Source organism: Haliotis rubra, unplaced genomic scaffold (genome assembly GCF_003918875.1).
Source record: "Haliotis rubra isolate DU_JTF1 unplaced genomic scaffold, ASM391887v1 Scf897, whole genome shotgun sequence".
In the NCBI taxonomy this organism is placed as follows: domain Eukaryota; kingdom Metazoa; phylum Mollusca; class Gastropoda; order Lepetellida; family Haliotidae; genus Haliotis; species Haliotis rubra.
In genome coordinates, this window is record NW_025767631.1 from 133,432 (window position 1) to 205,520 (window position 72,089).

The following is a 72,089-nucleotide window of genomic DNA, read 5'->3' on the forward strand; positions in this document are numbered from 1 at the left end:
ATAGTGGTCTGACAGGTGGTGCATGTGTTCCTCTCATAGTTTGGTATAGTAGATAGTGGCCTGACAGGTGGTGCATGTGTTCCTCTCATAGTTTGGTATAGTAGATGGTGGTCTGACAGGTGGTGCATGTGTTCCTCTCCCATAGTTTGGTATAGTAGATTGTGGCCTGACAGGTGGTTCATGTGTTCCTCTCATAGTTTGGTACAGTAGATGGTGGTGTTAGAGGTGGTTCATGTGTTCCTCACATAGTTTGGTACAGTAGATAGTGTTGTGACAGGTAGTTCATGTGTTCCTCTCATAGTTTGGTACAGTAGATAGTGGCCTGACAGGTGGTTCATGTGTTCCTCTCATAGTTGGGTACAGTAGATAGTGGTCTGACAGGTGGTTCATGTGTTCCTCTCATAGTTTGGTACAGTAGATAGTGGTCTGACAGGTGGTTCATGTGTTCCTCTCATAGTTTGGTACAGTAGATAGTGGTGTGACAGGTGGATCATGTGTTCCTCTCATAGTTTGGTACAGTAGATAGTGGTCTGACAGGTGGTTCATGTGTTCCCTCACATACTTTGGTACAGTAGATAGTGGTCTGACAGGTGGTTCATGTGTTCCTCCCATAGTTTGAGGTACAGTAGATAGTGGCCTGACAGGTGGTTCATGTGTTCCTCTCATAGTTCGGTACAGTAGATAGTGGTGTGACAGGTGGATCATGTGTTCCTCACATAGTTTGGTAAGTAGATAGTGGTCTGACAGGTGGTTCATGTGTTCCTCTCATAGTTTGGTACAGTAGATAGAGTGCTTGTGACAGGTGGTTCATGTGTTCCTCCACATAGTTTGGTGTACAGTAGATGGTGGCCTGACAGGTGGTTCATGTGTTCCTCTCATAGTTTGGTACAGTAGATAATAGTGGTCTGACAGGTAGTTCATGTGTTCCTCATAGTTTGGTACAGTATATGGTGTTTCTGACAGGTGGTTCATGTGTTCCTCACATAGTTTGGTATAGTAGATAAAGTGGTCTGACAGGTGGTTCATGTGTTCCTCTCATAGTTTGGTACAGTAGATAGTGGTGTGACAGGTGGATCATGTGTTCCTCACATAGTTTGGTACAGTAGATAGTGGCCTGACAGGTGGTTCATGTGTTCCTCTCATAGTTTGGTACAGTAGATAGTGGTGTGACAGGTGGTTCATGTGTTCCTCTCATAGTTTGGTACAGTAGATAGTGGCCTGACAGGTGGTTCATGTGTTCCTCTCATAGTTTGGTATAGTAGATAGTGGTCTGACAGGTGGTTCATGTGTTCCTCTCATAGTTTGGTACAGTAGAAGATAGTGGTCTGACAGGTGGTTCATGTGTTCCTCTCCATAGTTTGGTACAGTAGATGGTGGCCTGACAGGTGGTTCATGTGTTCCTCCCATAGTTTGGTACAGTAGATAGTGGCCTGACAGGTGGTTCATGTGTTCCTCTACATAGTTTGGTACAGTAGATAGTGGCCTGACAGGTAGTTCATGTGTTCCTCTACATAGTTTGGGTACAGTAGATAGTGGCCTGACAGGTGGTTCGTGTGTTCCTTTCATAGTTGGGAACAGTAGATAGTGGTCTGACAGGTGGTGCATGTGTTCCTCTCATAGTTTGGTACAGTAGATAGTGGCCTGACAGGTGGTGCATGTGTTCCCTCTCATAGTTTGGTATAGTAGATAGTGTCCTGACAGGTGGTGCATGTTCCTCCTCTCATAGTTTGGTATAGTAGATAGTGGCCTGACAGGTGGTTCATGTGTTCCTCACATAGTTTGGTACAGTAGATGAGTGGAGTACAGGTGGTTCATGTGTTCCTCACATAGTTTGGTACAGTAGATAGTGGCCTGACAGGTGGTTCATGTGTTCCTCTCATAGTTTGGTACAGTAGATAGTGGCCTGACAGGTAGTTCATGTGTTCCTCTCATAGTTGGGTACAGTAGATAGTGGTCTGACAGGTGGTTCATGTGTTCCTCTCATAGTTTTGGTACAGTAGATAGTGGCCTGACAGGTGGTTCATGTGTTCCTCCACATAGTTTGGTACAGTAGATAGTGGTCTGACAGGTGGTTCATGTGTTCCTCTCATAGTTTGGTACAGTAGATAGTGGTGTGACAGGTGGATCATGTGTTCCTCACATAGTTTGGTACAGTAGATAGTGGTCTGACAGGTGGTTCATGTGTTCCTCTCATAGTTTGGTACAGTAGATAGTGGCCTGACAGGTGGTGCATGTGTTCCTCTCATAGTTTGGTACAGTAGATAGTGGCCTGACAGGTGGTTCATGTGTTCCTCTCATAGTTTGGTACAGTAGATAGTGGTCTGACAGGTGGTTCATGTGTTCCTCTCATAGTTTGGTACAGTAGATAGTGGTCTGAAATGTGGTTCATGTGTTCCTCTCATATAGTTTGGTACAGTAGATAGTGGCCTGACAGGTGGTGCATGTGTTCCTCTCATAGTTTGGTACAGTAGATAGTGGCCTGACAGGTGGTTCATGTGTTCCTCTCATAGTTTGGTATAGTAGATAGTGGCCTGACAGGTGGTTCATGTGTTCCTCTCATAGTTTGGTACAGTAGATAGTGGCCTGACAAGGTGGTTCATGTGTTCCTCACATAGTTGGGTACAGTAGATAGTGGCCCTGACAGGTGGTTCATGTGTTCCTCTCATAGTTTGGTACAGTAGATAGTGGTCTGACAGGTGGTTCATGTGTTCCTCTCATAGTTTGGTACAGTAGATAGTGGCCTGACAGGTGGTTCATGTGTTCCTCTCATAGTTTGGTATAGTAGATGGTGGTCTGACAGGTGGTTCATGTGTTCCTCTCATAGTTTGGTATAGTAGATAGTGGTCTGACAGGTGGTTCATGTGTTCCTCACATAGTTTGGTACAGTAGATAGTGGTCTGAAAGGTGGTTCATGTGTTCCTCTCATAGTTTGGTACAGTAGATAGTGGTCTGACAGGTGGTTCATGTGTTCCTCATCATAGTTTGGTACAGTAGATGGTGGCCTGACAGGTGGTTCATGTGTTCCTCTCTCATAGTTTTGTACAGTAGATAGTGGCCTGACAGGTGGTTCATGTGTTCCTCACATAGTTTGGTACAGTAGATAGTGGTCTGACAGGTGGTTCATGTGTTCCTCACATAGTTTGGTACAGTAGATAGTGGCCTGACAGGTGGTTCATGTGTTCCTCTCATAGTTTGGTACAGTAGATAGTGGCCTGACAGGTGGTTCATGTGTTCCTCTCATAGTTTGGTACAGTAGATAGTGGTCTGTGACAGGTGGTTCATGTGTTCCTCACATAGTTTGGTACAGTAGATAGTGGCCCTGACAGGTGGTTCATGTGTTCCTCACATAGTTTGGTATAGTAGACAGTGGTCTGACAGGTGGTTTCATGTGTTCCTCATAGTTTGGTACAGTAGATAGTGGTGTGACAGGTGGATCATGTGTTCCCTCACATAGTTGGGTACAGTAGATAGTGGCCTGACAGGTGGTTCATGTGTTCCTCTCATAGTTTGGTACAGTAGATAGTGGTGACAGGTGGATCATGTGTTCTCTCATAGTTGGGTACAGTAGATAGTGGCCAGACAGGTGGTGCATGTGTTCCTCCTCATAGTTTGGTATAGTAGATAGTGGTCTGACAGGTGGTTCATGTGTTCCTCTCATAGTTTGGTACAGTAGAGATAGTGGTCTGACAGGTGGTTCATGTGTTCCTCTCATAGTTTGGTACAGTAGATGGTGGCCTGACAGGTGGTTCATGTGTTCCTCTCATAGTTTGGTACAGTAGATGTAGTGGCCCTGACAGGTGGTTCATGTGTTCCTCACATAGTTTGGTACAGTAGATAGTGGCCTGACAGGTGGTTCATGTGTTCCTCACATAGTTGGGTACAGTAGATAGTGGCCTGACAGGTGGTTCGTGTGTTCCTCTCACATAGTTTGGTACAGTAGATAGTGGTCTGACAGGTGGTTCATGTGTTCCTCTCATAGTTTGGTACAGTAGATAGTGGCCTGACAGGTGGTTCATGTGTTCCTCTCATAGTTTGGTACAGTAGATAGTGGTCTGACAGGTGGTGCATGTGTTCCTCTCATAGTTTGGTATAGTAGATAGTGGCCTGACAGGTGGTTCATGTGTTCCTCTCATAGTTTGGTACAGTAGATAGTGAGCCTGAGGTGGTTCATGTGTTCCTCACATAGTTTGGTACAGTAGATAGTGGCCTGACAGGTGGTTCATGTGTTCCTCTCATAGTTTGGTACAGTAGATAGTGGCCTGACAGGTGGTTCATGTGTTCCTCTCATAGTTTGGTACAGTAGATAGTGGTCTGACAGGTGGTTCATGTGTTCCTCTCATAGTTTGGTACAGTAGATAGTGGCCTGACAGGTGGTTCATGTGTTCCTCACATAGTTTGGTACAGTAGATAGTGGTCTGACAGGTGGTTCATGTGTTCCTCTCATAGTTTGGTACAGTAGATAGTGGTCTGACAGGTGGTTCATGTGTTCCTCACATAGTTTGGTACAGTAGATAGTGGTCTGACAGGTGGTTCATGTGTTCCTCTAATAGTTTGGTATAGTAGATAGTGGCCTGACAGGTGGTTCATGTGTTCCTCTCATAGTTTGGTACAGTAGATAGTGGCCTGACAGGTGGTTCATGTGTTCCTCTCATAGTTTGGTACAGTAGATAGTGGTCTGACAGGTGGTTCATGTGTTCCTCACATAGTTTGGTACAGTAGATAGTGGTCTGAAATGTGGTTCATGTGTTCCTCTCATAGTTTGGTACAGTAGATAGTGGCCTGACAGGTGGTTCATGTGTTCCTCTCATAGTTTGGTACAGTAGATAGTGGCCTGACAGGTGGTTCATGTGTTCCTCTCATAGTTTGGTATAGTAGATAGTGGCCTGACAGGTGGTTCATGTGTTCCTCTCATAGTTTGGTACAGTAGATAGTGGCCTGACAGGTGGTTCATGTGTTCCTCACATAGTTTGGTACAGTAGATAGTGGCCTGACAGGTGGTTCATGTGTTCCTCTCATAGTTTGGTACAGTAGATAGTGGTCTGACAGGTGGTTCATGTGTTCCTCTCTCATAGTTTGGTACAGTAGATAGTGGCCTGACAGGTGGTTCATGTGTTCCTCCCATAGTTTGGTACAGTAGAGATAGTGGTCTGACAGGTGGTTCATGTGTTCCTCTCATAGTTTGGTACAGTAGATGGTGGTCTGACAGGTGGTTCATGTGTTCCTCACATAGTTTGGTACAGTAGATAGTGTTGTGACAGGTGGTTCATGTGTTCCTCTCATAGTTTGGTACAGTACATAGTGGTCTGACAGGTGGTTCATGTGTTCCTATCATAGTTTGGTATAGTAGATGGTTGCCTGACAGGTGGTGCATGTGTTCCTCTCATAGTTTGGTACTGTAGATAGTGGCCTGACAGGTGGTTCATGTGTTCCTCACAAAGTTTGGTACAGTAGATAGTGGTCTGACAGGTGGTTCATGTGTTCCTCACATAGTTTGGTACAGTAAGATAGTGGCCTGACAGGTGGTGCATGTGTTCCTCTCATAGTTTGGTATAGTAGATGGTGGTCTGACAGGTGGTGCATGTGTTCCTCTCATAGTTGGGTATAGTAGATGGTGGTCTGACAGTTGGTTCATGTGTTCCTCACATAGTTTGGTACAGTAGATGGTGGCCTGTCATGTGGTTCATGTGTTCCTCTCATAGTTTGGTACAGTAAGATAGTGGTGTGACAGGTGGATCATGTGTTCCTCACATAGTTTGGTACAGTAGATAGTGGTGTGACAGGTGGTTCATGTGTTCCTCTCATAGTTTGGTACAGTAGATAGTGGTCTGACAGGTGGTGCATGTGTTCCTCTCATAGTTTGGTAGAGTAGATAGTGGCCTGACAGGTGGTTCATGTGTTCCTCTCATAGTTTGGTACAGTAGATGGTGTTGTGACAGGTGGTTCATGTGTTCCTCTCATAGTTTGGTACAGTAGATAGTGGTGTGACAGGTAGTTGATGTGTTCCTCACATAGGTTGGTATAGTAGATGGTGGCCTGACAGGTGGTGCATGTGTTCCTCTCATAGTTTGGTACAGTTGATAGTGGCCTGACAGGTGGTTCATGTGTTCCTCACATAGTTTGGTACAGTAGATGGTGGCCTGACAGGTGGTTCATGTGTTCCTCACATACTTTGGTACAGTAGATAGTGGTCTGACAGGTGGTTCATGTGTTCCTCTCATAGTTGGGTACAGTAGATAGTGGCCTGACAGGTGGTTCATGTGTTCCTCACATAGTTTGGTATAGTAGATAGTGGTCTGACAGGTGGTTCATGTGTTCCTCTCATAGTTCGGTACAGTAGATAGTGGTGTGACAGGTGGATCATGTGTTCCTCACATAGTTTGGTACAGTAGATAGTGGTCTGACAGGTGGTTCATGTGTTCCTCTCATAGTTTGGTACAGTAGATAGTGGTGTGACAGGTGGTTCATGTGTTCCTCTCATAGTTTGGTACAGTAGATGGTGGCCTGACAGGTGGTTCATGTGTTCCTCTCATAGTTTGGTACAGTAGATAGTGGTCTGACAGGTGGTTCATGTGTTCCTCTCATAGTTTGGTACAGTAGATGGTGGCCTGACAGGTGGTTCATGTGTTCCTCACATAGTTTGGTACAGTAGATGGTGGCCTGACAGGTGGTTCATGTGTTCTTCACATAGTTTGGTACAGTAGATAGTGGTCTGACAGGTGGTTCATGTGTTCCTCTCATAGTTTGGTACAGTAGATAGTGGCCTGACAGGTGGTTCATGTGTTCCTCACATAGTTTGGTACAGTAGATGGTGGCCTGACAGGTGGTTCATGTGTTCTTCACATACTTTGGTACAGTAGATAGTGGTGACAGGTGGTTCATGTGTTCCTCCTCATAGTTGGGTACAGTAGATAGTGGCCTGACAGGTGGTTCATGTGTTCCTCTCATAGTTTGGTATAGTAGATAGTGGTCTGACAGGTGGTTCATGTGTTCCTCTCATAGTTTGGTATAGTAGATAGTGGTCTGACAGGTGGTTCATGTGTTCCTCTCATAGTTTGGTACAGTAGATAGTGGTCTGACAGGTGGTTCATGTGTTCCTCTCATAGTTTGGTATAGTAGATGGTGGCCTGACAGGTGGTACATGTGTTCCTCTCATAGTTTGGTACAGTAGGTAGTGGCCTGACAGGTGGTTCATGTGTTCCTCACATAGTTTGGTAAAGTAGATAGTGGTCTGACAGGTGGTTCATGTGTTCCTCTAATAGTTTGGTACAGTAGATAGTGTTGTGACAGGTGGTTCATGTGTTCCTCTCATAGTTTGGTACAGTAGATGGTGGCCTGACAGGTAGTTCATGTGTTCCTCTCATAGTTTGGTACAGTATATAGTGGCCTGACAGTTGGTTCATGTGTTCCTCTCATAGTTTGGTACAGTATATAGTGGCCTGACAGTTGGTTCATGTGTTCCTCTCATAGTTTGGTACAGTAGATAGTGGAATATGTTACTTTGATTGTCTTCTTTTCAAAGTCAAGTCCATTGACATTATATGAAGACGTGGATTAGTTTGTATTAGCCCGTCTTTCAAATCGTTTCTGTTAAGATTCAGAGTAACTTCATGACTGTGTGTGTTAAAAATAGTTATTTGTAGGGAAGGTACTGCTACTTAATCTAAGAATTGGTATGGGGTCACTATTTTATGGTTTTTTCCCCCCGAGTCAAATTAACTGCTGTTCTACATAATTCAAGATACTCCAGTATGATATGGAACCTTCTGGAATGTATTAAGACTATATTAGTGGAAGTTGATGCCTCTGTCATCTCACATATCACGACCAGCGAGTGTTTGAAGATATAATCACAGTGGATATACTGACTTTATTCTTCAAGGCAAAACATGGCCTAGCACCACCATACATCCCGATCTTGTTGAAGATCATATCGCATCTCGACCTTTACGTTCAGGTTCTCAGAGTCTCCTGTGTGTTCCAAAACACGCACCAGTTCTTATTGTGACAGAAGCTTTTCCAACGCTGGTCCCGTACTGTGGAATTAAGTCCCAGACAACGTCAGGAACGTTCAGACACACAGCGACTTTAAATCTGGTTTGAAAATTCACTTATTCGAAATGGCATACGACTGAAAACTTTGTGTCAGAGCTCCTATAAGAGACTTTGAGCAGACTTTCACTAACCGGAAACTGGCGTTATAATAAATGACTCGTTTGATAAATAGATGATATACACCTTAGGCCTACTCGGAACCTTGGCCACCGTTGCAGTTACCTTTGCTGTTATATTTTACAGTACCATTGGAATTCTACTGCCATTGAATTGTATACTTCCACTCCGTTGTCAACTGCAGTTGTAATTACGTTCAATTTGTACTGATGTGTAAAACTGGTTATTTGATGTTGTATAATTGTAAATTATGTAACAGTTCTTTGTTATTTTTGGGTTTCACACTGGTCTTTTGGGGTAAGTGAGTTTAGTTTAAACGCCTCACTCAGCAATATTCCAGCTATATGGCGGTTTTGGGGGTTAAGAATTCCGGTGTAACTATTGTGTTCAATTTGGAAGTCGTCAGGTATTAATACATGCATTGAACGTTTCACTGAGAATAATATTTATATGTGAAGACAAGTTTCTACAGCCCGGCACACTTATTACAAATCGATATTGTAACATGTCGACTTGTTTGGACTCTTTCCTTTGTCGGCTTGTACGAAGGATTGAGTTCGGTTTAACGCCGATTTCATGAATAGTCAAGTTATATGAAATACCCATGAGGAAGAAATCAGGTCCTGCGCGTTCTCCACTAGCACGGGTATGGTGCAGACAAACCGAGAACCATAGTCGGTATGAACCCGGATACGAATCCGACATCATCCGGGGTCTGGCATCCCAAGGGAGGCAACTCTGGGCCAGCCGAGCCCTAACAATGTTATTGTGGTATACATGTAAACATCGGTGTGGAAGCTGTGGACACTATCTACCAGCAAGAGTGACAAGGTTTACATTCTACATAAACGCAAACACATACATATCCTTAGTATATATGTTACAGTGAATATGTAAAACCAAGCATTATGTATATAATCCCTGAAATTTTCAGTGATTATATACAATGTCTGATTCACTACATAATCACTGAAATTTTCAGGGAATATACACATTCACTGAAAAATAGACTAGAATTTATAGACATCTTTCCTGAAATCACTTCTTGTATATAGTCTGTTTGCAGTGAAAACGTACCGATGAATATCACTTTATACAAGAAAGTAAATCGAATAAAGTGAAATTAAGATTGAGAATCCTCATAATTTTACCTCGCCAACTGAACATTTAAATATAAAAATTTGATTAAACTTAGGATAAAAAAGTTGTTAAACAAACGTTCATAGATTCAAATCGTTATTATTGGTTTGTATTACAAGGGTGTATGCACATCAAATGAAACACAGAGAACAAGTAGGGTTGGTCTAAGTTAACGCTCATCACGTACCGCACGTGCATTTGTTTCACTGTTCCAACTACTGCGCTTACCCCCTTGTAATACAAACCAACAATAGTGATTTGAATCTATGATCGTTTGTTAAACAGCTTTTATCCTAAGATGAATAAAATTCTGAGATTCAAATGTTCAATTGGCAAGGTAAAAATATGAGGATTCGCAATCTTAATTTCACTTTATTTGATATACTTTTTTGTTTAAAGTGAAATTCATCGGTACATTTTCACTGCAAATAGACCACACTGTATATACAAAAATTGTATTTCATCCAAAAAGGTTTGGAATCAGTTGCATTTGTAATCTAGCTGAGATCAAATTGTCAATTAAGCAAGGAGGAAATCTATTTGTTTTGTAATTCTGGTAATTGTATTAAAATTCCTTCTTACTGATTGTTATCCTTTCATCCATTCAACAAGGGCCACAATGGGCTTTGCTGAAGAGAGAATTTGAGACCGACTCATTTGAGAACTGGGCTCATTTCGAAAAATTATATAATGACACCCGCACCACAGAAAAGTTCACATCAAAAAATGGAGTCTGAGAGAGAGCCACCAACAAGCGAGTATTGATTCCAAGAGATGAATATCAAAAGACCAAAAGTGAATTGCTGGAAGCTGAATCATCAACAAAGACATCCGCCCATCAGTATGATCTTCTCAAGGAGTAACCAGTCCTTCAGTGCAGTTACAACAAGCAGCTGGCACTAAGGTGACATAATCCCCTGCCGCAAATTATCAAACTTAAAGAGTAATGAAAGTGAAGGTCGTAGTTTAAGATAGACGCTAAATGTAAACAAAAACATCTTAACATACTTAAATCTTCAAAGTGTCGCTGTGACCTTGAAAGTTACGTGAAGGTCACCAAACTCGACTGGGCCCTGCACCTGCCCTCTATGAGTGAGTGAGTGAGTTTAGTTTTACGCCGAACTCAGCAATATTCCAGGTATATGGCGGCTGTCTATAAATAATCGAGTCTGGACCAGACAATCCAGTGATCAACAGCATGAGTATCGATCTGCGCAATTGGGAACCGATGACATGTGTCAACCAAGTCAGCGAGCCTGACCATCCGATCCCGTTAGTCGCCTCTCACGACAAGCATGGGTTACTAAAGACTCATTCTAACCCGGGCCTTCACGGGTCTACCCTATATGAAGCCTGGTGTCAAATATGATGAAAATCCAGTGAATGGTTCTTGAAGTATCTCACTGACAAGCTTAACATGCAGGTTAACATGCCGAAATCTTCAAAGTGTCGCCGTGACCTTGACAATTGCGTGAAGATCACCATAATCAACTGGGCCCTGCGCCATCCCTATATGAAGCTTGGTGTCAAACATAAAGAAGATCCAGTGAACGGTTCTTGAGATATCTCGCTGACAAGGGTAAAACGTTAAAGTCCCCTTGTGACCTTGAAATGAAGGTCACCAAACTTGACTGGGACCTTTCTTATTCTGTGATGAACCAAGGTACCAAGTGAGGTGAGGTGAAATTAGGTTTAACGTCGCGCTGGAGAATATTTCGCTCATATGACGACGTGCATGCGTGTGTATGTGTAGGTGCGGCTGCTTGTACTAGCCCAGACTTAAGGTGGTTTTTATAGTGCTAGCCCACTGAGATACCAAGCCGCAGTGAAGCATGAATACCCCAGTCAGACATGATTTCTACCCCTTTCTGGAAAAAACAGAGCAGATGTCTGCAAAATGTCACATAATCTGCTTCAAGGAGGCTAGGCTCTTTTGAAAGAATTTGCTACCACCCCACAGAAATGTACACCGCAGACTTCTTGGTTCTATGCGCAATGTGTTAGTAGTAGTCCGTCAGGCCAATGGCTGACATACACGGTATTAGATATTTAAGACTGTCCTGTAGTTGATTGGTGGGTTTGTTGTTTTACGCCACACTCAACGATATTCCAGCTATTTGGCGGCGGTCTGTAAATAATCGAGTCTGGACCAGACAATCCAGTGACCAACAACATGAGCATTAATCTACGCAATTGGGATACGATCACACGGGTCAACCAAGTCAGCGAGCCTGACCACCCGATCCCGTTATTCGCCTCTTACAAGCATGGGTTACTGAAGACCAATTCTAGACTGTCCTTCAGGAGACTTCAACAAACGATGGGTAACTCGAGCTTCAGTTTGTGACTTTTCACACATCACACTCAGTGCTTTTAAAGCTTTGCAGATTGCACAGAATGAATATCTTGAAAAATCACTGGGAAATTCTAAGCCGAAATATACGTTCCATCTTGAAAACATGTTATTCTTTGTTTTTTCTTATACTATTATACTTTGGTTTAATATATTATCATTTTGCTATTTTCACTTATTTTTTCTTTAAACGTATTTTTGGCAGTGGTGCATGTTATGTTACTACTGATTACCATAACTTGGGATTCAGTAGGATAGTAATATCTGCTTCACCGCTGGACAGAACGATGGCGTACTGCTGAAGTCATACATATACAAGTTAGCTAGACTTATAAAACTACTGTAAACAGTAACATATATTCTGGAGACGCTACCTGACGTCGCCCATACAGTTAATCAATAACCATCGAGCCATCAGAAGAAACACCCTTCCCTCTAACACGTCAAAACACAACATACCACTCACATCAACAGTGGCGAAAGCCTGTGTTTTAATGGAGGTTTCCCCAAAATAGTTTAAAGAAAAAAATGCCCAAATGAACAAATCCCTTTTCAATAACTACGGAATCTGTATATCATACAAACATCAGCAGGAAGAAGATAAAGTATACACGACATCGTCTGTTGTAAACAAGTATTACATCAGCTGTAAGGTGAAATGTACCTAACTACAGGAAATAACATACTTTATGAACGTATCCAGCACTGTATGCAAGTAAAAGACAATAATTATACTCCCATTATAAATACACGACTTTCACCAGAGGTACAATTACGTTGGTAGCCACACACAGGTGAATGGATCTCCAATAACACCATGTTGTTTCCAGCAACACCGGACAGGCTGTGTCAGCTATTAAATCATTTTACCCTTTATCAAATCAACCTGAAAAATAGAAACATGGAACTACCTTTCTCTGTTCACACTGACCACTTACATTGGTCGGATTTAGCTGCAGTATAATAAAATAAACTGGACAATAACAGGGAACAGCGCCATCACCTTGTTCCATCTACTGTATAAAACACAACTTAGCATGACCAGAAAATATTGAGAATTTTAGGAATATGTTTAATTGGATATCTCGTTTTAACAACCTTGACCAGCTATCAAGTGCTTGGTTTCATTCAAGAGAGACAACTCCGTTAATCCTTTTTCATTAGTTTGTGAAGAGTTAACCCCCTTTGTTTACTTGCTAGCAGACGACATTTTCAGTGATCCTCAGTATGGATGATTTAGAGAAGAGGAAGTTGATTTTAGAGTATTATGACAAGAACATCAGGCCCCGATTTCTCGAAACAAACCTAAGTCTGAGTTTTGACTTAAGTTAAAGTATTTACTCAAATTTGAGAAAATGCATTGCGCAAAATGAACTGAAATCGATATTAAACTCAAACATACTAGACAATTTGAGTTTGGTGGATAGATTACTTAAGTTGTTTGGGCTTTTTTATTTATAAAATGCAGTTGAGTTAAGAATTCAGCTGTTTCAAATTGTCAAACTCAGTTGAAATTTGAGTAAAAACTTAAGTTTGTTTCGAGAAATCGGGGCCAGATCAGCTAAAGTGATTTCAAGTAGAAAAGACATCCCTTTGTCCACTGTTTATCGTGTTTTGAAAAATATTGCAAATGGATATGGCATTGAGCACCAGGGAGGCGCAGGTAGGCCCAGAAAATTGACTGACGGTGACAGGAGGCAGCTTGGCGTTCTTGTTCTAAAAACAAACGATTGAGTTTAGAAAACTTAAGGCTGGATATGATTGATGGAGGAACTGTGGCTGTCTGTGAGGAGACAATTAGAACTGAGCTGCATGCAATGGGTTGGCAGAAAAGTCGAGGAATTCCATCACCGATCATAAAACCTGAACAAAAGGAGCGAAGGTTGAACTGGTGCTTACAGCATAGAAATTTTAACTGGGACAATGTGATTTTCTCAGATGAAAGTTCTGTGTGGCTGTTTCCTAATACACTGAAATTCGGGACCAAACAAACTGAAAAACCTTTGTATCAGCGCCCAAAGTACAGTACGAAATTTAACGTGTGGGGTGGCACATCTGTGTTAGGGGCAACGCCCCTCTGTGTATTTGAAGGGAATATGAACAGTGAGCGGTACACACATATCTGAGGGACGTTTACTTCCATCTGCTCACGTGTTCTATGGAGAAAAAAATTATTTTCCAGCAGCCCAACGACCCAAAACATCGTTCAAAGTATTCACAGGCCTGGTTTCGGACCCAAAATATGACATTATTAGATTGGCCAAGCTATAGCCCTGACCTAAATCCAATAGAAAATGTTTGGGGACTTATGAAGGAAAATGTCAATAAGAAAAATCTGACAAATATTGCTGAAATGAAAGAAGAGGTGGTCCGATATTGGGACAGCATGGACCGCGACTTTCTATCTTCTTTGATCAGTAGTATGCCCCGCCGCATTGAAGCCTGCATTGGTGACTTGACAAAATACTAACTGTTCACCTGTCTTTGAATCTGGAGTTATTTTCTGCTCATATTCACATTTACTACGCAAGTAATGAGTGAAAAAAATATAACAAAATTACAATCTTTAAATTCTCAATAATTTCTGGTTGTACTGTAATGTCTTAACAGATGATGTAAAAGATCTGATTCCAATCAGATTGAGATTCTCCTTTCTCCAAAAACCAAGGACCCAGCTTACTAAATTATGAACGGCCCCTAATGAGCCCTAATGAACCAGAAGGATTACTGAAGTGGAAGGTTTATGGAGAAAATACAGAAACAGGGTTACGCCACAGCTCCAGGAGGGATAACCGTAAGTGAACCCCTTCATTAATACTAAAGTACTGTCGGAAATAGAAAAAAACTGTTTTTTGGCTGTTACTCTGTATCCCTAAAATTTACACAATTGCAAATAGCATATGTCGAAATAACCCACATCGGACTAACTGGGCGTTCAGTAGGATGCATAATAGGATATCCAGGAAAGCATGTTTACTCGTAAACTCGGACAAAACTCAGAAAAATACGAATAACTGCTAAAAACAATAGATCAGACTATAGATGGCAATTACGTCGTTCAACCAGGTATGACGACGGATCGACTCACCGGTCATGAAATGCATGTGCTAGCTACACTCACAAGGGGTCATCTCAGAGATATTTCATGCTTTTTCGTGTGTGTTGAATATGTTTAATCTATCGATTAACATCTAACCTGACTTTCTTTCACAAAGTTTATGTTGAGATATGTAAAAGAGTATGATACCCATAGAGAGAAGCTTAAATCAGCGATCGTATTAAATGTCTCAAAATATGTAGGTGGCATGACAACCAAAGATCGACAGGACTGGATATTATTTGTAAATTGTTTTGACATGCAGCTTGTTTCCCCAGTTTAATTCCCCTAAAGGGTTATGTTATCTCAACTGATATCTCTATCTCCCACCCCGACTCCCACCACCGTGTGCGACACCCGTCCTGGTTTTGCTTTTGTGACAACCCCTCCTACCTGTTTCTTTTCATAGTGATAGTGACTCCATGGTAGCTACATCCTTAATAGTTTCAGTATTAAAGTTATCATTTTTTACGTCAGCTATCGTTTATAATGAAGCTAAGTTTAATTTCAAAATGTGAATTTAAAAAAGTGTCCTTTGTAATACAGTATCATCGCAAACTAATTTGCATAAAGCCATGGTCTGTTCCAAATAAGTTGCTTTGACCGCATTGCTCATTTCTGCACAAATCTCACCTCAAAAAGTCCTTTTTTCTACGGTTCCTATCTCCCTACCACTGAGACTGTATTTAAGCCGAACTTAGTTGAACGGATATTTCACACTTTCACATATTAACTACATAAATTGTAGACATAAACACGAAAAAACAGGTTTTTTTTCTATTTCCGACTACTTGAGAGTTGGTGAGTGAAGTGTCCATGTATGTGTGCAGGTTTTGCTGTTGGTGAGTGAAGTGTCAATGTAGGTGTGCAGGTATCGCTGTTGGTGAGTGAAGTGTCCATGTAGGTGTGCATGTATCGCTGTTGGTGAGTGAAGTGTCCATGTAGGTGTCCATGTATCGCTGTTGGTGAGTGAAGTCAGTCAGTGAGTATTGTTTTACGCCGCTTCTAGCAATATTCCAGCAATATCACGGCGGGGGAACACAAGAAATGGGCTTCACACATTGTACCCATGTGGGGAATCGAACCCGGGTCTTCGGCGTGACGAGCGAACGCTTTAACCACTAGGCTACCCCACTGCCCCGGTGAGTGAAGTGTCCATGTAGGTGTCCATGTATCGCTGTTGGTGAGTGAAGTGTCCATGTAGGTGTGCAGGTATCGCTGTTGGTGAGTGAAGTGTCTATGTAGGTGTGCAGGTTTTGCTGTTGGTGAGTGAAGTGTCCATATAGGTGTGCAGGTTTTGCTGTTGGTGAGTGAAGTGTGCATGTAGGTATGTAGGTTTTGCTGTTGGTGAGTGAAGTGTCAATGTAGGTGTGCAGATATCGCTGTTGGTGAGTGAATTGTCCATGTAGGTGTGCAGGTTTTGCTGTTGGTGAGTGAAGTGTCTATGCAGGTGTGCAGGTATCGCTGTTGGTGAGTGAAGTGTCTATGTAGGTGTGCAGGTATCGCTGTTGGTGAGTAAAGTGTCAATGTAGGTGTGCAGATATCGCTGTTGGTGAGTGAAGTGTCCATGTAGGTGTGCATGTATCGCTGTTGGTGAGTGAAGTGTCCATGTAGGTGTGCAGGTTTTGCTGTTGGTGAGTGAAGTGTCCATGTAGGTGTGCAGGTATCGCTGTTGGTGAGTGAAGTGTCCATGTAGGTGTGCAGGTTTTGCTGGTGGTGAGTGAAGTGTCCATATAGGTGTGCAGGTTTTGCTGTTGGTGAGTGAAGTGTGCATGTAGGTATGCAGGTTTTGCTGGTGGTGAGTGAAGTGTCCATGTAGGTGTGCAGGTTTTGCTGTTGGTGAGTGAAGTGTCCATGTAGGTGTGCAGGTTTTGCTGTTGGTGAGTGAAGTGTACATGTAGGTGTGCAGGTTTCGCTGTTGGTGAGTGAAGTGTCCATGTAGGTGTGCAGGTTTTGCTGTTGGTGAGTGAAGTGTACATGTAGGTGTGCAGGTTTCGCTGTTGGTGAGTGAAGTGTCCATGTAGGTGTGCAGGTTTTGCTGTTGGTGAGTGAAGTGTACATGTATATGGATCATGAGGTTGGCGCTTGGATTTTCCCTATTGCCGTGGTGATGATCACACTTCAGGAGTCAGCAGCAGTTGGTTCTAGGATATGAAGGATACAAGGAAGAGAAATTTTGTAAATCTTCTTCATATGATGAAACAATGTCATGTTCTCAACAGTACTATGTTATGGCATATATTACACCTGTATTATTGCACCAGGTAGAAGATCAATAAATCCTGAACTAGAGATGACTAGCTGGTACACTGTCCTGAGAAATCACATCCCTGAGATCAGGTCAGGCCGAAGTAGCTGGACTGCCCACAATGACATGTGACCATGTGGAAACCTGGCCTGGCAGAGTAGTCTCCCTTCAAAGATACCATGACTTCTTTTCAGTAATCTTGTAAACCAAATTGTACTGGTCTTCCAAATGTGACTGACTGTGTGAAAGGATCTTCAGTTGTTTACCGACTCACTCAGCATCGGACAGGGAGTGATTGGGGATTGATCTGAGATCTTCAACAATGTACTCATGTAAGACAAATTAAAGATGTTTGTTGTTTTGACAAAGATTTCATAGAGTATGATGTATCGCTACATTGAAATCTCCGTTACAAAAACTTTTACAAAATCCCTGATGGTGACAGTCACACAATCTACTCATGACATTCTCAGAGTATTGTGTTACGTGGGGGACGGGGGAGGGATGTATGCTGCTGGGTCATGCATCAACTGGGAGTGTCGCCAGATCGCTCTTCAAGTAGCTGGTCCATAATCCTCAGGCCCTGTAGAAACATGACTGATTCTGTATAAAGAAATCAACATGGCAAAAAATTTCCAATAACTAGAATTATGGATTTTTCAGCTCACACTTTGATAAACATGGGACAAATGTATAAAACAAACTTATCCTCTCCACTTTAATCATAATGTAAAACAATTCTAAGTTGGACAATGTCTGGTAAAAAGTAAACCATCTGTTTGCCAAGAACGACTTTTTCTTTATTTCTAACTTTTTTGTCCACCAGTTTCACAACATTTTCTAATGTAACATGTTAAAACAATAACTATTAAAGTGGAAATACCCACATTATATTCCTCCAAACATTGCTCACCCTTTTCACTCCTGAATGTAAAAATCCCTCTGCAAACATTTCAAGGACTCTCCCGAATGGTCCAAAAGCCTTCACGTCGATCACCCCATGCTGCTCCAGAACGGTCCTGGTTCAACAAAGTGAGAACTTGTCATTAAAGTTGTAAAAACAAATTATAAATTACAAATTGCAGCTAATAAGTTACACCAGCTCTCGAATTTAAGCAAAACACTTTAACCATCAGGCTTCCTCAATAAAAGTACTCGAAAACAGTGATCATGTGTTGCCTCTTCTGTACACCGGTAGTCATTCACATAGTTATAGATTAACACTATATGTTGTTACATTTACACACTTGTAAGTCAATTCAATTTAAGTTAATTCTGATCTAAACGTTCAAAATATCCTAATTGTGGAAGTCGCGGTGGCTGAGCAGGTTAGGAGGCTGATTTTGTGTGATGGCGATTAGGTGCCTGACTCTGAGGACGGGACGGGACTCAACCCAAAATGTAATTTTCTGAATAAAATTGATATTTTATACTTATCCTGACTCATGCTCTTTTGCTTGTCTTCTTCTTCTTGCGAACATAGTGGAACACTTGTATTTCCCTAATTGAAGCTCCCTTCAATGTAAAATCACTAATTAGTACTCAGCAAGAGTTACTTCCCTTTCCGAATGCGCGGGAAAGGAGGCGCCACCTCTTCCCACATGCTTCACTATCTCCTGTTTAACGAGCCCAACACTTGAATTTACAGGGAAATCCAAAGTGTTATGTGGGGAGGATGGGAGGGCTTACCTCATGAGTCAGGATAAGTATAAAATATCAATTTTATTCAGAAAATTACATATTTTTCCTTAACCTGACTCATGCTCTTTTGCTTGTAGAATCCTACGGAAACGGAGGTGGGAAGAAGAATACTTTGGATTTAAATAATTAGTGATTTATATATGTAATAACCCCCTACGGGAACTTCATAATGGCACTGTAATTAAGATAATTCCTGCTGCTATAATATATAAGTTCTACCAGCTGCCATAGATGGGGTACTACAATATTTAGATACTATTATAATAAAAATAATAGTATAAAGGCGACTCCAAAGTGGAGAAGCGACCCAATGTACATGTAACATCAGTACTGGGCTTAAGACTAATGTAGACTTAAGATAAGTATATAATTAGCACAAAACTCTGTAGAGTTATAAGCTAGATAATACTGGTATGATATATACAGAATAATCTCGTGAGACTATGTCTCATCGTCTACGAGGGACTGTCAACTGCTGTGCGAGGACCATGGGACCGAAATGGTGAATACCTGAGACGTCCTCGGTGGTGATATCTCTCAGATAGTGGTTAGCAAACACCATGTTGGATTTCCAAAAGCAGCCCTCCATAATGGTATTCAATGAGCAATTTCCGTGTAGAGTGAGTGTCGAAGCCAGTGCTCTGATTTCATGGGGATTAGATGCTCTTGGAGGGTCGAGTCCTGCAGCCTTGTAGGCACGAAGTATGACAGTTCTGATCCATATCGATATGGTGGTACGAGAGACTTCGGTCTGAGTCGCTGTCGATAGAGGGATGAATAACCGCTTGAGTTGTTGTCGCCTCGTTTTGGATCATTGTAGATAGATTTTGAGTGCTCTCACTGGGCATAATGATAGGTCAAGCGTATCATGAGGTCCGAGAATTGAGGAAAGTGCAGGGACATGGAATAATCTGTCTGGTTGACCTGGCAATTGATTCTTGGCGATAAAGTCCCATCGCAGTCCCATATGCACTATGTTTTGATTGTCATCGAAACGTGTTCTCTCATAATCTAGAGCGTGAATTTCTGACATCCTGGCTGCCGTTGCTAGGGATAACAGGAACAATGTTTTCTGTGTCAAGAATTCAAATGATGTTGATTCCAGTGGTTCATAGGCCTCACTTGTGAGGTGTTGGAGCACTATATTTAGATCCATGCTGGAGCGAAATCTCTGTTTCTGATCCTCCAATCGGAATGAACTAAGCATGGCCAGTAACTCTGGCGTTTTAGTTAACTTGACACCCGTTCTCATAGTTATAACTGAACTTAGAGCTGCGAGATATGTTGACAATGTCGAGCCTTTTAGACGTTTAGTTTGTCGTAGGTAACAAAGGTAGTCAGCCACTTGTGGATGTGTAGCATTTCTAGCTGTAAATCCCTTTTAACAGCTATGTCTCAAAACTATGCCACTTGTCGTCATACAAGTTAGCGTAGTAGAATTCGCGTAAAGCAAAGCGTGACTACTTTCGCCGCTCTGGCTGATTAACCTCTCTTGTTTAGACACACTTTAATACAGTCCATACGTTAAAGTTGGAATGTTTCTGGGTTTCTGTGTGCTTGTTTGGTGTGAGGATGTACTAGTAGATTCGAGCGCTTTGGTAGTTGTAGTATTGGTTGTCCGATTTCTTGAATTAGAATGGGAAACCACGTTCTCGCTGGCCAGTAGGGCGCGACCAAAATCAGTTGGAGGCTCTGAGTTTGTCTGATTTTCTGTAACACCTTTGGAATTAGCGCTGGCCTTCCCATGAAACGCGCAGCTGGCCTTCCCAGGATATGCTTAGTGCGTCCGTTGCCCACGCTTGTGGATCCGGGACTGGTGATACGTAATGTTGTTAGCTGATTGTTGAAGCGAGTGGCGAATAGGTCTACTAGCGGAGCTCCTATTTCCTTGATAATCTGTGCAAAGATTTCTGTATGGAGCATCCATTCTGTCGGTGACGGTAGATGTGGCCGAGAGAGTGCATCTGCTAGTACATTCTTGGCTCCAGGAATATGACATGCTCTGACATGTATGTTGAGATCGTCGATTAGATCGAACAGTTGAAAGCATAGAGTCAATAGGTTCAATGATCTCATTGAGCCTTGTTTGTTTATATAAAACGCCACTGTTGAGTTGTCGGTGTGAATCATTAGATGCGCATTCTGTAGAATGGTGCTCCAATGTAGTAGGGCATTGATTACTGCTTTCATTTCTAGCATGTTTATGTGCAGCTTGCTCTCTTGTTGGTTCCATAACCCTGATGCCGTCCGGTTGGCGAGATGAGCTCCCCAATCTTGGAGCGACACGTCTACATAGAGATGGGTTTTGAATTCCGGCTCTGTTAAATAGATGCCTTCACAGACATTCGACCTCCTGGTCCACCATAGTAGATGAGGTCTGATGTGCCTTTGGTAGACTGAATGGTTGTAGGTCGTCGAGATGAGCGTTGATGAGGACCTGTAACGGACGTAACTGTAGTCTGCCTCTGACTGTCATGTCTTGGGCTGACGTGAGGAGACCCAACAGACTCTGCCATTGTCGTAGTGGTAGCGGAGAGAGTAAGGCTTGTGGGATGGTCTGTTGATCTTGAGCCATCGGTCCTCTGGTACAACGATATGGTTCTGTGTTGTGAGAAATCGAATGCCTAGAAATTGCAGATCTTGCGTAGGTTCTAGGTCCGACTTGAGTAGATTTACTAACCATCCTAGCTGCATTAGTAGCTTGATGATGAAGTTTAACTGTAGTTTGAGACGCTGTGGATCTTGATCTACTTGAATCCAGTCGTCGAAGTAGAACGCACTGCGTAGCCCTAGACGATGTAGGTAAGTGACGATAGGTTTCGTTACTCTTGTGAATAACCAGGGGGCCGATGATATTCCAAATGGGAGTACATTCCATTGGTAATGCAGCCCGTCTAGTGTAAACCGTAGGTATTTCCTGGATTCGGGATGTATTGGGATATGTAGATAAGCATCCTGCAGATCTATACTGGCCATGTAGTCCATGGGACGAACTAGGTGCAGTAGTTGAGGTAGATGTATCATGCGAACATTGGCGGTTTGCGTAGATAATCTCTGTTGAACGTGCTCATGTTGTAGATGAGTCGGAACTTTTCCTTGGAGTTTTTCTTGGGCACTAGGAAAACTGGGGAGTAGAAGCCTGGTTCGATGTTTACTTGATCCAGTACTTCTATGGCCTGCTTGGTTAGGAGAGATGAAACAGCTTCTCGTAACTTTGGTAGTTGTTGAGCCTGAAAGTCGAACTTGTGAGGGTTGACTGTAAGCGGAGGCGTGGCCTGTAGTTGGATTCGATATCCGTGTTGTAGGATGTTGGAGACATATGGATCCTGTAGAATTCCCCAGTTCTCCCAGTGCAGTTGAAGGCGTCCACCCACTTGTGATGGTTGTACTGGAACGGCTGGGGGTGGAAGACTCCAGTCGTTCCGAACCCGTCCTTCATCGTTTATAGTTGCAGGAGCCTCTGGGTGCCCTGCCTCTTCCAGATCCTCCCCTGTAGTTGCCATATGGCCGACGAAAGGAATCTTTTCCTCCTCTTGAACCGGCCATCTTCCTGTCCCGTGCTTTTTGTAAGCCAGTAAACTTTGATCTTCCTGAATACCTCTGTGATGTCTGTCTGATGACGCTAGCTAGCGTGTCCATCGACTTTATCATAAGGACTTCCCTTGAATCCTTGGTGACTTCTTTAGAGAATCTATCTATTCCTCCAGCAAAGATTGATGGCGTAGACCACGGGGCTGTGTAGAGTGAAAATGTGAACTGTTCACCCCAACTGCAGGAAGCGAGGAGACCTTGACGACGAGCCAGAGTTAGCGCTACGGATACTGATGTTAGATGATCCGTTAAAAACTGCTGGTCCTCCTTCTGCATAAGGAGGGCCGAGTATATCATTCTGTCGTCTTCTGATGTAGAACCTCGAAATCTGGTGATGAGAGTTTCATTAATCGTTCTTGATCTGTTAAGGCCGAAGAACATTCTTCTTGTCATGGTTTCGATCTGAGCCAGCTTGCGGTCGTCTATCTTATAGTTCTTAGTCTTGGCATCGTTGATGACTTTGAAGTTATCGTCGATTTCTTGTGCCTTGAAAAATGGGTCCATATTATGGGTTGAGAACTTTTGGCGTTGAACTGTGGTAAGTGCGGCGCCTGGGCTTTAGTGGCTTTATGGAAGGCTGAGTCCAGATTCTGTGGGACCGCTGCTATCGGATCGATCGGAGGTAGGGTGATTGTATCTGCGTCGTCCTCCCTCATGAGATAGGTGTGGGCCGGGTTACCGTTCTTGGAAGGTGAAGATAGGTCCAGGTTGTTAACCATCCAGTAGTGTATTTCTGCGTCGGAGAAAATGATGCCTCCATCATCTTCTGTAACGGGATCGCTGATAAGAGGTTGATGCTCTTCCGATGGTGACTGAGGTGGAGACCTGTATACTTGTACAGCTCTGCAGGGTGACGTCAACGGAGACCTGTCTGGGGACTTCCGTGAAGACTTGTGATAACGATGTGGTGATCTGTGAGGAGATCGACAAGGTGAAGCGAGCGAGGAGATTGGCGCGGGCTTAACGGCCTGATGAGCTGCCTCTGTATAGTGACCTTCGAGGAGATCTATGTGGTGACGGTGATAGCTTGCGAAGCTCTTGGGAATCCCTCGATGACCTTCTAGACGAAGATGACTTGGAGCCTGTAACTAGTGCCCTTCGAAAGACCTTTGCGAAGCTTCATCTGAGTCGGTCCTGGGGAGTGACTTGACTTTTCGCGAAGGCTTCGTGGAAGTCTGAGTCGAGAATGCTGGGGTCCAAGTCTGAGTCCGGGATGAGAGGATCTTCCTTCGCGAACCTCTACGTGGTGAAGGCTGACTGACTGACTGGACTGAGTTTGACGATGCCGGTGTTAGCAATATTCCAGCAACATCACGGGCGGGGACACCAGAAAGGCTGAACATCTGGGTCGAACCCGCAGAGGTGGGCTTCAACGCCCTACCCCCAGCAGGTGGGGCTGAACATCTGGGTCCTCCGCTGATGTGGGCTGGTAGCAGCCGCCACGTTGACGTGAGGTCCCTCTGGGTGGTAGCAGCCGCTTCGTTGGAGCCTCTGGGGACGCTCACGCTGGAGGCTCTGGGCTGGTTGTCTCTCCAGTCCGTAGCGGTCTTCCATCATCTTCATAATCTGAAGAACCAGGTCGTCTGGGACGGTCTGCGAAGATGTAGTTGCTGCCCTATCTGCGTTGGTAGCGACGGGACCCTCAGGAAGATCGGTACATCAGCGTTGGTACATCAGGCTGCATGTAGATCTGCGCTGACGTCACTGTTGCCGACACCGGTCGTTTCTTGTGATACACATCAAGTATGATGATCGGCTGATCATCATACAGGCCCAGTTCTGCGGCAGGAACAATCTCAGCTGAGAAAGTCCTAGTAGACTTCGTTGATTTCCCCTTGGAGGTAGATGCTGCCCTGGGGGTGCGGAGTCTGCGTTGAGTTGAAGTAGAAGCCCTCTTAGTCTTCGGCTGAGACGACGGGATGTCTGGGGATGCAGGACGCTTCTTGGAGACGGCGGACTGCGTCCCACGCCTCTCCTCCGAGGGTAACTCTAGCGGAACACCAGACGGGAGGGGGTCGTCCGACAGCAGTTGACTGGCGAGGGGTTCAGATGTATCAGCCATGGCTAGACTCTGCTTACGTGACCTATCTGCTGCACGTCTCAAGACACAAAGTAAATATTTGTCAAAAGCAGAATTAGACAATTTATTACAGTAACTGCAACGTGAAGAAAATGAACATGGTGCAGTACAGCTAGGGCATATTAAATGCGGATCAGCAGCAGAAAAACGTAACCTGCAAACAGTACAGATTTTCATCAACGTAAACTACTGAACAATCACGGCGTCCCGTGAATAAACAGCAGAAATACGAATAAATATCAATACATAATTGTTGAAGGATACTAGCTAAACCTCTATAGATGACTAAAAGAGGTAACTAAATAAGAATAATCAAAGGATATAGTGTGTAGGGAGACACAGGCGCTCTCACATCCTGCTCACTGGGCGAAGAAGAAGGAGAGAGTGAACCATGTGGGAAGAGGTGGCGCCTCCTTTCCCGCGCATTCGGAAAGGGAAGTAACTCTTGGTGAGTACTAATTAGTGATTTTACATTGAAGGGAGCTTCAATTAGGGAAATACAAGTGTTCCACTATGTTCGCAAGAAGAAGAAGACAAGCAAAAGAGCATGAGTCAGGATAAGGAATTATAACATACTAGAACCTAATTTAGATACTGAAATGATGGCAATCCTATTCACACCGGATTTGGGGGCTCAATACTGCTACACAAAGCTTTGTATCCACATAATGTCCAATACAGTATCACAGGTACAGTGATAACATGGGTAGTCAATCAAAGGTACAGCTTACAGGATCCTGTGAAGTCACACAATCCACCAACTGAAACCTCAAGCCACCAGACTCTAATAATATGAGCACTCGCTGCCGGTCTGACATCAAGCCATCAAACAGTGATAACATGGTGGTCAATGTCTGACATCAAGCCATCAAACAGTGATAACATGGTGGTCAATGTCTGACATCAAGCCATCAAACAGTGATAACATGGTGGTCAATGTCTGACATCAAGCCATCAAACAGTGATAACATGGGAACTCTCTGTCTGACGTCAAGCCATCAAACAGTGATAACATGGGAACTCTCTGTCTGACATCAAGCCATCAAACAGTGATAACATGGGTAGTCAATGTCTGACAAACCTCCTCGATTGATAAAATGTACAGTTTATTGATGGCAGGTAATTCAGGTAAAGGATTAGGTTTAACACATATCAATATTTAAGAAAATCACACACCATTTAGGATTCTCCTGACATGGTTTGAATGTTGATTCCTCCCACATGTGGGCGTACTTGGACCACGTGATATTGCAGCTCCGCAGACGAAACTCGGGTTTCCGAAAATCTAGCCATGCCTCTTCTTTCAACAACATGTTTTGTTCATTCAACACACTGATCTGAATGTGCAATAAAACAGCAGTTTATAGTTGTTATTACTGATCTGAATGTACAATAATACAGTAGTATGTATTTGATATTACTGGTCTGAATGTACAACAATACAGAGGTTTATATTTGTTATTACTGGTCTGAATGTACAACAATACAGAGGTATATATTTGTTATTACTGGTCTGAATGTACAATAATACAGTGGTATATATTTGTTATTACTGGTCTGAATGTACAATAATACAGTGGTATTTATTTGTTATTACTGGTCTGAATGTACAATAATACTGGTATATACTTGTTATTACTGATCTGAATGTACAACAATATAGAGGTATATATTTGTTATTACTGATCTGAATGTACAATAATACAGTGGTATATATTTGTTATTACTGGTCTGAATCTACAATAATACAGTGGTATATACTTGTTATTACTGATCTGAATGTACAACAATACAGAGGTATATATTTGTTATTACTGATCTGAATGTACAATAATACAGTGGTATATATTTGTTATTACTGGTCTGAATGTACAATAATACTGGTATATACTTGTTATTACTGATCTGAATGTACAACAATACAGAGGTATATATTTGTTATTACTGATATGAATGTACAATAATACAGTGGTATATACTTGTTATTACTGATCTGAATGTACAATAATACAGTGGTATATATTTGTTATTACTGGTCTGAATGTACAATAATACTGGTATATACTTGTTATTACTGATCTGAATGTACAACAATACAGAGGTATATATTTGTTGTTACTGGTCTGAATGTACAATAATACAGAGGTATATACTTGTTATTACTGGTCTGAATGTACAATAATACAGAGGTATATATTTGTTATTACTGGTCTGAATGTACAATAATACAGTGGTATATATTTGTTATTACTGGTCAGAATGTACAATAATACTGGTATATTCTTGTTATTACTGATCTGAATGTACAACAATACAGAGGTATATATTTGTTATTACGTCTGAATGTACAATAATACAGAGGTATATACTTGTTATTACTGGTCTGAATGTACAATAATACAGTGGTATATATTTGTTATTACTGGTCTGAATGTACAATAATACAGTGGTATATATTTGTTATTACTGGATCTGAATGTACAATAATACAGTGGTATATATTTGTTATTACTGATCTGAATGTACAATAATACAGTGGTATATACTTGTTATTACTGATCTGAATGTACAATAATACAGTGGTATATACTTGTTATTACTGATCTGAATGTACAATAATACAGCGATATTGTATTGCATACCATAACTGCTATTTCATGTATGTGCCCAATCAAAACTATGTTGCATCTTCGGAGGTGGACAAACTTAGTAAATGAAAACAGGAAAATTGCAATCAAACATCACTTGACATGATAGATCAATTGTCATTCCTGTTATGCTACCTGTTATCCGCATATTAGTTCAAGAGATTTTAATCAAGTTGAATAAATAATGGTGCAGATGTGTGTAGAAGTTGAGAGTTAATGTTTACTTCACAGGCAATAGACGTTCATCTCAGTCTAACTACTGCCTAGTAAATGTACCTATCACGTATTGCTAAAGCGCCATGCCACACTGATTAGGTGCCTGAATAATTAGGATTTTGGTAACTGGTGACCAATCCAATAGAGTGAGTGAGTGAGTGAGTGAGTATGGTTTTACACTGCTTTAGCAATATTCCAGCAATATCCTGGCAGGAGACACTATAAATGGGCTTCACACATTACACCCATGTTGGGAATCAGCCCTGGGTCTTCGTCCTGAAAAGCCAATGTTTCAACCACTAGGCTACCCCAGCGTCCCCTATTCAACAGAACTGACTGACTGACTGACTGACTGACTGAGTTTGGTTTTACGCCGCTTTTAGCAATATTCCAGCAACATCATGGCTGGGGACACCACAAATGGGCTTCACACAATGTACCCATTTGGGGATTTGAACCCGGGTCTTCTGCGTGACAAGCCAACGCTTTAACCACTAGGCTACCCACCGCCCCTATTCAACAAAAATAAAAATGATTTTCAATACTTACAGACCGGAGTATGTTTGGTATAACATTTGTACACACTGCTATCCTTTTCCTGTAGTCGATGCCCTGAGTGAAATCTGAAAACACCAGTACAGTGTAGCACTGTCAGTACCAGGCAAATCTCACAATACACTGGGGCGGCTACTGACAATGGGTGAGTTGGTGCACAGCAGTATACATTAAGTGTGAGTGAGTGAGTGAGTGAGTGAGTAGGTGAGTGAGATTTACGCCTCTTTCAGCAATATTCCTGCAATATTCCCCACAGCAGGGGACACCAGAAATGAGCTTTGCACATGGGCTATACTCAAGCAGGCAGTCTGTAAATAATCGAGTCTGGACCAGACAATCCAGTGATGAACAGCATGATATACTCAAATGGGATACAATGACATGTGTCAACCAAGTCAGCGAGCCTGACCACCCAATCCTGTTAGTCACCTCTTACGACAAGTATGGATTACTGAAGACCAATTCTAACCCAGATCTTCACGGGTCCACACCTGTAGCAGAACTCACAATCACAAATCACAAAGTGATCAAATCACAAAATGTCTCACTGTACAAAAACGCTGCACAGTCTCATAACAATAACTGCACTACAGAATAGATTCAAACTGTCTTCATTTCAGAAGAGAAAATGCCAGTCAACAATACCATGAAGCCAATTACTATCAACAAGTTTGTGTGCCATCAACGTGTCTCAAACCGCCAAACATGGAGAACATCCCCAATAATTTTTAAAGACATTTATCATCATGTTTTGATGGTTGTACATGATTCATGTATTTGTTTCTATGACAAGCATTAAGTTGTCGGGAAGCCTGCAGTAGCAAACAATCTACATGGTTCACTTTTAGTCAGGTCCCACCCAAGGATCCCCATCTAATCTACATCTTCCCTGTGTGGTTATCTATTCTTCTGTGGGATCCAGGGTGTGTCCAATCAGTGAGTTGTGTGTACACTTTTCCTAAATTCAGCTCTGCTCAGTACCACCTGTAAACATACTTTGGGCCTGGACCTGCTGTTAAACCATACCTGTCTTGTGTTCCACCGTCTCCACTCGCTCCACATACTTCTCCTGCTTGCAAGGATACTGTAACACAACACTGGATGGTTCCATGGGATACTGTAACACAACACTGGATGGTCAGCAACATGGAAACTAATGAACATAGGATAAGTGTGTTTCCATGAGATACTGTAACACAACACTGGATGGTCAGCAACATGGAAACTAATGAACATAGGATAAGTGTGTTTCCATGAGATACTGTAACACAACACTGGATGGTCAGCAACATGGAAACTAATGAACATAGGATAAGTGTGTTTCCATGAGATACTGTAACACAACGCTGGATGGTCAGCAGCATGGAAACTAATGAACATAGGATAAGTGTGTTTCCATTAGATTCAAGATCTCTCCCACACAGACTGGGAATGGAGAGATCTCATGACATGACTAGCCATACTTCTGTCAGGTATTCACCTCGGTCAGATGTTGATAATATGGGATGAGTGTCTCGATGGTCGAAGCCAAATATCAATGTGAGCTATACAGGTGCCACTTACCAATACCATAGACACTACAGCCCAGTGATTGGAACTTCTGACAGGCAGCCGATTCCCAGATACCATGCCCCAGGCTTTCACGAAAAAGGTAATCATCCGAGATCTGCTTTGATTTAGGCCACAGTATCAAACTAAAGTACTGTCGGAAATAGAAAAAAACTGTTTTTAGGCTGTTACTCTGTATCCCTAAAATTTACACAATTGCAAATAGCATATGTCGAAATAACCCACATCGGCCTAACTGGGCGTTCAGCGGGATGCGTAATAAGATATCCAGAAAAGCATGTTTACTCGTAAAATCGGGCAAAACTTAGAAAAGATACGAACAGCTGCTGAAAACAACAGATCAGACTATAGATGGCAATTAGGTCGATCAGCCAGGTATGACAACGGACCGTCAACTCACTTGGCATGAAATGCACGTGCTGCCCACAGACACAAGGGGTCATCTCAAATACCTTTTATGCTTTTTCATGTGTATTGAATATGTCTCTACTGATTTTCTAATCTTAGCTAATATCTCTATCCCCAAGCCCGACCCCAACTACCGTCTTGGTTTTGCTTTTGAGACGATCCCTCCTACCTGTTTCTTTTTATAGTGATGAGACTCCATGGCAGCCACATCCTTCATGGTTTCAGTATTAAAGTTATTATTGTTTATGTCAGCTATCGTTTATAATGAAGCTAAGTTTAATTTCAAAATGGACATTAAAAAATTGTCCTTTGTAATATAATATCACCACACACTAATTTGCATAAAGCCATGGCCTGTTCCAAATAAGTCGCTTTGGACTTACAAAAACCTGCATTTCTCATTTATGCACTAATCTCTCCTCAGTAAAGTCCTTTTTCTATGTTTCCTATCTCCCTACCACTGAGACTGTAGTAAGGCCAAACTTAGTTCAACAGATATTTCACACTTACACTATTAACTACATAAATTGTAGATATCAATGTGAAAAAGGTTTTTTCTATTTCCGACAGTACTTTAACATTCAGCACTCAACCATGTTCATTCACATTCTGTTCAAAGTGATGTTCACAAACATACTCACTCACTCACTCATACGTGTATGAATCTGGGATTCAAGCCTACGCTCCCTGTTGGGACTCAACCTACGCTCCCTGTTAGGACTCAACCTACGCTCCCTGTTGGGACTCAACCTACGCTCCCTGTTGGGACTCAACCTACGCTCCCTGTTGGGACTCAACCTACGCTCCCTGTTGGGACTCAACCTACGCTCCCTGTTGGGACTCAACCTACGCTCCCTGTTGGGACTCAACCTACGCTCCCTGTTGGGACTCAACCTACACTCCCTGTTGGGACTCAACCTACACTTCTTGTTGGGACTCAACCTACACTCCCTGTTGGGACTCAACCTAATGAGAGTACTAGATTCTGTACTTCACTGAGACAGCGGGATCCCAAACCTACGCTCCCTGTTGGGACTCAACCTTATGAGGGTACTAGATTCTGTACTTTACTGAGAAAGCAGGATCCCAAACATATGTTACAACTTATACTCAGCAGAACATATACCTCATCACCCTGCACCACCAATCACAAAGATTTAAAACATAACTGCTACACTTCGAGTCTCCGTCCAAGGTAATTTCCTAAGCTAAAGTTAAAATACTTGTTGAAGCTTCTGTAAAATCATGACCAATATGGAATTTAAACAAGCTCATTTCACAGTAGCCATATATATATACTTCCAACTACTGTTTCGCTGACGTCAATATATCTGATTTATTTAGAATACTTGGCAACCATACACTCAGACTTATCCCAAAACATTTAAAATGCAATTAGCATGAAAAGAAACATCACTGTCGTTTCTTTTGCATCTTTTAACATCACTGAATTCAACAGAAATGAAAACATCATTCTTAACATTGAAAATATGTTCAAAATTCGTTTAGATAAATTTTTGGACCGTTTCACCCGTTGAAGACAACATCACACTGAATCATTTCCCCCGCCGATCGACACCGTCGATGACATTGACGTATATTATATACACAATCATGACAATACTTGTCGAACGAAAGTATCCACACATCACTTCATGCACCGTGCACTATATAATTTATAACCACGCGTCGTGTTTGCACTGCAATACCTTTATAGAGTCAAAATATAGCACATGATTTTGCAAAATCGGACTCATATTTCAAATTCGGACATATATGTGTGTGAGTTTTGACGGTTGATTATCAATTGCTGTAGTGGCCTGTCTGTATCCCCCATTTTATCCTTCACAATATGCGGCATCCAGTTGCAGGTCAGCACGTGCAACTCGTGCTTACATAAGAATATATGTTCACGTATCCTTCATGGTCTGCAGCTAACACACCAGATATTCTCATACTTGCCTTAGTAAAATGAGTTTGCACCACGAATTCCAGCGGGTATTTGAATATATGGCGAATGTCCACGGATATAACCATGCTGTCTTCTGTGCACGTTTGTAAACATCAAAACAGTCTTTTGATGACTAGCGCCCCGTCTTGCATTTATGTTTCATAAATTCTGTCGGCCGCGCATACAGAAAGTGGAACCAGTCACAAGTTTTGACATTTTCATTCCGCCAAAGACGCGAGAGTTCCTATATGTATTTTACGTTTCTTCAATAGATTGTCAACTACCAACCAACTGAACAGTACACCAGGACCTCATTTAAAACACACAAAAAAACACGACTTAATTTGGCATACAATGTTTTCGATATGATCCAAGATTTCACTCTTTTTCCTCTGGTCATTATGACAAAGTAGAACTCATTTGCCGGACCCATCCATGCTCGTATCGATATGGTAACAAGTATCACCAGAGTTATCTCCCTTCTGCCACTTCAGTCAATGTCGAAAATTTCACTTCCCCAGTCATTTTAATAGGTCTAGTCAAAACTTCATAAGGAGTTAAAAAAATTGTTGATTTTTAACAGTGTGTCTAAAATGTTGGGTGTGCTATTTTTTTTAAATAATAATCCCAGCCCATTATTCTCAAAAATGCGAGGTTTGCCTATCATATCAGTGAATGTCTACTTACTTGTACATGTACATGGGATGTATATACTTTGTGACAATTCATCCCATCACCGACCTCCTACTTTGTAGTACCCCAAGATGTATTTAGGATCCACCATAGCAGTATACCAAGATATATTTTAAATGTATCTGTTGTACATGAAGATGCATTTTGGATCCACTTCTGTAGTACATGAAGATGAATTTGGTATCCACTTCTGTAGTACACCGAGATGTATTTTGGATCTGCCTCAGCAGTCCACATTGATGTATGTGGGATCAACCTTCACAGTACATCAAGAAATATTTTGGATCCATCTAAGCAGTACACTAAATTGTACTTGTGGATCAACCTCGACACATAAATGTCTCTGTAGTACAGATGTATTTTGGACATACTTCTGAGGTTCACCAAGATGTATTTCCATTTAAACAAACAAATCACAAGCAGTACTTCAAACAAAATATATGTAACATTTAATAAGATCAAAACAGTACCAGTAAAGAATCATTTTAATATCAAAACAATACACAACATTAAACATGTCAAATATCTGTTGACTAGCAGCAAGGATCGCCATAGCAACACAGAACAAAAGAATGATATAAGAGTATCAGCCACAAAAATGATAATCAACATGGTTGTAATGGGCTAGTATGTCCATGGACCTGACAATGTTTCAGGTGATAAAATGAAAACTTAACAAAAAATACATACTGCCTTATACACTTAGAAATGACAAAGCAGATAGTTATTAACACCATAGTCAGTTAAAACCATTTAAATTGTTTTCAGATTTGAACTTAATTTAAACTTTAATGACCAATACTGTCACCTAAATTAGTAAAACATATCACTAGCAGATATGTTTAGAACTTGGTCATGGTTATTTGGGGCAGGGAGCTTAACATGTCGAATGTTGTAAGGCAGCACATGTTACCTTTGGCACTATCATTACCTGATGTGTATATTGCAAAGTCATCATTTGATTATACGTCAACAAAATACATGACTTATATCATTAAACAATCATATACATAACAAAGGTGACAGAGGTATTGAAATATCACTGAAATAATGCTGTTAAAGCTGCAACATTGTATTCTAGCCACTGTACTTCCTAGACCTAATCAGCTGTCTCCAGTACAAATACATGTCAGTACCTCTACCTGTCCAACCTACACATGTCAGTACTTCAATGTGTCAGCACCTCTAAATGTCCATGACTCTACCTGGCAGTACCTCTACCTGTCCACGCCTACACATGTCAGTACCTCTACATGTCCACCCCTACCTGTCAGTACCTCTACCTGTCCACATCTCTACCTGTCAGTAACTCTACCCGTCCACCTCTACCTGTCCATCCCTACCTGTCAGTACCTCTACCCATCCACCTCTACCTGTCAGTACCTCTACCCATCCACCTCTACCTGTCAGTATCTCTACCTGTCCACCTCTACCTGTCAGTACCTCTACCTGTCAACCCCTACACATGTCAGTACCTCTACATGTCCACCCCTTCCTGTCAGTACCTCTACCTGTCCACATCTCTACCTGTCAGTAACTCTACCCATCCACCTCTACCTGTCCATCCCTACCTGTCCACCCCTACCTGTCAGTACCTCTACCCATCCCCCTCTACCTGTCAGTACCTCTACCCATCCACCTCTACCTGTCAGTACCTCTACCTGTCCATCCCTACCTGTCAGTACCTTTACCTGTCCACACCCCTACCTGTCCACCCCTCTACCTGTCAGTACCTCTGCCTGTCGACACCTCTACTTGTCAGAGTTTTTTCTCTTTTTAACCTTGTGTCTCTTTACAGTTATTGTGTTTGGTTTAACACCACTGTGAGAAGTACAGGTGTTATACCACAGCGTGTCAGGTTCATGTGGGAGGAATGCCTGAAGTAATGCAGGTCTCAGATATCATCTTAGACATCACAATTCCCTGTAGAGAGTTGCTTCCCTTGGGCATATGACAACTGTATCATCGTGGGTTCAAATTCCTGTTTGCCGAGGTTCCACTTCAGTGTGATAGCACCACACACTAGATCATGGGTTTCATCAAAGTATACACATCCTGGACCTACCTCACGTCAAGCAGCACTCACACACTCATACAGTGGCTAATTCCAGGAACCATTACACTAAACATATGGGAGAGTATTGAGAATGTGAGTCAAATAACTTCAGTAATATCTATATTGAACATCATTTCTGGCACCGGTATCAAGATAACAGAATCAGCAGGTACAACATATTAACAAACCCATACAGTATGTATGATTGAACATCATTCAATTTCATCAACTATTTTCCAGATTGTCTGTCTTCAGAAGTATCATGGTAAAAGTCATGTCCGCCGACAGCACCCAGGTGTAAGTCTACCTGGTGAACACCGACAGTCAGGTCACGACACATTGTCCTGGGGAAGGTAAGCTTGGCTTTCCCTCTCCTGCAGAAGGTCATCCATTATTCTCAAGCCCTGCAACAGAGAACCAAGAGATGTGTCAGTTTCTAGGGTATGAGCCAAACAGCATTAATGTCGGCATACAGATTTGAAAAGTTGTCAAAATATGAGTTCAGTAAAGAAATGACAGACACAAGATGAAACATAACTCACTCTCCTGACTCCCGACTGCAAAAATCTCTGAGCAAACAGCTCCAGCACGCGCCCAAATGCTCCAAATGCCTTCACCTCCACGACTCCATGCTGTTCAAGGACCGTCCTGAAATAATGTCGGAAGATGACAACACATGATGTATTATATAGTGTTCAACAAGTGCAGATGTCATGTCTGTCTGTCTGTTTACAGCTATAGTTCATAGTGTTTTGAAATTTTTGTTCCAATTCAGAGCGGATTTGTGCAGTTACTTTATGTTTAGACCCGAGGTCTTGAGTTATAGAGAAATTTCTGGAACTACAAGCATTAATCCAGAATAATCTTCTCAGATTCATACCACTTTGGATTCTCGTGACTTGGCCTGAATGTTGATTCCTCCCATATATGGGCATACTTGGACCATGTGATATTAGAACTCCGCAGATGAAACTCAGGCTTATGAAAATTCAGCCAGGCCTCTTCTTCAAGGAGGAAATTCTGCTCGTTCAGCACATTTATCTGATGGATGAAATATGTTCAAGAGCAAGGTTAGATAATCAATAAATGTTTTAAAAAATCAAGCAGAATGTTAATATGGTGCACCAACTGATCAGATTACCTATGTGTAGGAACAAGCTACAACAGTAAAATCTACATAGCAATAGTTCAAGCAATACTGCAAAAGTTAAACATACACCGCAATAGTTCAACCTTGATTGCAGTAACTGAACCAATATTGCAAAAGTTGAATCTACAATTAATGAAATGGCACTGTTGCCATGGTAAAAGTGTCAGAGGCTGACTGACTTACAGTTCTCAGTATGCTGGGGATGACATTTGCACACACCGCAATCCTTCTCCAGTACTCTATACCACGTGCAGCATCTGAAACATTGCTGTCAGTGAATGAGTCCAGTTGGAATGAAACAACATCACCAAGGTCTGTCTATAGACAGCTGGTGAGTCAAGGAGGTGTTGTACATTGTAGACAGTATAAAAGATCAAATGGTGGAGAATGGTAATTGGTGAGTCATGGACTGACTGACTGACTGACTGACTGAGTTTGGTTTTACGCTGCTTTTAGCAATATTCCAGCAACATCACGGCTGGGGACACCAGAAATGGGCTTCACACATTGTACCCATGTGGGGATTCGAACCCGGTCTTCGGCGTGGTGAGTCATGGAGAAGGTGTTGTAGATTGTAGACAGTATAAAAGATCAAATGGTGGAGAATGGTAATTTGGTGAGTCATGGAGAAGGTGTTGTAGATTGTAGACTGTATAAAAGATCAAATGGTGGAGAATGGATCTACAGATATTAGAATTCTATAGATATTAGAATGGCAAAATAATATATCATCAAGGATGATTTTACTCTGAATTGAACAGTACTATCTGAGTAATGTTAGAAGCTGAAAGTGATGCTGTCAACATTTACAATTTTGATGAAATTCGTGAGTACTGGCAGGTTGGTGAAGGGTCTGGGGTGACTACTACAGTAAAATTAGGGATTCAAACCTCTGGAAAGTACATTTGACCCTTTAAACTACTGGGCTAACCACAGTCAGAGAGAATGCTGGAGTCTCACGGTCGGAACTTGTCAGGTTTCACTCTGATTACCATGTTTTCATGGCAGTATATGGACTGATCTTAGCTGTGTTTAAAATTCATAAGTGCCAAATTTGAATATACTCAGATTTCAGACAAGCCCTACAACAAAATTCATACACTGATGTGTTCTCTTTGTGACAACCCCATTCTTGCTGTGATCTGCTCTTGTAACAAGAATGTATACTAAGGACCTAGGCTGCATTGAAATCCTGCCTATTGAAATGACATAAGATGTATGTATTTGTACAGATTTCCTGTTTGTGGGCCATAAAATACATTGCTTCTATTCACAGGCTTGCTGCAGCCCAGATATATTCTATGCATGCTGGAAACATGAACGTAAAAACATGCACACTAGGGTACACCCAGAACAAGACAATCCATACGTTGTTTATATAAATGTGGTTTCCACGGCACACAACTGATGGATAACCTGTACCCACTCATGTCTAATCACCTCTGTTGTTAAGATTTTAAACATTATTGCTCATATTCGTATCTCTGGCAATGCCCTGTAACAACTTAAATTGCAGAAAATCTGTTTAGTATTTCCAATCTCTTCTGCAAAATATCAACTTCATAGCAAAACATTGATTAAACATATTTTCAATTGATACATGTTTTTTTCTTTTGTCACTTACGCTGACGTACCTCTATTGTGTTCCAGGGTGTCAACTCTCACAACAAACTTCTCCCCTTTACTAGGATACTGAAACATTAATATGAACATTTCAACATCTCACCTTAGTTAGTGTATGAATAGTTCACTTTCAAGACAACGAACTGAAAATTTGAACATGTTCAGTAAATATAAATGACATACTTTAATCATTTTTAAACCAGTGAAGATCCATGTTAGTAAGAGGTAACATTCGGAATAACTACTGGCCTGCTAGCCAAATGCTAGCTGATTGTGAATTGGGCCAGTAATATATTGTTAAAGCTATCCCGACTGGCTAGCTGAAAATCTCAGATAATTTGTTCTTTAGCCAATGCGCATGAATATGATGAAGTCAATTAGTAAGGTGTTAAAAGTCTGTCCGCAAAAGTTTATCTTGTCACACGAAGAGGCTTCTATAAAAATGTTAATAGCATTGCACAAATGAGTTTGGAACCATTACAATACACATGTAACATTTAACATCTTCAATATTAATTACCAAACATCACACCAATTCTGACCGATGTGCATTTTGATATTGATATTTTGCAGGGCCAGGGAAGTTATGATGTGGGCTAGCAACATTTTTACTTAACTAGCCTCCCTTGCCTGTGACTTTTCAAAATTATTTCATACTCTGGTAAGAGGCGACTAATGGGATTAAGTGGTCAGGTTGCTGACTTGATTCAAGTATGTTTACAATGACCTTTACAATAGCATTCTGTAGATTGGTGGATTGTCAGGTCCTGAGTTGCTTAATTACATATCTCTGTTATGTAGCTGGAATATTGTTGAGTGCAGCGTTAAAAAACTGAAAAACGAGTAAAATACTGTTTATTGTGAAATTCCTAAATGGCCAATATTTCATGTGCCTGATGTTGCAAGTAACTAGATCTATCTGCAACGCCTTCAGTTGAAATAACACGAAGGCAAGTGGCCTGACAACTCGACCCACCAGTCGCTTCCTACGTCATGAAACTGTTGCGATTCTTCAGATCTGCATCATGTTTAACATAAGTTGTTTAAGTTTCACAAGGCTGTAGATAGTTTGTGCCACGCCCACTGTCACTGTCAGTTTGCCTGACACAGCGGGTCGTCTGCCCCTAGCCAGAGCTCCACTGAACTGCAGTACCTTCTGGAAGTGTGTATTTGCGACAAACTCAAGCCGATACTTGAATAAATGTTGTATAGTCACTGACACCACCATGTTTGAGGCAATTTCTTCTAAAAGGACGATATAACACACGCCGCACTGTGCGATATCTGTACACCGGAACTGGAGAGCTCCTAGATATTATACGCCGCTTCTAGTAATCTCCTACACACGGAAGCGTATCACAAATAAGTACTTTGTCAAGATAAGGTCCCTGCCTATTTTTATTATGCGCTCAAATGAAGCATTTGACTGCATCATATTTTTTCAAATGGAATCGAGAAAAGGGTTGATTGGAGTATTCGTTTGTAAAGTTGTGTAGGGGTACAGAAACTAAACAATAGTGGTGTGTGTGTGTGAGAGAGAGATACGTCGCGCACGTATGTTATCCTAATTCATGTTTCTCACATGTAAATATGTATACCCTTGTAACATATGTTATATTTGGGATTTCACTTTCTTTGTAAAGCACAGATTTTAGTACTTTTGTTGGGTTGAGTCCGATCAGGGATTCGAACCCACACCCTCAGAGTCAGGCACCTGACATTTGACCACTTTCTAAATGGCATTGTGTATTTCATGTATATCTTTGACCTTCCAGTGAGAGGCAGTGGACTACGAGAGCGAAACCAACGTACAATCAATAAATGTCATAATCTTGTCCAAGTCTAGATAGAATGATAACAGGGGAATCATATGATAGATTCGAGTGTTTTTCTAATCAAATATCGTGTAAAAGTTAAAGCACAACGGTTAGAAGACAGGGTGTGAAGCAGAATTAAGATGATCTAAACAGGTTTCGGAACGGATAATCTCAGTATCTTCGCGGTGAAAACAATTGACTAGCCATCAGACTACATATGGCAGGTATTTACTCACATGGTTTTCGTAATAAATGCTTCTCACTAATATATTCTCTGTGGCCATTGTGCAAATGTAAAACAGAAGAACAAACAATTCATATATATTAATAGCATCTATCATTAGCCATTACCCCATTCATGTTTCAGTAATCGTAATAGGAAAAGTCAAACTTGGACTGACCCAATTTTAGTAAGAAAATTGTCTTACGAGCAAACGCATTGTGAAGACAAGAAATAAGTATTGTATTGACAATACGCCTGTGTCCGTGAAATACAGCTAATTATATAACAGACTTGATCATCGTCAACAGATATTATCAGAGCTGGAGTATGTGAGTCGAATACAACCGGTTGTGCATGCATATCTCATTCTGTTTTGTGATTTGGTTCAAAACAAGAACTTCACTCCCATCAAACTTCACTCTGAGTATATTTCGATGCAGTAATTTTTTTATGTCTATTTATATTTATGTCATTTTCCTAATGGAGGCCAATTTATTTTTATGTTTGTACACCAAGCCCTATCTACAATCTACTCAATCATCAAATGAAAGTCAAACATTCGTTCGGAGAAAAAAATCTTCTTAGTGACGTTACGTCACAGATAAGAAATAGGCCCCGATCGAGCACACGACAACGTAGCGTTATGTCATGACGACGGGTAGTTCGGTATCCATGTACGGGGCGTAGTGACGCGTAGACAATAGCGATAGCACAGTCGGTGAGCACACGGGTGTAAGTCGAGGACCGCGGAGATAAGTCTGATATTGATCCGTACTAGCCAGGGGAGCTCGGTCGCCCAGAACGATCAACAAGAACCTCCTCAAGAAGGACTGAGGCAAAGTGAGAGAAGACTAGCAGAAGGTTATAACAAACTCCCCACGATGGCACAGCTCGAAGTCAGACCCCAGGCCCCCATCAACAAGGAACTGGGTGAAACTCAGACAACTGGATTTAATCCCAATCTCCACACCCTGACGTGGGAGCGCTTGGAAACTCTTCGACTGAAATCTTTGGGTATTCCCAACCGCTTTTCTCGGCATTGTAACACCTTCACCCAAAGAAATGTGACGAAGAGCCAAGTTCGGCCACCAGTTACACCCACGTTCGAGCAGACCCTCCGAGCCTCCACCCAGCCGGTTTTTACCAAACAGAAGACAACCAAAATTGGTGCCATGGGAACCGCCAAAACGCCTAATTCTCTTGCACCATTCTACACTCTTGGCAAACCAACGTGCGGCTTTTTCTTCAGCAGAGTCACGGACAACAAGAAGCGAGACTTCGGTATCCCACCCAGTGATCTTGTCCAGTGGCGGTCTTTCGTTATGCACTGATGTCCGGTCGTGCTCATGGACATGGCCGGTGTTTTGCGGCCTGAAATATTTAGTGGAATGTGATCCCTGATTGATCTGTGGGTTGTTGCCAGGTGATTGATATTGTTCAACGTTTTTTATAGGATACCCCGCTTCCCGCAGAGTGAAACCACGAACCATATACTGTCTCTCCATCTGTGTCTCTTTGGCCAACACTGTGCTTGTTTCCTCTATAAACAATGATAAACAGTAAAGGAACTACGTCATCTAACCACGTGCAGTTGGTTTGTATCGATAAAATGTCTTTAAATACTTTGAATATTACTTGAAAACTCCACATGTCCAAATTGCCCACACTGACATGTGTATTATTTAAGATAACTGTGTTGATTTGTAACTGTGAAATATATTGCCTAAGTGAAGCATTGTAAAATGTGTAACTGAGATTTGGATATTTTTATATGTAAAAACTCTTTGAAAACAAAGTATTATTTTGAGAATGATTATCATGAAACGTTTTGCTCAATTTTTGTTGCGTTGTTTAGCATGTTACACGGTTCATGTAAATATGTAAGAAAGTGTTCATCCATGTTTGATGCTAAAAATGGAAGAAACAGTCAAATGTCTTTTCGATGCATGGCGACGTAGGGTACTTTAGTATGTTTTGGCCCCTACGATTCCAGTGACTGGCTGTTTTCAGCCTTGTGGTGTTTTTTTTTAATATTTGAAATTTAAGTTTCAAGTATATACTTTCTTTTGTCCGTTAGTTGAGTTTTGTTTGCAATCAAAGTCATACTGTTATATAGTGTAGATAATACCGAACTCAGTATTACGTATTGGAATGTTCTCCAGTTCTGTCGTTTATTTTATCTGTGTTATATTACACTCTCCCAGCCAGGAAACGCACAGGTGTTACCTTCACAGCAAGATAACGTATGTAATTCTGGATCAGTTGCATCCCAATTTCACAGTAAAAAAGATCAAGTTAATATGTTCAGGTCATAGAAGTGAAAGCGTCCGTTCCCAGTTGTCTTCAAAGTTTGATGTGGCCAGCACGAGCCTCCAAAACTGCTCTGCACCGTCCTTAAATTCGACCTTGTGGGATTCTGGCCAATTCATCTTGCAGTTGATCGTCTGAGGCCTGGCTTGACGTTCACGTACGCGTCGGCCATGGTAATCCCACAAGCTTTTCGAAGGGTTTGTGGTCGGGTAATTTGAAAGACCATTTCATAAAGCACTGTACTGTTCCCATTCTGCAGATATTGAATAGGACCATGTGCTGAGTGACGCCTGGATCAACTAGGATGTAAATAAAAAATGTTGCACCATAATACCCTTTAGTGGTCTCTCAGTACGGGGCCAAGATATTGTCTTCTTGCTCGAAATCCCCCTCTCGTAAACGATTGCGTTTTGGCACCCTGTATTCGTTCCATGTAGACAAAAGAGCACTATAACGGTGAAATTAAAACAATCAGACACACATTTTGAAAAATATCTGAAATTCTTTATGTCAGTATCACCCATGCGTTTCTGTTTTGGGAGAGAGTGGACTATGTCTATACATGTATATGGTTGTTGTGTACAGGCTCACATGCACGTGTTGTTTATACTTTCCCATACATCATGCTTGGACATATCTAGGTGGGGTTGACTTATTTTTCTGAGTGAATTGCACGTTAGAATTGTTAATATTTTGTTTTATTGTATATAAATATTATTCATGATACGATTAGTTTGTTGTTCAATCTGCCCCTCATCTTCTGTGATGCAGGGTAGTATATCAACATAAACACAACAGCGCTAAAATGGCCGTGGAGTCAAATAAGAATCGATGGACAGCGGCATCCAGTGTCAGTCTGTCACTACATCCGAAGTCGTCTTAACAAGACATTTGTTTGTTCTGCGAATTGTAGACTATTTTGTGAGACACAACTGCCCCACCACTCATTTGTTTTACTGTGTCGAATGTTTGTTTCACGCTGTAATAGCACGGGTACTTCAAGCCTTGAGTAGACACACTGCGCCAAATGCTGGAATTGAAAACCAAATCCAGGGACAGATGACGATGAATGTCGTAACAAAAGGATTTTAGTATTATTCAATGTCGTACATGCACGATCCGTGAAATCCCGTGGGTGTATCAGCGCGTTACTTCACGGGGAGAGTCACTGAACCCTGGAACCACTAGTGTCGACCTACCGCTGTAGGGGAGATCTGCATGGTGGATTGGGCCGCGTGATTGAAAGCATCACACAGATTGTGTTAATTACGGGTGCCTGAGCCACCAAATGAGTTTTGGCTCATTCTACCAAGGAAAATACCGCATACAGCTGTTGACTCAATTTTTATTGTAAAATCTATACATTGACCTCAAACCTCAGTTTCAAAATCATTTCATCCAAAATCTGGAATTAGATCTGTGTTTGATTTTACATACACTTTCCATCTAAAGACGCAAATCAATGCATGTTTAAATACTATGCGTTTTATCACCATTACAGAATCCGTTGTTTATGGTTGACTGACTGAGTTTGGGTTTACGCCGCTTTTAGCAATATTCAAGCAACATCGCGGCGGGGGACACCAGAAATGGACTTCACACAATGTACCCATGTGGGGAATCGAACCCGGGTCTTCGGCGTGACGTGCCAACGCTTTAACCACTAGGCTACCCCACCGCCCCTGTTGTTTATGGGTTTGCATCCAAGATTTCTCCCAGTTTAATGCTAGGTCGTCCTTTGGTATGTACGCTCGCAAGAATACAACTAGTCTGTCTCACAGTCCCTGAACCACATTAATTTCCCTACTACCAAGCCCTCTCTGCAGTGCTAAAGCCCTAAATAAAGCAAGTCTAGAGTCCCTGAACCACATTAATTTCCCTACTACCAAGCCCTCTCTGCAGTGCTAAAGCCCTAAATAAAGCAAGTCTAAATGCAGATGTTCTTAGTCTCTGAATCTCTGGTCTCCCTAGGGCTCCTTTTCAATATAAATGGGCTTGTTTGTTACTATCAAAATTATATATATTCAGAGACTAAGCCTTAGTCTGGAGTACAACGTGCGACGTCCAATCTTGGTGTGCTCTGCTGTGAAAAAGCTTCAATAATGCTGAAATAGAGACCCCTCGCTCGCTCGCTCTCACTCACTCACTCCAAGGAAAATAGTATTTTCTGTGCTCAGTGGCTAATCACAGGATCATCTCTTAGATGAATAGATTTAGAGCTATCTACACAGTATAAAGCATATTCTGCCACTGCTTGTATGAATAACGGCAGGACGTTTCATGTATAACCGACACCACTGCTGAATCGTGCACGGCGTGACTCACAGTCGGTCCGTCAATACCAGGCAGGTCTTCCAGGCATTAATTATTAATCAGGCCTCCCGCTTGCATTCACAAAACTGTTCAGAACCTTGTATCAATGTTTAATACTCTCTCAGGGGCGACAGCCTCTTAAAGGGAGCTTTCTTACGGATGAATGAGACTACTTGTAATTATTTGGGTGAGCGAGTTTATTGGTTTCCTATCAAAGTGTATTGGGTCATGTACCCCTCCTTCTTAATAAGGTGGGCTTACCGACCGTCCAAATGTTGTATTCAACTTGCGTATCAACACAGAGGTTAAACGGCTGTACCAACAGCACAAGCGTAATACGAGTATGTAAATAATCTACCTATATACATAAATCGTGGTAATAAGTAAAAATTGTAGAAATATATCTTGTCATTAATATAATATTATTATTGTCATCATCATCATACATGTTATTTATACTATGGAGGTTAACTGTCAATGTGTACAGAGAGGCCAAGGGTGTACTTTACAGGGTACATACAGTGTATCAGACAGATGGTTGAACAGAACGACGATAATGGCGTAGAAACATGATACAGTGCAACACGTATGTGCCACGGGTCGTACACTGGAACAACTGTCGAAAAGTAGGGCACAAAATAGTTTCTTAGACAGGACATGGAATTAAAGAAACAAGTAATTATTGATTAATGAATAAGCAATTGTATTCAGAGCTAAGGTGAGGCCAATCTTTGTTGTTGTTATCAGAGGCGTAGGAACAGGGGGGGTGGGCTCAAGACGAAACCATATCTACCTTCCCATAACTACAATTTCATTTTGATTTTCAATACTTTACATAAAATATAACACACACACACACACACACACACACACACACACACACACACACACACACACACACCCAACCGCTCTGAAGGATGGGATTAAGGAAAATCAAGTGTCAAATACAGAAACTTTATTTCATTTAACAATGTTTTATCAAGATGTACGCGAAACACCAAACACACGTGTACTAGATTTACAAAACACTAGATAACACTGAATTCTTAGATCATAAACTTTACAGTTACTTTTTTTGCCTGATTGAAAGTCATGTGACCTAATTTCGAAGGATTTTGTCCGTTAACTGTCCGCCCATCTTTATATTTGTCTGTGCGACTGCCCCGCTGTGATATTGCTGGAATATTGCTAAAAGCGGCGTAAAACCAAACTTACTCACTCACTCACTCACTATATGCGACTGCACGAGGCCTTTGAATCTGAAACTGTATCTATTAACGAATCTTCGGGACATTTCTCATGATTATGTGCATCACTTGAATTGTTTATGCCTTTGCTATTGGGAATATTTTACCTTGTAATATTTTGGTATATGTTATTTTCAACCCACCCACGCGCATTGACCTTCCCGACTCAGTTTGTCTGGTTTGGACATCTTGCTGCTCACAACGTACTCATCAGATTTATAAATCGTAGCAGTTGCTCAGTCAATTCTGCATTACAAAACGTCCTAGATTCTGTATGCACATGTTATGCCCTGTTACGCGACATATTCTGCTGTGTTATTGCATGCAGCTCCACCCCCGGCCTGCTTGTACTTGTACTTCGTGTACCACTGGGTCGTGTGGAACATGTTTGCCCACTGTCAGTATGTAATGTGTAGATCCATGAACACGCCGTGAGGATGTTGGTTATGAAGATACCCGGATTGTTTCCGGAGTCATGCTACCGAGACATGGGCCTACTCTCTTATAACATTTGTAATCTGTAGGCGAGCTACAGAACCTTGTTGCTCTGTTGTCTTATGTCAATACACACTGATAGCATTCTTTTTTGTTTGGGTTCCTATTTGCTCCTCGAATTTTCACTAATTTTCTATCTGGTCTAATAAACTGCTGCTTCTTCTTAGCCGAGAAGAGAACATATTAATTGACGAGTATTTGTTTGTGGAGAAGGGCTAAGTGAAAGGTGTTACCTATCAGTGTTTATTATCCTTCCTTGTCAGGCACGTGGTCGGAGTTTCATTCCGACGATGTAACAAGTCGAACGCCTTTTCTTCAGATTCAGTACGTCATATGGATTCATATTACTCTAACATGATGTATAAAACAGTAATCCAATAAGCTGGTGTATGGCTGGTGGGTGAATATACCCCGTGGACCCTGTACATGACCTCTAGGCGATGTGGTCGGTAGAGATAACCCCGTACACGTCTGACTGGGTACTCACTGAGCAATCAACTACTGCCTATGTTCGTATTGTCTTAGGCGATTGATTAGCCCCGTTGTTTCGGCGTTCCCACTTCACATCGGATCCATGGGTTCGATTCCCCACATGGGTAATTTGGTTGAAACCCCAGTCGTATAAGTGCTGGAATATTACTAAAAGTGACGACAGACTTTCTCTGACTTATTATTTGTATAAGGTTCCCCGTATCCTTATATTTGTTTAACACAAGTAGATTAAGTCGCTAACCCAGTAACCCAGAAACTATGGACTCCGTCCTTGATTTGCCAGTTGTAATATCCTAGCTACAGGTGGTATTGAAAACGTCAGGTGCGACTAAACACCTGGTCACAGGTGCAAAGAAACGCGTAGATAGCCAGACCGCACTCCGATCACAGCTATGTCACAATACACACCTGCCATCCTCTATCAAACTCCTGTTAATTGGAAATCAATAGTCTCATGTATACATGTGCACTTGGGTCGTGTGGTTGACAGGGTACAAGAAAACCGGTTTGTCACTAGCTGTACCGCACAAACATAGTCAAGTACAGTATTAGTGGTACAACCGTGTCTGAAATATGTCTCAATCAAACCTACATGTATATCAAAGTTTAAACTGCTTACACGGTGTACGTGTAAACTCAGCTCATTATCACGTCCCAAGTGGAGCGTTCCTTGTTAATCGTGTGAGATGACTGGCGTCTTCATAATGATATTGCCTGTCCACCAACAGAGCGTGTAACGCATAAACTAATCACTCTGCGTTGGTAGAATCTAACGTGTCTCACCTGGCATATGAGTGGGCCAAGTCAAGATCTTGTCGATCACCAGTCTAATCTCATCAAAACAAAACATGGGGAAAAACGTTATCATTCCCCAAGCATTTCGCGGACAATGCACTTCAACAGTCTGACCCTTGTTGGTTCGCGGAGTGTTTTACACACATATGTGGGGATCCAGGGGTGGTACTGGTCCATTGACGCGTGGTCCGACTCCCTGACATGGCCGACAGTGTGCCATTGTACACCGACACATTGACCAGTGATCATAACATCGATCACTGGATTGTTAGGTCCTTCACAGACTGCCCTCATATAGCCAGAATATTACTGAGTGTGGTGCTTAACAACAAACAGGTGTTTTACCTGTCAACAGTCACGTGTCGTGACCATGTGGTACCAACATACACAGAAACGTGGCGCCCTGAGTTGGAAACTCCTAACCTTACATTAGACTGGAACACTGAAACCAATCAACTATGTCATTGGGCAACACACCCACTCAACGAAGTCATTGGACAACATACCCACTCAACCATGTCATTGGACAACACACCCACTCAACCAAGTCATTGGACAACACACCCACTCAACCAAGTCATTGGACAACACACCCACTCAACCAAGTCATTGGACAACACACCCACTCAACCATGTCATTGGACAACACACCAACTCAACCAAGTCATTGGACAACACCCACTCACCAGTCTGGACAACACAACCAACCATGTCATTGGACAACACACCCACTCAACCAAGTCATTGGACAACACACCCACTCAACCAAGTCATTGGACAACACACACTCAACCAAGTCATTGGACAACACACCCTACTCAACCAAGTCATTGGACAACACACCCACTCAACCATGTCATTGGACAACACAACCAACCATGTCATTGGACAACACACACACCCTCAACCAAGTCATTGGACAACACACCCACTCAACCAAGTCATTGGACAACACACCCACTCAACCAAGCCATTGGACAACACACCCACTCAACCAAGTCATTGGACAACACACCCACTCAACCAAGTCATTTGGACAACACACCCACTCAACCAAGCCAAGTCATTGGACAACACACCCACTCAACCAAGTCATTGGACAACACACCCACTCAACCAAGTCATTGGACAACACACACTCAACCCATTGGACAACACCCACTCAACCACTCAACCCACTCAACCAGTCATTGGACAACACACCCACTCAACCAAGTCATTGGACAACACACCCCCTCAACCAAGTCATTGGACAACACACCCACTCAACCAAGTCATTGGACAACACACCCACTCAACCAAGTCATTGGACAACACACCCACCCACATTGGACAACAACTCAACCAAGTCATTGGACAACACACCCACTCAACCAAAGTCATTGGGACAACACACCCACTCAACCAAGTCATTGGACAACACACCCACTCAACCAAGTCATTGGACACACACCCACTCAACCAAGTCATTGGACAACACACCCACTCAACCAAGTCATTGGACAACACACCCACTCAACCAAGTCATTGGACAACACACCCACTCAACCAAGTCATTGGACAACACACCCACTCAACCAAGTCATTGGACAACACACCCCTCAACCAAGTCATTGGACAACACACCCACTCAACATTGGACAACACAGTCAACCAAGTTGGACAACACACAAGTCACTCAACCAAGTCATTGGACATTGGACACCCACTCAACCAAGTCATTGGACAACACACCCACTCAACCAAGTCATTGGACAACACACCCACTCAACCAAGTCATTGGACAACACACCCACTCAACCAAGTCATTGGACAACACACCCACTCAACCAAGTCATTGGACAACACACCCACTCAACCAAGTCATTGGACAACACACCCACTCAACCAAGTCATTGGACAACACACCCACTCAACCAAGTCATTGGACAACACACCCACTCAACCAAGTCATTGGGACAACATACCCACTCAACCAAGTCATTGGACAACACACACCACTCAACCAAGTCATTGGACAACACACCCACTCAACCAAGTCATTGGACAACACACCCACTCAACCAAGTCATTGGACAACCCACCCACTCAACCAAGTCATTGGACAACACACCCACTCAACCAAGTCATTGGACAACACACCCACTCAACCAAGTCATTGGACAACACACCCACTCAACCAAGTCATTGGACAACACACCCACTCAACCAAGTCATTGGACAACACATGCGTTGGACACTCAACCAAGTCATTGGACAACACACCTACTCAACCAAGTCATTGGGACCACTCAACCAAGTCATTGGACAACACACCCACTCAACCAAGTCATTGGACAACACACCTACTCCACCAAGTCATTGGACAACAACCTACTCAACTATGTCATTGGGACAACACACCCACTCAACCAAGTCATTGGACAACACACCCACTCAACCAAGTCATTGGACAACACACCCACTCAACCAAGTCATTGGACAACACACCCACTCAACCAAGTCATTGGACAACACACCTACTCAACCAAGTCATTGGACAACACACCCACTCAACCAAGTCATTGGGGCAACAGATCCAATCTACAACATCATTGGGCCAACGGATCCAATCAACTATGTCATTGGGACAACACACCCACTCAACCAAGTCATTGGACAACACACCCACTCAACCATGTCATTGGACAACACACCCACTCAACCATGGCATTGGACAACACACCCACTCAACCATGTCATTGGACAACACACCAACTCAACCATGTAATTGGATAAGACACCCAATCAACAATGTCACTCCCACTCAACCACACACATATTTGGGAGAACAGATCCAATCTACAACATCATTGGGACAACATATCCAATCAACAACATCGTTGGGACAACACATCAAATAAACTAAGTCATTGGGGAAACGGATCCAATCGACATCATTACTAGGACAAGGGATCCAATCTACAACATCATTGGGCCAACGGATCCAATCTACATCATTGGGGCAACGGATCCAATTTACAACATCATTGGGGCAACGGATCCAATCTACAACATCATTGGGGAGACGGATCCAATCTACAACATCATTGGGGCAACGGATCCAATCTACAACATCATTGGGACAACGGATCCAATCTACAACATCATTGGGACAACGGATCCAATCGACATCATTACTGGGACAAGGGATACAATCATCAACATCACTGGGGCAACGGATCGAATCTACAACATCATTGGGGCAATGGATCCAATCTACAACATCATTGCTCCTATAATACTGCCATAACTCCAACCCGAAGGTCAAGAATCTAGGGTTATTCTCGATGAAAGTCAGAAAATGGACAAGCAGATCTCCAACATCATTAGCACGGCCCATATGCATCTCAGGAACATTGGAAGACTCCGCAACTATCTGAGTGCTGATGCTACTTCAAAACTTGTCCTATCTCTGGTCATGTCCCGAGTAGATTACTGCAACAGCCTCCTCACCAATGTCAACAAAGATCAGCTACGTCACCTTCAAGCCCTCCAAAACACTGCTGCAAGAATCATTACAAAGTCTAAAGTCTCTGATCACATTACTCCAATTCTAAATGATTTACACTGGCTACCAATCACCGGAAGAATTGACTACAAAACTATTGTAATGGCGTACAAGTGTCTCAATAACGGAATGGCCCCTGACTACCTCGCAGCAGAGTTACTGCCCCTGTATCAGCCCTCGGCTCACTGAGATCACAAAACCAAATGCTAGTGACAGTGCCTAACATCAAAACCAACTTTGGCAAAAGGTGGTTTAAAACTCTTTCAATGCAGCAATGAAGTGGAACGCTCACCGCTTGAACTCAAAACCAGCGAAGTCACTAACATCTTTTAAGACTGGCCTCAAAACATTTCTTTTCAAGTGTCAATTTCCATCTTAAAGCACAGAGCATTTATTAGTGAATGATGCGCTATATAAATGCAATTATTATTATTGGGGCAACGGATCCAACCTACAACATCATTGGGACAACGGATCCAATCGACATCATTACTGGGACAAGGGATACAATCATCAACATCACTGGGGCAACGGATCGAATCTACAACATCATTGGGGCAATGGATCCAATCTACAACATCATTGGGGCAACGGATCCAACCTACAACATCATTGGGACAACGGATCCAATCGACATCATTACTGGGACAAGGGATACAATCTACAACATCACTGGGGCAATGGATCCAATCTACAACATCATTGGGGCAATGGATCCAATCTACAACATCATTGGGGCAACGGATCCAACCTACAACATCATTGGGGCAACAGATCCAATCTACAACATCATTGAGGCAACGGATCCAATCAACTATGTCATTGGGACAACAGATCCAATCTACAACATCATTGGGGCAACGGATCCAATCAACTATGTCATTGGGGCAACAGATCCAATCTACAACATCATTGGGCCAACGGATCCAATCAACTATGTCATTGGGACAACAGATCCAATCTACAACATCACTGGCAACGGATCAATCAACTGTGTCATTGGGACAACACATCCAATCTACAACATCATTTGGGCAACGGATCCAATCAACTATGTCATTAGGACAACAGATCCACTCTACAACATCACTGGGGCAACGGATCCAATCAACTATGTCATTGGGACAACAGATCCAATCTACAACATCATTGGGGCAACGGATCCAATCAACTGTGTCATTGGGGCAAGGGATCCAGTCTACAACATCATTGGGACAACGAATCCAATCTACAACATCATTGGGACAATGCAGGGGTGGGAACAACTTTAAAATTGCTAGTGTACTCCGGTACAGTGGCACATGTAAAATCACATGCCCTGATAATTTGTCCACTATACTGGCCATTTTCTTGTTGATTTTTTACATAAACAACATAATTAACATTGGAAAGTCAACTGGACATCGGTACAGTGTGATATACAAATTTGCTTGCCCGACTGGACAAAACACTGGACTCGGACGTCGGGCAATGGGTTATTTCCATCCCTGCAATGGATCCAATCTACAACATCATTAGAACAATGGATCCAATTGACATCATTACTGGGACAAGGAATACAATCTCCATCATTGGGACAATAGATCAAATCTACATCATTGGGACAATGGATCCAATCTACAACATCACTGGGACAACAGACCCAATCATCTACATCATTGGGACAACGGATCCAATCTACAACGTCATTGGAACAACAGATCCAATCTACAACATCATTGGAACAACAGATCCAATCTACAATATCATTGGGGCAATGGATCCAATTATCAACATCCCTGGCACAAGGGATCCAATCTACAACATCATTGGGACAACAGATCCAGTCTACAACGTCACTGGGACAATGGATCCAATCATCAACATCATTGGGACAATGGATCCAATCAACATCATTGGGACAACGGATCCAATCAACATAATTTGGACAACACTGCCACTACATACCACAACCAATCATCCAATTCACTTGACAACCAATCATCCATGTCACTTGACAACCAATCAGCCAGTTCACGTGACAACCAATCAGCCAGTTCACTTGACAACCAATCATCCAGTTCACTTGACAACCAATCATCCATGTCACTTCACAACCAATCATCCAATTCACTTGACAACCAATCATCCATGTCACTTGACAACCAATCAGCCAGTTCACGTGACAACCAATCAGCCAGTTCATAGTCTGACCACCAATTAAAGAATGTAACCAAATGAAAGAAAGAACATAACTCCCATCTGTACAACATGATATATATTTGTCATGCATAAACAGTTCCACTATACATTGTAACAAATAGGTACAGATCTATATTGCAGCAGCCTTTAGAAAATAAAAGTAAACATCAAAATCAACATAAATAGAGCTGACAAGTGATAAAACTAATTTCGTTACTTGCATAAGTATTGTGGTGTCAAACAGATAATTTCAAAAAATGATTCATGACTAAAATTGCACAAAAGTGATAAAATTTGAATATATCATATTTGACACCTTGTTTAATTCTTCAGATGCCAACAATATAAGCAGTAAATATGTGTAATCTATTCTGAATAAGACAGAACTAAAGCCTAAATTGATAAACAGTAAACAAAAGCATGCACAGTAAAATGTCTTTTCGCTGAACATAAACAAAATAAACACAAAAAACAGGCACAATAGCAAAGGACATTAACACAACTCATCTCTTGCAAAATGAAAACCAAGACTTCATCCTGGACATTGGTAAACATTTTAAACAAATTTGAACTAAAGTAAACAAAGAACAAAATTAAGAGCCTCCATTCTATCCATTCCACACACTTCCAGATGAAGGAGATTATACGTCCATAACAAGATCTTCTACCATCAACAGTCACAGTGAGTGAGTGAGTGAGTGTTCTGGGTTTAACCAGTTACAGGACAGGTGTATGCTGGAGGGAAGTGTCTTAGGTAGATGTTGACCACTTCCGTGAAACCCATTATTACAGGTATGGTGCTGATGAACCTAGAACTCGACTCAGAACGAGTCTGGGAATCAACCCACAACTTTAGATTCCTGTAGCACCAACTGGACACTCCTCTACAGCAACACAGACACTCCTCTACAGCAACACAGACTCTCCTCTACAGCAACACAGACACTCCTCTACAGCAACACAGACTCTCCTCTACAGCAACACAGACTCTCCTCTACAGCAACACAGACTCTCCTCTACAGCAACACAGACTCTCCTCTACAGCAACACAGACACTCCTCTACAGCAACACAGACTCTCCTCTACAGCAACACAGATGCTCCTCTACAGCAACACAGACACTCCTCTACAGCAACACAGACTCTCTCTACAGCAACACAGACGCTCCTCTACAGCAACACAGACTCTCCTCTACAGCAACACAGACTCTCCTCTACAGCAACACAGACTCTCCTCTACAGCAACACAGCTCCTCTACAGCAACACAGACTCTCCTCTACAGCAACACAGACACAGACTCTCCTCTACAGCAACACAGACAGCAACACAGAGACTCCTCCTCTACAGCAACACAGACTCTCCTCTACAGCAACACAGATGCTCCTCTACAGCAACACAGACACTCCTCTACAGCAACACAGACTCTCCTCTACAGCAACACAGACTCTCCTCTACAGCAACACAGACTCTCCTCTACAGCAACACAGACGGCTCCTCTACAGCAACACAGACTCTCCTCAGCAACACAGCGGCTCCTCTACAGCAACACAGACTCTCCTCTACAGCAACACAGACTCTCCTCTACAGCAACACAGACTCTCCTCTACAGCAACACAGACCTCCTCTACAGCAACACAGACACTCCTCTACAGCAACACAGACTCTCCTCTACAGCAACACAGACTCTCCTCTACAGCAACACAGACCCTCCTCTACAGCAACACAGACTCTCCTCTACAGCAACACAGACTCTCCTCTACAGCAACACAGACACTCCTCTACAGCAACACAGACACTCCTCTACAGCAACACAGACTCTCCTCTACAGCAACACAGACGGCTCCTCTACAGCAACACAGACACTCCTCTACAGCAACACAGACTCTCCTCTACAGCAACACAGACACTCCTCTACAGCAACACAGACACTCCTCTACAGCAACACAGACACTCCTCTACAGCAACACAGACTCTCCTCTACAGCAACACAGACACTCCTCTACAGCAACACAGACACTCCTCTACAGCAACACAGACTCTCCTCTACAGCAACACAGACGCTCCTCTACAGCAACACAGACACTCCTCTACAGCAACACAGACACTCCTCTACAGCAACACAGACTCTCCTCTACAGCAACACAGACTCTCTCTACAGCAACACAGACTCTCCTCTACAGCAACACAGACTCTCCTCTACAGCAACACAGACTCTCCTCTACAGCAACACAGACGGCTCCTCTACAGCAACACAGACACTCCTCTACAGCAACACAGACCCTCCTCTACAGCAACACAGACTCTCCTCTACAGCAACAGACTCCTCTACAGCAACACAGACACTCCTCTACAGCAACACAGACGGCTCCTCTACAGCAACACAGACTCTCCTCTACAGCAACACAGGCGACTCCTCTACAGCAACACAGACCCTCCTCTCTACAGCCTTGGCTCCTCTACAGCAACACAGACTCTCCTCTACAGCAACACAGACCTCCTCTACAGCAACACAGACTCTCCTCTCTCCTCTACAGCAACACAGACTCTCCTCTACAGCAACACAGACTCTCCTCTACAGCAACACAGACTCTCCTCTACAGCAACACAGACTCTCCTCTACAACACAGACTCTCCTCTACAGCAACACAGACTCTCCTCTACAGCAACACAGACCCTCCTCTACAGCAACACAGACTCTCCTCTACAGCAACACAGACCTCCTCTACAGCAACACAGAGACTCCTCTACAGCAACACAGACTCTCCTCTACAGCAACACAGACTCTCCTCTACAGCAACACAGACCCTCCTCTACAGCAACACAGACGGCTCCTCTACAGCAACACAGACTCCTCCTCTACAGCAACACAGATTCTCCTCTACAGCAACACAGACTCTCCTCTACAGCAACACAGACTCTCCTCTACAGCAACACAGACTCTCCTCTACAGCAACACAGACTCTCCTCTACAGCAACACAGACTCCTCTACAGCAACACAGACTCTCCTCTACAGCAACACAGACTCTCCTCTACAGCAACACAGACTCTCCTCTACAGCAACACAGACTCTCCTCTACAGCAACACAGACTCTCCTCTACAGCAACACAGACTCCTCTACAGCAACACAGACTCTCCTCTACAGCAACACAGACTCTCCTCTACAGCAACACAGACTCTCCTCTACAGCAACACAGACTCTCCTCTACAGCAACACAGACACTCCTCTACAGCAACACAGACTCTCCTCTACAGCAACACAGACTCTCCTCTACAGCAACACAGACTCTCCTCTACAGCAACACAGACTCTCCTCTACAGCAACACAGACGCTCCTCTACAGCAACACAGACTCTCCTCTACAGCAACACAGAGGCTCCTCTACAGCAACACAGACACTCCTCTACAGCAACACAGACTCTCCTCTACAGCAACACAGACTCTCCTCTACAGCAACACAGACACTCCTCTACAGCAACACAGATTCTCCTCTACAGCAACACAGACTCCTCTACAGCTACAGCAACACAGACCCTCCTCTACAGCAACACAGACTCTCCTCTACAGCAACACAGACGGCTCCTCTACAGCAACACAGACTCTCCTCTACAGCAACACAGACTCTCCTCTACAGCAACACAGACTCTCCTCTACAGCAACACAGACTCTCCTCTACAGCAACACAGACTCTCCTCTACAGCAACACAGACTCTCCTCTACAGCAACACAGACACTCCTCTACAGCAACACAGACACTCCTCTACAGCAACACAGACTCTCCTCTACAGCAACACAGACTCTCCTCTACAGCAACACAGACTCTCCTCTACAGCAACACAGACTCTCCTCTACAGCAACACAGACAGTGGAGCCACCTCACCTTCCCTCAGTCACATGCAACATCAATATTGTCAGGTATCCAGAATGTCTCATAACGTAATACCCATGTATTTTAAAGTAATCACAAATTACATAAACATATAGATGGAAGGAAATCCTGAAGGTACATCATGTGTAGCAAATGCTTCACCTGACAACACATTCTGTGTATGGGATTGTCTGGCTGATAGGGACTAGTCATTTATCTGGACTATGTAGACATGGTGAATACAGGCCTTTACAAAAGATAAATTGCTAAAATATTTTGTTGTAATGAAAAACACACAAATATTACTGGCATTGCTAATAAATCAATCATTTAATAACTCTCTGCAAACTCATGTTTTTCTTAACGACAGTTTGATCAGTTTGAACTTTCTGACTGGTCCGCCCTTTAACAAATAAATGACTGGTCCCTCAGATATAACATTCATTGATCACATAGACTATTACAATTATGTATTAACTACAAATAGGTACATTATACAAAAATATAACACAACTCTTTTTTTAACAGTGTATTTTGTTCCAACAAGTCAATATAGTCTCTAATATGTACAATAGAATCTGTTTGTTAACTATCCACTGCTTTCAACCATAAAATCAATCAAATCACACAGTACGTGCACATCTAGAGACAAACATACAGCCACTCATAAACCACTTTGCCTTCTCAATCAGTGAGTGAGGGAGTTTCATGAATGAAAATGAATCACACAACTATTTTTGGGATCAGCGAAATGTCAAAAACTGTTCACAAATGAAATCAGTTTCAATGAATACCTGTATAAAAGCTATCCAAAATTGTTCTTCCATCAGCAGTTTGTGTACATAGCACAAGTTGGATTACACTTTGTTTGTTAACACGTATGTTTTAATATCATTTTGTAAAATATTCCTCTGAATCTGTTAACTTCAACAAAACTGTGATGTACCAGTATTTGTTGATCAAAACAACTCAATTCATGTGAATTCTAGAACAAGCATAGTTTTCTTGGCAAAAACTTGTGGAATATATAAATGTCTCACCATAAACTAAACGCTGCACTGTCACTTGTTGGAGGACATTGGTTGCACTACATTTACCTGTACTTAGGTCAGCAGACACCTCGACTATCCAGTTCAAACTCTGCATAATTAATACATTCCTTTCCCTGCATAGACTGATACACTAACATTATTGACTAGACATAACACTATTAACAGCATATAAACCTTGCCAACAAAGGCATTAAAGTAGATTTTTTAATTTTCAAAGCCTAAGTTAAAATCTAGTTTTCCTTCATGTTTTTCAAATTAATGTGTTGTTGAAGCAGCTGCTGCACTCAAGGGTTATAACCCCATACATTAACAGAAATATCTCACGCCGTCAGCAAGCTACCTTATACACCTTTAACACCCAGCCTCCATAGTTAGGATTTCCAAAATACTATTAGAATTGGATCCATCAAGTTGAGCAGGCTCTGATAAATAGCTAATACAATCAGTGCTGATACCAACAACGAATACAATCAGTGGTATATCAAGACAAAAAATGTCAACAAAAAGTTAAATGTTCAAAAGGTATGACTGACCCACAACGCCAGGGGGTACAGTCCACAGATACATACATTGTATATACACTGTAGGACATTCAGAGACCAGTGATACTATGGCATCATTCCTCCAATTGATGGGTGTACTCATCCACAAATCAAATCCAAGCAACAAACAAAACCAGAAAACATCTTAATTGCTTTAGAATTTTGAGCTAATATCCTGCATTTACACGGTATCAGTATTTTGTCAAACAACAGACTCTCACTTAGGCAAGATGCATAGAAAAATATTTCAGATGCACAAATATCTAATCATACTTAGACAGTCAATCAGCTCATAAACATGAAAAACAATCAACAAAGACTGAAACACAAACTGTATGCCTGGCACTGCTCCCATTCATGAATTAATGTTTTCAAATCATCACAAAACAATGTGTAAATATATGTGTTTTAACAGTCAACAGCTGAAGCCAAGAATGAGGTAACTATGGTAACAAAGAGATCCTGCTATTAAAGCCTACAAGAGAAACCATGCAATACAAGCTCAAGACATGAATTTCACTGAATAATGAAAAACATCCAAATATGTGTATGAAAGCTTAACCTGAGTACAAATTATTCTTGTATATAATGTAAGATAGTCTCCTGTGTTACATGTTGATGGAACACATCCATTTGCTGTACCAGCTGTTATCACCAGAGGGGGAGGTGTAGTGTATTGACCTGGAGCCAGCTGTTATCACCAGAGGGGGAGGTGGAGTGTATTGACCTGGAGCCAGCTGTTATCACCAGAGGGGGAGGTGGAGTGTATTGACCTGGAGCCAGCTGTTATCACCAGAGGGGGAGGTGTAGTGTATTGACCTGGAGCCAGCTGTTATCACCAGAGGGGGAGGTGGAGTGTATTGACCTGGAGCCAGCTGTTATCACCAGAGGGGGAGGTGTAGTGTATTGACCTGGAGCCAGCTGTTATCACCAGAGGGGGAGGTGTAGTGTATTGACCTGGAGCCAGCTGTTATCACCAGAACTGTTATCACTAGGGGAGGTGGAGTGTATTGACCTGGAGCCAGCTGTTATCACCAGGGAGGGGAGGTGTAGTGTATTGACCTGGAGCCAGCTGTTATCACCAGAGAGGGGAGGTGTAGTGTATTGACCTGGAGCCAGCTGTTATCACCAGAGGGGGAGGTGTAGTGTATTGACCTGGAGCCAGCTGTTATCACCAGAGGGGGAGGTGTAGTGTATTGACCTGGAGCCAGCTGTTATCACCAGAGGGGGAGGTGTAGTGTATTGACCTGGAGCCAGCTGTTATCACCAGAGGGGGAGGTGTAGTGTATTGACCTGGAGCCAGCTGTTATCACCAGAGGGGGAGGTGGAGTGTATTGACCTGGAGCCAACTGTTATCACCAGAGGGGGAGGTGGAGTGTATTGACCTGGAGTGAGGAACTGGACAGTATCGGGGATTTACTGGTGCCTATCATCAGTGACATAAACCCTCATGGTGAGCCCAGACATGGATAGATTAACACCAAACTGTTAGAAATTCTGGATAATAATTATTGTGAATGCACTGATTTATAATAGGGTCTGTTACTTATACCAGCTGTATCTTTCTTGAATCATTGTATTGCCATTTGCTATTGTTGATATCAAAATGTTTCACCATACGTTGTTAATAATTAATTTAATCTTCGGAAGTAATTTATTGACTTCACCATCTTGTTTTGTTCCGACAGATTTCTGTGTTCACCATAAACCTCATGACACATAGACTTGATGAACAGAACATGGTAAGGTCAATGTTGAGCTCCAAGCAGTGCCAGATGGCCTACAACCATGCATGGAGCTCTACTTGTAGCCAACCAGTATGACTGATGTGATGCCCGACCCTCTCCCCAGGTGTGCTCTTTGTCAGTATCAATATATACTTCACTACACATATTCATAAGTAGTACAGGGAGAATGTAAGCTGGATTTCTGGTGCTTTTCTGTATGTTAGTAATTTTGAGCCAGTCTGATAAAAAACCCAAATGTTAAGTCATCTGAGAACTCAATGTTTTCCAGATTCCCTGTGATGGCGTCCGCACAAACACAAGTGTCACTACATAGGGGACAGTACATGTGGGGTCACAGTGGGAAGATGCATGTTATAACCGCCTGTACATAGGTGGCGGCGATGAACATGGAGGGTAACGAATACACCATATACTGGTGAACATCCAGAATAATCAATACCAAGGGAGGTAACTACATGGGAACTCAGTCGTTACATGGCTACCCCCTTCCCTAGGGATCATACTAAAATATGTACCGGTATGTCAGCAAGGATCTAATATGTCTGAATAAGCAATAAAACTACATCTGTTCCATCGTTGACTTCATGAACATTTCACACAAACTCTTTTGATAGTTCAAAGCCCAGGTTGAAATAACACACTTCCCTTAGATCTCACTTAAACCAGACTACAGGAACAAATGTGTCACAACCGTCATATATTTATCAATAATTTGACAGAGGTTAAAGAAGTACTGAAAATGCTGGTGTTCTCACAGGATCACACACTAGCAAAGCAAATACAATATACTGTTGTCGGCACTTTTCACTTGAAGTTTCATGGCTTCATCCCCTTCCTCATCATAGCAGCACCAGTTGGACATCTATCACATGCATTGATTACAAGAAATACTGCCAAACTGTGTTCTGTGAAAAGTTGACAGGACAGACATAAATATTTATGCGAGAGAGTTATCCGATGTTTGAATCAACCGCAAAATGATGACTAAAGAAGGAATATGCAAGGACCACGCTTATACTTCATGACAACCATGTGTTCGAATGTTTAACAAAACAGTGTTCGTATATTACATGTACTGAGAGATATGAAAAGTATTCTAATCTGTTTACTAATATCATATACAGCCATTAATATGTTAGTTGTCAAGTCCAGTCAAGAGTTTGATGGTTGAGAAAATGTTTTAGTCAACATATCAAAAACTGGATGTCTGTTTATCAGTTTACTCTTGGGTGGAGGTTCACCTCTCAACTATTGAACAGTAACTCACGACGACCTCTACAAGTTCAAAAGGACTCTGGTTTGTACGAACCACTGATGAAGCTACTGCTGCTGATCTGACTTCACAGGCAACAACCTACACATTCCACATAGACTCCAGACACAACACCAGCACCGTGGCCAAGCATGGGTGTTCTGATATATGCATAAATCTTATATCACTAGAACAACAGAAACTCCATAGTCTTCACTCTCTCTCTTCTTTGACAAGAAGCTGAGACATCGTTCTGCACCTTACTCATGTTTGACGTTTATGCCAGTCAACATTTGCTAAATACTCATATTCAGTACAGTCCTTAGCAAATGGTGAGTGGCATATGTTGGCAAAATTGATAAACAGGTCAAAATTATAAACGTCATTGATGAAATTTCTCCTGTGTATAGTAAGGGAGTTCTCCTGTGGACGACTACAACATGGTTGTCATGGTGATGTGTCTAAACTCGCCTCCAGCGCCAAGGCACATGTGATTGTCCTGTAACACCGGAAGCAGGGGAAGCCTTCTCGATTGGAAAGACAAAGTAGTTTGGCAATTTTTTTCAATCTGTAGAAAACAAAAACAAAACATATATATTTTTAATGTCAAGAATTCATCACCAGATAAGATGAACAACTATGGCCAGGTTCGAGGAGTTGTTTCCAGTTAAAAATGTAATTTTTAGAGTAAAATTGATATTTTATATTTATCCTGACTCATGCTCTTTTTGCTTGTCTTCTTCTTCTTGCGAACATAGTGGAACACTTGTATCTCCCTAATTGAAGCTCCCTTCAATGTAAAATCACTAATTAGCACTCACCACGAGTTACCTCCCTTCCACAAGCGCGTGAACGAGGGCGCCACCTCCACCCATGTGCCTCACTCTCTCCTCATATACTGAGCCCAACATTTGAATTTACAGGGAAATCCAAAGTGTTATGTGGGGAGGATGGGAGGGCTTACCTCATGAGTCAGGATAAGTATAAAATATCAATTTTACTCTAAAAATTACATATTTTTCCTTATCCTGACTCATGCTCTTTTTGCTTGTAGAATCCTACGGAAAAGGAGGTGGGAATATATAATACTTTGGATTTTAATAATTAGTGATTTGAACTGTGATGATTGTAATAACCCTATGGGAACTTCATAAAGGCACTGAACTGATGAATTCCTGCTGCTAACTTATCAGCTGCCTATAAAGGTTATTATTACAATGTACTTATTATGATAAAGTATATATAACATTAATACAATGCTTAAGACTAATAGACTTAAGCTTGTTAATATGCTAGTATAAACTCCTTAGAGTTTGTTAGCTAAAATACTTTAAGATATAAACATAGTACTAAGCTTAAGATATGATTAAACTTAAGCTAATTATATAATAGCAAAACTCTTTAGAGTTTGTTAGCTAATATACTTATATGATATAGACATAGTGCTGAGCTGAAGGTATGAATAAGCTTTAGCTACATATATAATAGCAAAACTCTGTAGAGTTTGTTAGCTAATATATTTTTACAATATGAGTATAGTACTGTGCTTAAGATATAATTAACTTAAGCTACATATACAATAGCCAAAAACTCTGTAGAGTTTATTAGCTAATAGATTTATAATGTAACCATAGTACTAAGCTTAAGATATGATTAGACTTAAGCTAAATGTATATAGCAAAAAAACTCCTTAGAGTTTATTAACTAATATACTTTTATGTTATAAACATAGTACTGAGCTTAAGATATGATTAAACTTAAGCTATATATATAATAGCAAAACTCCGTAAAGTTTGTTAGCTAATACATTTTATAATGTAACCATACTGCTTAAGATATGATGAAACTTAAGCTAATTATATAATAGCAAAACCCTTGAGAGTTTGTTAGCTAAAATACTTATATGATATAAACCTAGTATTGAGCTTAAGATATGAAGGAAACCTTAAGCTAAAAATATAATAGCAAAAAACCTTTTAGAGTTTTGTTAGCTAATATACTTATATGATATAAACATAGTATTGAGCTTAAGATATGAAGGAAACCTTAAGCTACATATATAATAGCAAAAACTCTGTAGAGTTTGTTAGCTAATACATGTTATAATGTAACCATAAAGCTTAAAATATGATGAAACTTAAGCCAAATATATAATAGCAAAAACTCTTTTAGAGTTTGTTAGCTAATATACCTATATGATATAAACATAGTACTGCGCTTAAGATATGAATAAGCTTAGGTTACATATATAATAGCAAAACTCCGTAGAGTTTGTTAGCTAATACATGTTATAATGTAACCATAATGCTTAAGATATGATGAAACTTAAGCCAAATAGCAAAAAACTCTTTAGAGTTTGTTAGCTAATATACTTATATGATATAAACATAGTACTGAGCTTAAGATATGAATAAGCTTAAGCTACCTATATAATAGCAGCAAAACTCCGTAGAGTTTGTTAGCTAATATATTTTTACAATATGAGTATAGTAATATGCTTAAGATATAATTAACTTAAGCTATGTATATAATAGCCAAAAACTCTGTAGAGTTTGTTAGCTAATGCATTTATAATGTAACCATAGTACTACGCTTAAGATATGATTAACTTAAGGTAAATATATAATAACAAACTCTGTAGAGTTGTTAACTTATATATTGTATGATGTAATAATCATAGTACTGTGATGATAAAAAGAATTTAAGCAAATTATATATAGCATGTAGCTATTTAGTACTGTTATAAGATAAGTAGAAATCTGTAAGATTGACTTATCTTCTCCGAGGAACTGTCAACTGTTGTGCGAGGACCATGGGACCGAATTGGTGGATACCTGAGACGTCCTCGGTGGTGATATCTCTCAGATAATGGTTGGCAACCACCATATCGGATCTCCAGAAATAAACCCTCCATTATTTCAAATAACATTTGTGTAGATCAATTGTGGAAGTTAGCGCTCTAATATCATGAGTATTAGAAGCTCATGGAGGGTCGGATCGGGTCCTGTAGTCTTGTAGTCACGTAGTATGACAGTTCTGATCTGTGGTCTGAGTCTGCATCTAAGGATGAAGCCGAGGAGAGGTGATGATCTATCCCGCCTTCACGAAGGCCTTCGCGAAGGCTGTACATCTGGGTCCTTCGTCGAGGTGGTCTGCGACTTCCTTCGCGAAGGTGGCTTCGTCGTGGCTGCTACGCTGACGGGGGGTGCCTCTGGGGTGTTGTCTGCGTTGGAACCTTCGCGAAGGCTCAGGCCCTGGGCTGGCTGCTTCTCCAGTCTGTAGTGGCCCTCCATCATGATCATGATTTGCCGCAACAGTTCATCTGGGATGGTCTGCGACGAAGTAGTCGGTGCCCTCTCTGCGATGTTAGCGGCGGGGCCCTCAGGGAAGTCGTCTGACATCAGTGTAGAGACATCAGGCTGCATGGCGATCTCTGCTGATGTCACTGTAGCTGTCACCGGTCGCTTCTTGTGGCGTACGTCGGGGATGATAATCGGCTGATCATCGTAGAGGCCCAGTTCAGCGGCTGGAACAATCTCGGTTGAGAAAGTCCTAGTAGACTTCGTTGATTTCCCCTCAGAGGTCAACGCTGCCCTGGGGGTGCGAAGTCTGCGTTGAGTGTTGGTAGCGACGGGACCCTCAGGAAGATCATCGAATATCAGCGTTGGTACAGCAGGCTGCATGTTGATCTGCGCTGACATCACTGTTGCCGACATCGGTCATTCTTTTGATGTACATCAGGTATGATGATCGGCTAATCTGCGACGGGAACAATCTCGGCTGAGAAAGTTCTAGTAGAGATCGTTGATTTCCCCTCAGAGGTCGACGCTGCCCTGGGGGTGCAAAGTCTGCGTTGAGATGCAGTAGAAGCCCTCTAGTCTTCGGCTACGACGATGGGATGTCTGGGGAAGCAGGACGCTTCTTGGAGGCGGCGGACTACGTCCCACGCCTCTCCACCACTCTAGCGGAACACCAGACGGGAGGGGGGTTGACCAACAGCAGCAGACTGGCGAGGGGTTCAGGTGTATCAGTCATGGCTAGACTCTGCATACGCGACCTATCTGCTGTGCGTCTCAAACACAAAGTAATTAGTTATTAAAGGCAGAATTGGATAAATTAGTACCGCAACTGCAACGTGAATAAAATGAACATGGCGCAGTACAGCTAGGGCATATTAAATGCGGATCAGCAGCAGAATAAAAAACGTAATCTGCAACAGTACAGAATTTTCATCAACGTAATCCACTGAACAAACATGGCGTCCCGTGAATAAACAGTAGAAACACGACTAAATATCAATATATAATTGTTGAAGGATACTAGCTAAACCTCTATAGATGTCTATACGAGGTAACTAACTAAATATAATCAAAGGATATAGTGTGTCGGGAGACACAGGCGCTCTCACGTCCAGCTCACTGGGCGAAGAAGGAGAGAGTGAGGCACATGGGTGAGGTGGCGCCCTCGTTCCCGCGCTTGTGGAAGGGAGGTAACTCGTGGTGAGTGCTAATTAGTGATTTTACATTGAAGGGAGCTTCAATTAGGGAGATACAAGTGTTCCACTATGTTCGCAAGAAGAAGAAGACAAGCAAAAAGAGCATGAGTCAGGATAAGGAAAAATAAGGATTTTATTCTATCCGATGGGCATCAACAAATCAATGTTTCAGGTTGCAAGTCCTTGCAGTTTCATTCACAAGATTTTAAAACATTACTCGCCATTGTTAACAATGGTATCATATTTAGTTACTTTTCCCGCAAGTAATTATTATAATTTAAAATAAAATATCACAAATATTATTCCTGCACATTGAAGTAAAAGGACAGCGACTGTATCATACGTATGATGGGTTAATTTTTACTCAGCATCCAAGCAGAAATAGCTTGAAACTCAGATACTATTAATACTTTTGAAAGCAAAGACAATAAGAATGCTACAAACGTGATCAAAGTGTCTTTTTTCTTACACTGATAGAAAGGAACTGGTACTTCCTGCTGAGATAGGTTGTCAAGAGTCGTCTCCCCTTTCCTGTAGTTCCTTCAACCTCATGGCCAGCGTGTCCCCAAAAGTGTTCCCGATACTCTGGGCTCACCGTGTCTAGTAGCTGATAGATTGTCTCATAGTACCGTGCAGACTCATCTTCCAGGACACTGTCAAAAGATTTTCCCACAATCTGAAATGCAAACAATATTGCATGTCACCATGGTTACAACAAATTAATGTACATAGTGACAGACATTGATATCTCAACACTGAATTAATAAATAGACAATAAAATTACCAGGGTAGTCTTGTAACTTCAAAATCTTGATATTTCAGATGAAAAGAATTTGACAAGCACAATAAACTGATGTAGTGTTGCTATGACTTGGGATAAATACAGAAACATTTTCTTTTTCAGTTCCTCTTCATATTGAGCTGCTGGACAACATTTAAAGCATGTCAAGAAAAGAAATACTGTGGCTTTTTTTTTACACAAATGGCCACAGCAAAGACAATTTTGGTAGGATTGGTAGGAAAACCAATAAATAAATTCATGAACCATTCTACCACTGACCCTACATGTTTTCCCTGTTCGAGAAAACACTCATCATTAACAACCCTGGGCTCACTCACTGTAGTATTTCATAACCTAATCCCTGTAATCATGGTAATACCCACGTGTGAAGAATAGATGCAATTTAAATGTGTAACAGTCAAAATAGCAAAAAAATACATTGATGAAATGGACACATTCTTGAGCTATTTTTCTCCATTTCAAAACAAATACCTTTACAAGTACTTTGGTCATCAAAATCATCTTGCACATTATCTGATAGCATAAACCAGTTTAATATAAGTTTTACTGACAGCAGCAACTTCTGTTTTAGAGCTCATTTCACTAATGATCAATGTTAATTGAAATCCTTTGCAACTAAACAGAGCATATTCCTTCGGAACAATTAAATAAATAATGGGTAATATATATTTACATTGGACACTTACATTTGACTTTTCATATGTGGTCATTTGTAGTTTTCATTTGTACTTTTGAACACTTAAACCTTTTTATGTGTGAATGAATTTTAATACATGGACATTTTGTCCTGTTTTTTTTTATCAATCGATTACCACATACTAATGTAGCTATTTCGGATGGAACGAGTTCCTTACGTACCCCCCGCCTATTTTTGTGATGAGCAAACATATAGTTTAGTCTATATAGCCCAGCGGATAAGTGATCAAATTGTGCACTTTGTGCTACAAGCATGAAATTTGGCATGATTGTAGCTTATACCTTTCTTATTAAATAAAGATCGAGAGGCCTCGCAGATTTTGTATATTTTTTATATTTTGGGGGGAAAAAGTGAAAAATGATAATTTTTTCTACTATTTTAATCATAACTTTTTCTAATATTCTCAAATTCTCAAACATCATATATCAAATTGTAGACAATTCATAGCTGATTATTTTCCATATATACATGTCGTGTCTATCTTTAATGGTTAGGTCTATGGAAGTTAATTTATATCATGACAACCCGAAAAAGGGAAAAATGACGGACATTTTTCAAAATGGCCACCATATCGACTACAACAGTAAAATAAGTATGAGATCATCCCATGATCTAACATTTTTTTATTATTTCTTTGAAAATTCAAAACGAAAAGCCTCGCAGATTTGGGCCATTTTTCATTTTTGGGTAAAATAGGGGGATAAAAAAATGAATTTTCAGAAAAATCTTATCTCAAATCAATTTTAAATCCTAATAAATTATGTATCAAGAATATTGCGAGAACAGATGAAAGTTTATTTGAAGGGATATTTCAGAAGATTTACATTTATCATCCAAAACTGTGTTCCACAGGAGATGACCGCCTCCGTGGTGTAGTGGTTAGAGCGTCCGCCCGAAGAGCGGAAGGTCGCGGGTTCGATCCCCGACAGCGTCATACCAAAAAGCGTTAAAATATGGTACTTGTTGGTCCCTGCCAGGCTTTCGGCATTAATGGGTACAACAAGGACTGGTTGGCTCGAGTCAGTATAATGTGTCTGAGTGGGGTATTCATGCTTCACTGCGGCATGGCATCTCAGTGGGCTAGCACTATAAAACTAGCTTCAGTCTGGGCTAGTACAAGCAGCCGCACATACACATACACACGCATGCATGTCGTCATAGGAGCGAAACATTCTCAAGGACAACGTTAAACCCAATTTCACCTCACGTCACCTCCACAGGAGATATCGCTTGTGTGAGATCATATGATATCTCCTAGGAGATATCGTTTTGACAGTACAATGCTCTGATTTAGTACAATGCTCTGACAATGCTATGTCGTCATGAACTGATGACATCACAATGCTATGACATCGCTGCACTGCAAGTCTAACGGTAGTACAGTGTTGAGAGATTTAGTTTTCATTGAAAAGTTATGAAGGATGATTTTTTTATGATAAATAGAGTCTCACCCTTGTGTCTACTGATTTCAATTATATCAACACTCGTTGATAAAGGTAAAAATAAAATTTTTACCTTTATCAAATCGTGTTGATATGATTGATATCAGTAGACACTTGAGTGAGATTCTCTATGTATAATGTATGAGTTTGGTTGCCTATAGATCACCTATAAAAAAAATCAAATTCAACGCAAACATGTTTGATTTCAACATCAATGTCAACGTAGCTATATTCAACAATCTGTGGCAGGTTACTCAATTATGTCTTGAGTGGAATTGTATCTAGCTTGACTGAATTAGAAAATCATTTAGTCTCTTCCACATTCGCACAGTGTAGTGCACTTTAGAGCTGCTTTTACATACTTGGACCAGTTTGAACATTTTTTACACATTATTTATTATTATAAGCATATTATAGGATATTTGTATAGCAAAAAGTTCTTTCTTGTTGGCATCACACCTCATAAAACTTGTCAGTTCTGAGACATACATGAATTGGCTTCCACTCGTCGTCCTTTTGCACTTCCTCTTTTTGTTCTTGCACTGGATTTTACGTTGCGTGTTGATATTTGTCCCAAACAACATACATTCTCTGATTGGAGTTCAGAGGTGTATGCAAGTATTTCAAGAACACACTATAAAATATCCATATTTGAGCTGCGGGTTTTAGCATGTTTATTACTGCGACTCCATCAAGGATTGATACGTCAACATCTGGTTTTGAGTCAGTTTGTGGTGAAATGTCTTCAGAGCAATTGAGAAGAACTGATTTTGTGCATGGACGTAGAGAACCTTGATGAGATATAGATGGTACGCAAGAGTGATATTCATGTCGGAAAAAGTCATTCAGGTTTCCATCCCTTGACTCGTCTGTATATATCTTGTCTTTATGGAAGAAAGTTTACATTCATACTGTTGACACAAATGTGGTTGTGTTGGCCATAGCTGCAACAGGAGCTCTCGACCCCTACCAATGTTTCACAGCTTCACAGGAAGTGGCAGTGTGTCATCCTTTGGTAGAATTCGAATGCAGACCTCGTGGAATGGATTGAATGCGTTTACTGAAATTACAGGCACCTCTATTTCCCTCGCTCGTCCACCACTTGAAATCACTAATGCACAGATTCATCAGCTTGAGAGATTTGTTGTGCTGCTGACAGAGCAAGCAACCACGTGAAAGTGATTGAAGCAAGGAAGCATTTGTTCCCCATGAAGGGGAGAACATTGAAGAATATACCCCCAACAGAATCAGCTTTGATCCAACATATAGAGAGCTGTATATCCGGGGGCATATGTTTGGGGGCAATCCCTGATGAAATCACTGGAGTAACCAAGCCCTCTGGATAGGGGCTGGCAATAACTTTCTCAGGGAGAGCTTGTACCTCTATTTTCGAGTCTTCTGAAGGCATGAAAGAGCTGCCAGGATTGCTGAAATGCATTGTGGGCGAGCAGGGGGCATGGTGGGCGAGCTGTCTTAGGCACCAGGCTAGTGATCCAGCAAGCTTGCCGGGATCGAGCCCACCTGTAACCAGCTGTAAAAACCTAGGAGTAAACTTTCTGTGCAGGCTCTTTAAGTGTTGTCACAACCCTAGTGTACAGTACACAACCCGGTGCACTTAAAAGAACCCATGAATCTGTTGGTAAATGACAAGATGGCGGCCACATGAATACGTGCAAATACCTAATTGCGGGTACAGCAACGTGCAGTAAGCCTGTACAAGGTGCTGTGACTATGTGTCCCAGTCCACCAAGCTGTGAATGGGTCCCTCGTAAGGATGGGAAAGCCGAATAACTTGCAGTGCGCCGAAAGTGGCTGCAAGAGTTGTATGTTGCCTCGAGAGTTGAGATTGGTAATACAATGTGCCGTTGAGATTGACATCCAATGATCAAGGGGAAAAACCAAAGCTTTGAGCATGTATCAGTTTCTTGGATAATACGCTATATAAATATCCTATAATATAATAATAATAATGATAAATACTGTGTAAAAAATGTTCAAACCGGTCCAAATGCGTAAAAGCAGCTCTAAAGTGCACTGCACTGTGCAAATGTGGAGGAGACGATTTTCTAATTCAGTCAAGCTAGATACAATTCCACTCAAGACATAAATGAGTAACCTGCCACAGAATGTTGAAATAGCTACTTTGGCATTGATGTTGAAATCAAACATGTTTGCATTGATTTTGATATGGTTTTTATAAGTGATCCATAGGCAACCAACCTCATACATTATACATGTAAGTAAATCTTCTGATATACTCATGCCAATAATGGTTGTCACCACCTTCAACTGTTTCAATTGGAGAAGGGTGTGGGCTGGGTGTGTGTGTGAGGAGTGTGTGGGATTGGGGTGGGGAGAGGGGTGACAACCATTATTGGCATGAGTATATATTCCTTCAAACACTTTCATCTGTTCTCGCAATATTCTTAATACATAATTTATTAGGATTTGGAAATCTATGACTGACTTAAGGTAAAATATGTTGAAAAATTCCACCACCACCCCCCACCCCCATTCGCCCCCAAAAATGTAAAGTGGCCAAAATCCACGAGGCTTTTCGTTTTGAATTTTCAAAGAAATAATAAAAAAATGTTAGATCATGGGATGATCTCATTCTTATTTTACTGTTGTAGTCGATATGGTGGCCATTTTGAAAAATGTCCGTCAATTTTCCCTTTTTCTGGTTGTCATGATATAAATTAACTTCCATAGACCTAACCATTAAAGATAGACAAGACATGTATATATGGAAAATAATCAGCTATGAATTGTCTACAATTTGATATATGATGTTTGAGAATTTGAGAATTTTTAAAAAAGTTATGATTAAAATAGTAGAAAAAATTATCATTTTTCACTTTTTTCCCCCCAAATATAAAAAATATACAAAATCTGCGAGGCCTCTCGATATTTATTTAATAAGAATGGTATAAGCTACAATCATGCCAGATTTCATGCTTGTAACACAAAGTGCACAATTCAGTGAAAAAACTGCACTTATCCGCTGGGCTAATAGACTATAGTTTATAGTTAAAAATTAGGTGGGGGGTACGTAAGTTTTCATCATTACTGAGTGATTAGAATGACTGTCGTGATTTATGACTGGATTGACTAAATAGAGGATGCAGTGCACATTGTAACTGCGAAAGGTCCGAGTTATCTCCCTTGCACATGTTGCCGTGTTCATAACACACGAAGTTACAGGTTACTGTTGGACAAATCATGTACGTCTCTAAACTGTTTCCAACATCACCATGTGTTCCATAACATGACGTCCACACATGTTCGTCTTCTCTTGGCCATGTAAAGCTTAAATAGGAAGACAAATTAACTCTATATATACAGTGCCAAAACTTTCATACACACCCGGAAACCGCTGATTGAAAGTTCTACACAATACGGTACATCTTCCTTAGTCCTGAGATTCAGGTAGACCAGTTCTGCGGTTGACGGGAGAGTCTTGGACATTTCAACAGACTTGACAGCAAATGCTACTTCTCTCACGGCCTCCTGGGCCTCGA

The 72,089-nt window shown here is 41.6% G+C and overlaps 5 protein-coding genes across 47 annotated transcripts in view; 2 read left to right on the forward strand and 3 right to left on the reverse strand.

Moving 5' to 3' along the window:
- Window positions 1-16,933: 16,933 nt before the first annotated feature.
- On the reverse strand, window positions 16,934-31,929 carry LOC124263744 (PRELI domain-containing protein 2-like). Of its 3 annotated transcripts, none has more exons than XM_046698450.1 (6): window positions 31,738-31,929; window positions 28,825-28,882; window positions 27,793-27,866; window positions 25,556-25,716; window positions 17,921-18,026; window positions 16,934-17,590 (listed from the first exon to the last, which is right to left on the reverse strand). In XM_046698450.1, the coding sequence occupies exons 1-6, from the start codon at window positions 31,810-31,812 to the stop codon at window positions 17,534-17,536; spliced, it is 531 nt and encodes a 176-aa protein (XP_046554406.1). In that variant the 5' UTR covers window positions 31,813-31,929; the 3' UTR covers window positions 16,934-17,533. The 3 variants fall into 3 exon arrangements, with proteins under 3 accessions (XP_046554406.1, XP_046554407.1, XP_046554405.1); XM_046698451.1 differs by lacking the exon at window positions 31,738-31,929 and adding an exon at window positions 31,485-31,577; XM_046698449.1 differs by lacking the exon at window positions 31,738-31,929 and adding an exon at window positions 29,368-29,463.
- Window positions 31,930-32,888: 959 nt separating this feature from the next.
- LOC124263735 (PRELI domain-containing protein 2-like) lies at window positions 32,889-38,526 on the reverse strand. 41 transcript variants are annotated; one of them, XM_046698413.1, is made up of 9 exons: window positions 38,402-38,526; window positions 37,260-37,317; window positions 35,809-35,882; window positions 35,356-35,516; window positions 35,018-35,123; window positions 34,175-34,879; window positions 34,059-34,126; window positions 33,991-34,014; window positions 32,889-33,930 (listed from the first exon to the last, which is right to left on the reverse strand). In XM_046698413.1, the coding sequence occupies exons 1-6, from the start codon at window positions 38,474-38,476 to the stop codon at window positions 34,805-34,807; spliced, it is 549 nt and encodes a 182-aa protein (XP_046554369.1). In that variant the 5' UTR covers window positions 38,477-38,526; the 3' UTR covers window positions 32,889-33,930; window positions 33,991-34,014; window positions 34,059-34,126; window positions 34,175-34,804. The 41 variants fall into 41 exon arrangements, with proteins under 41 accessions (XP_046554369.1, XP_046554380.1, XP_046554385.1 ...); XM_046698424.1 differs by having other exon boundaries at window positions 32,889-33,868; window positions 34,059-34,080; window positions 34,143-34,879; XM_046698429.1 differs by having other exon boundaries at window positions 32,889-33,702; window positions 33,749-33,772; window positions 33,847-33,930; window positions 33,977-34,879.
- A 1,456-nt stretch (window positions 38,527-39,982) lies between these two features.
- On the forward strand, window positions 39,983-42,322 carry LOC124263746. The gene has a single exon (XM_046698452.1). The coding sequence runs from the start codon at window positions 40,170-40,172 to the stop codon at window positions 40,617-40,619; it is 450 nt and encodes a 149-aa protein (XP_046554408.1). The 5' UTR covers window positions 39,983-40,169; the 3' UTR covers window positions 40,620-42,322.
- Window positions 42,323-50,283: 7,961 nt separating this feature from the next.
- Window positions 50,284-50,679, forward strand: LOC124263728. Its single transcript, XM_046698392.1, has one exon. The coding sequence runs from the start codon at window positions 50,284-50,286 to the stop codon at window positions 50,677-50,679; it is 396 nt and encodes a 131-aa protein (XP_046554348.1).
- Window positions 50,680-66,098: 15,419 nt separating this feature from the next.
- LOC124263731 (GSK3B-interacting protein-like) overlaps window positions 66,099-72,089 on the reverse strand; it is a 6,047-nt gene continuing 56 nt past the window's right edge. Inside the window, 3 exon segments of the mRNA XM_046698394.1 lie at window positions 66,099-66,200; window positions 66,202-66,303; window positions 71,935-72,089. The exon segment at window positions 71,935-72,089 is cut by the window's right edge and continues 56 nt beyond it. Of these exon segments, the coding sequence (XP_046554350.1) occupies window positions 66,138-66,200; window positions 66,202-66,303; window positions 71,935-72,089 (320 nt within the window). The 3' untranslated portion in view covers window positions 66,099-66,137.

Bases quoted from the DNA above. Each gene is read 5' to 3' on its own strand.
- LOC124263744 (XM_046698449.1), bottom strand. From the start codon at position 29,457: ATGATTACCTTTTTCGTGAAAGCCTGGGGCATGGTATCTGGGAATCGG. The intron at 28,883-29,367 runs GTATTGGTAAGT...GTTGTGTTACAG, and splicing joins ACTGGGCTGTAGTGTCTATG to TATCCTTGCAAGCAGGAGAA. The intron at 17,591-17,920 runs GTGAGCAATGTT...ATGTTTCTACAG, and splicing joins TACATTCAGGAGTGAAAAGG to GGCCTGAGGATTATGGACCA.
- LOC124263735 (XM_046698413.1), bottom strand. From the start codon at position 38,476: ATGGTGGTGTCAGTGACTATACAACATTTATTCAAGTATCGGCTTGAG. The intron at 35,883-37,259 runs GTACGTCAGCGT...GCAATGTTTCAG, and splicing joins CACCCTGGAACACAATAGAG to ATGCTGCACGTGGTATAGAG. The intron at 35,517-35,808 runs GTAAGTCAGTCA...TTCATCCATCAG, and splicing joins TCCCCAGCATACTGAGAACT to ATAAATGTGCTGAACGAGCA.
- LOC124263746 (XM_046698452.1), top strand. From the start codon at position 40,170: ATGGCACAGCTCGAAGTCAGACCCCAGGCCCCCATCAACAAGGAACTG.
- LOC124263728 (XM_046698392.1), top strand. From the start codon at position 50,284: ATGGACAAGCAGATCTCCAACATCATTAGCACGGCCCATATGCATCTC.